At 37.0% G+C, this 72,089-nt stretch overlaps 1 protein-coding gene across 1 annotated transcript; it reads right to left on the reverse strand.

Moving 5' to 3' along the window:
- Positions 1-33,245: 33,245 nt before the first annotated feature.
- On the reverse strand, positions 33,246-38,887 carry KCNV1 (potassium voltage-gated channel modifier subfamily V member 1). Its single transcript, XM_060128254.1, has 3 exons — positions 38,421-38,887; positions 37,051-37,580; positions 33,246-33,757 (listed from the first exon to the last, which is right to left on the reverse strand). Exons 1-3 carry the CDS (start codon positions 38,885-38,887, stop codon positions 33,246-33,248), a joined length of 1,509 nt encoding a protein of 502 aa, XP_059984237.1.
- Between the last annotated feature and the right edge of the window lie 33,202 nt (positions 38,888-72,089).

A 72,089-nucleotide genomic window follows, 5' to 3' on the forward strand; every position in this document is an offset into this window, starting at 1 on the left:
TCACAACTTAATTTAGGCTTTATAGCTTTAGATGATTGGCTGATGATCTTGGTGGTGAATATTCCCACTTAAAAAAAAGATAGATGTTTAAGCAGCACTGTTGACTCTACAAACCACATTTTTGCTTTGCTGTTGGCTGTCTGGGAGGCCCCACCATTTGGGCTGCTAGGAGGATACTTCGAGGCTCAAAGAAGGAAGCAGGAGAGATGTATGACAGTATGGAGTGGCGAGGTGGGCTGGCGGTACGAAGGGTACATGTCACAATTAAAGGCCTTCGTTGTTTATTTTTTTGTTTGAACACTAGTCACACTAAATATCTTTACAGGGCATATCTGGCCCAACACTCAGGTGTGCAATCCTTGTTAAAAGAACTGTGTTATTAGGTGTCCTAAAGCCCTGCTCTGGGAGACCTCTTTAAAACAGCAGACTATGAGAAAAGGACAGAACCTCCTTATGGCATAGGGAGAGAGAAGGGCACAGACGTCAACTGTCAGAGAAAATCAGCAGCAGCATGGACCACAGATCAGCTAGGTCAATGGAGCAGAAGGGTGGCAAAAACAGTTGGTGCTGGAGCTATAGAGATATCTCCCACAGCTCTAATTATATATAAGAATCACCTCCTCCTATCCCCCAGCCCCAACAGAACAGAAGAATAAAATCAGTCTAATCAGAATCTTAGACTTTCTTCTAATCAAACACAAGGGTTCTTAAAACATTAAAAATTCAGAGATTATAAATATGACAAAATTAAACTTATCACTGGATGAGGCTCTATGATTTATAAGCAACTTTTGTTTAAAATAAATAAATGCCATAATATTAATAAATTCATATTCTCACCATCAAGTTAATGGGTATTTATTAAAGATTTTAAATTTATTATAAGGCTAGTTGCTACTCTACTAGAAATGGGGGAAAAAACTCAGCAAATTGTTTATTGTAAGTGACATGATAAAGGGACGTAAGTACATAAACAGTCATTTTGGTATGTGCATTTATTGCAATTTTTACTGAAAATTATTGTTAGGAGTCCTGTTAGAAATGGACTCAACCTACAGTTGATAAAAAAGAGAAAAGTAGTTAAAATCAGTAATCAACAGACAAATATACATACAGAGACAATATACCAATCGCTGTCAGGAAATATTTGTTGAAATCAGGGTTAATCATCTGTTGTATGTATGTCTGGTGATAACACACATATTTAAAATATCTGAATAAAATTTTACAAAAAAGGACCATACGTATTTATTAAAAATAAAAATTCGGAATCTTAGTTTTATACCCCCAATTTTAATTATCGTTTTATTAACTTGCACTGTGTGACAAGCTGTCAAAGCTACAGGGTCATAACCCATTTAAATTAGATTGAGTAAAGTAGATCTTTGAAGTATCCCTCTATTCAATTATTGTCATACCTTGGTATCTGCAGGAGACTGGTTCCAGGACCCCGTAGGATAACAAAATCTGTGGATACTCAAGTCCCTTATATAAAATGGCATAGTATTTGCATATAACCTACACACATCCTCCCATATGCTTTAAATCATCTCTAGATTCCATATAATACCTAATACAATGTAAATACTATGTAAATAGTTGTAAATACAATGTAAATGATATGCAAATAGTTGCCAGAGCACAGCAAATTTAAGGTTTGCCTTCCGGAACTTTCTGAAAAATTTTTTGAATATTTTTGATCCTAACTTGTTAGAATTTCCAGATGCAGAACCCACAGATACAGAGCGCTGACTGTATTTTAATGTGTTATGCAAAGGGGTTTGATGTGGCTAAGGGAGATTCAATTAACCTATTAAACTTTTAGAAATGAAAGAGATAGACTGAAAGAAAAAAGATAAACAAAGGGTATTCCAGAGAGTAAAGGCAACACAGAAATACCTTGGTGATGAAAAATTGGCAAATGTAATTTTAAACGTTTTAATTTTTTATAGGGGATGGGAACAAGTGAAGAAAGTAAATAATTTTTGACATTTTATTTTTCTTGAAGTGACATTTCTATTTTAGAATATTTGTAAGATTTTGAATAAATTCCATTTTAAATACTTAACCTTTTAGGATAAATGTAGATGATTATTATTTTGTGAAATATTTTTATGATGCAGTCTAGCTTTAATATACAGATTAGATTTAATTTTTTTCTCTTGTAGCAACACAATCATCTCAGCATACCAACCACTGGGAATATTACTTCCCTCTCCAGTTTTCATTTGCAAATTTCAATATAGCATGGTATGGTTACCAGCTGGTGTTTCTTCTATAACATTATACTCAGGCTTTTCAGCTTTCAAATAATAGTATTTCCAAGCAAGTGGAAATCCTTTCTGAGAATATGATTTTGTGTAACACGTTTATAAAACATAAAATGTAGTTTAAGCTTATGCTTATTATACATATTGGAAATATGCTGATGGCATATTCATATGAATTTAGAAACCATATTGGTTTTTAATAGTTTATTATGTAACTTATCAAGTTCTTAAGATTAGCCTTTTTTTTTTTTTTTGCTTAATATTACATTATCATTTTAGTTGTCTTAAAAGCCCTGAAAGCCCTATGATCTTTTTTGATAAATGGATTAAAAATTTGTCAGGTTTCACAAGGTTTCTTTAAGCATCTCTGCTGAATAATTATTCTGTAAATATGTAGGTTTTCTGAAGGTATAAGCATGTGAATTTGCCCTTCCTTTCTTTTGCACACTCTCTCTCTTTCTCCGTCTCTGACATCTACATATACAGTTGACCCTTGAACAACAGAGGTGTGAACTGTGGGGGACCTCTTACATGTGGATTTTTTTCAATAAATACATACAGTACTACATGATCCATGGAACAGAGGATAGGGAAGGCTGACTATGGGACTTGAGCATCTGCCATGGATGGATGCCCCACAGATTCTGAGGGATTGTGTATTTCTTTCTTAATTCCCTGTGTGGTTTTGACTTTAGATTCTACTATAATCTTAGTAATAAACTTTCACTTTTAAGATTAAAGTTGTGGATGTGTTTCAATTATAAATATTTTATTGATCTAACAGAAAGCATATACATATTAAGGGGTTAATTTGTATTTACAGTTGTCCCTTGGCATCTATGGAAAATTGGTTCCAGGAACCCTATCAGAGCCCAAAACCTGCAGATGCTTAAGTCCCTTATGTAAAATAGTACAGTTGGCCCTCCGTCATATGCAGGTTCGGCACCTGCAGAATCAAGCAACAAAAAATTAATTTGTGGTTGGTTGAAATGGTGATATGGAGCCTGCAGACACGAGGGCCGACTGTAATTCATTCTTCAGGCACCTGGGGTCCAGTGGCAAGCACGGTGCTGGGCCTATGGTTGGTATCAATTAATGTTTGCTAAACTGTGCTCAATCCACATCATTTGCTTTACAGGCTTACTTAACATTACTGCTCTACATATGCAATAAATTTCATTACTAATTGAAATGGTCTTGAACACCAAGAAATGGTTTTATATAAATTTGGTCAGTTGCACTTTTTGGTGCATGACTGACATATTGATGTCTTCAACAATTCTTTACTATTTGGCAGGCACTCAAAACCACAATTCTTATACTTTAATAGCTAAGTTTAGAAGATATATACTTACACAATTGAATATATGTAGCAGTCAGACTCCAAAGATAGTTTCTCATCTAGCATAGTTTCCTAGTGAACTTTTCCTCCCAGTATTCATGCCCTTGTATAGTTTCCTCCCTTTCAATTATGACTGGCCTTAACTCACTTGTAACCAATAGAATACAGCAGAAGTGATGCTGTATAACCTACAAGATCTAGGTCAGAAGTAGACTTGCAGCTCTGCCTTAGTTTTTCTAACCTTCAGTAACCGTCTTACTCAACTGTATACAGGAGCACATACAAGAATTGTCCAGCTGAGCCACTAAGCTTTGAGGTTGATTGTTATTCAGCAACAGATAATATAACAATATAATACAGTGTGATGAGTACAGAATGGAAGTTTGAGGTGGGAGAGGGTGGTGATGGTGGAGAGAGTAAAAGGAAGGACAGCATGGAGAATATGGACAGTTTGAAAACCCAAGTAGTAAAGCAGTAAATGATGCTTCTTTCATGAAATCCTTTTGAGCTTCAAAGTTGCTTTCTAATCACCACTTCTCTCAGACAGGAGTCTGCTCATAAATCTTTTTGGGGAACCCAAAACTAGAAGTTCACTTATTCATTCCTTTACTTATTTGAGAAAGTTTTGCTAAACTGTTACTAGGTCCAATGCTCTGTGAGGAAGCTGAGCCAGGAGTGTTGTTTACTGTTCAATGAGAACAGTGTTAAAAGAAAGGAGAAAAATGAGATGGCAGCTGAAACGGAGGCAAAGCGGAGGAAAATGGAACAGATGTGTAAGACAGGAGAAAGGTGCTTATATAAAGGGAGTTGTTAGTTAAAGGAATAAGTTTGGAAAATAAAGATTGGAGGCATAGATGGAAAGAACAGCTGCACTTCTTCCTCTGAGGTAGGTGGAAAACAAGATGCAAGGATAGGGGAAAGATAACTATATTTTTAGTGGAGGAACAATTTATATCAAATAGCATCCATTGTCCCAACTGAGCAGAAGGTGAACTAATTTGCTGAAAATAGGGCAGGCAGAGGACGGGGAGGGCTGAGGAGGGAGGAAAGTGTTAACTGCTCTAGTTTATGTGTTGAGAAATGGGATAAGGAGCCAACTAGTGATGAGTAAAATGATTGTTGTGCTGCAAGGAAGGCCCAGCTGAGGCTGGAAAACATAAATCTGTACTGCAGCCAATCACCATGGTAACATAGCTTCTCCTACAAGGTAGTTAGTTTCTGGATCAGAAAGAATGGAAATGGTTGCCTGAGTCTAGGTTAGAAGGAGAGATTTGGGATACATTTTCAATACTTACTTTAGCAAGTATTGAGTCTGAAAAATTCAATATGAAAAAAATTAACTCATGTGCATTATGAAATAATATACACAAGTCTTGGGTTTGAGCTCTGACTCTTTAAATTGCTAGAAGACTTTGGGAAAATCATCGAGCCACTTAAACTTTTTTGCTCACACACAAAATGGGAATATTTATCTACCTAATTTCTCATGAGGCTAAAAGGAGAAAATTTAAGTAAAGTGGTTTATATACTTAAAGGTATTATTTTACTATAAGATATTTTTTTCTTTGTCAGTAGGTAAAGTTTCATGTCATGGATGGCTTCAGTTTCTTCTCTGTTGCCGTTTGTTAATGTGCCTCTTTTTATTTTCACATGTAGAAAACTTTTTTCCACCAGTTGTGTTATTCCTTGTAGCTACATTTGTCTCTTTCTTTTTATTAGGCTGTTTGGTTTCTTTGTCCTAGCAGACCACCTAGTATGTTTCGTGCCTTTTTTGTAGCTTGAATTCCAGTTTGCTATACTTTCTGTTTGCTTTCTTTTCTATGGAAGCCTTAATTCTATTTGGTTGATATCCTTTCTTTTAATTGCCTACTGAAATTAGCATAATATGGATACTTTTAGTTCTTAACCTGATTGATCCAAAGATAAAAGATGCCTGGCAATGTTATTAATTATTTAATTTCTTGGATCATATTCTTATAGTCAGCATTTTACCACATCCCTTTATTCACACAATAGCTTATTATTTGTACAATTTTCCTAACTTATTCATGTATATATGACATCTATTGGTGCCATTGGTTTTAAAACATAGTCTTTAAGCAAGAAATGACTGTGTTTGTTCAACTTCTTTTTATAAATTGTCAGTAAAATTCTCAGATGAATGAGTTTGCTTTCTTATTTAAATATCCCTTTAGTATTTGCTCTTTTCTATTTCCCATGTTTGTATGAACAACAAGTCAACATTTCTAATTTTCAAGTGAAAATAGCAGACAGACTGAGTAGGTGATAGTAGGTGATCTGTACATTGAGAGAGGATATGATTTCATTTAATTGTGCAGTGTTATTCAGGCCACCAGGCATAGCTCACAATTGGCTTAGTAGTTGCTAACTTTCAAGAACCAGGAGATTTCAAGGGAAAATTCAAATTTCTACTTCCCTTGAAAGAAATGGACAGTCTAGCAGCTCTGGGCAGTAAGCCCCATGAGAAGTACCTGATGGTGCTAAACAGCTGTGACTCACTTGTCTTTTTTTTTTTTTTTAGGTATAATAATTTTATATTCATTTATTTATTTATTATTGGGTTTTGTTTTGTTTTGTTTGTTTGGTTTTTTGCAGTACGCGGGCCTCTCACTGTTGTGGCCTCTCCCGCCGCGGAGCACAGGCTCCAGGCGTGCAGCCCCAGAGGCCATGGCTCACGGGCCTAGCCGCTCCGCGGCATGTGGGATCTTCCCGGACCACGACACGAACCCGTGTCCTCTGCATCGGCAAGCAGACTCTCAACCGCTGCGCCACCAGGGAAGCCCTGTTTTTGTTTGTTTTTATGCCTCATTTGTTTTAGACACGCCTCCCTTTAGTTACAGTCCACACTTGGTCCACATCCCTCAGCTTATTTACATGCCTGGTCCTTGTAAACATTTAAGAGTGTAATTTCTGCTTGAGAATTTTAGAGTCCACACTTTTTATTGTGAGAAAAGCATTTTAGTATTAAACAGTCTCACAAACTCCCATGTGATAATAGTTGTACTTTTAATTATTTAGTTCAGAGAAAATTGAAGGACACATAGATATCAGGACTACTTGTAACATTTTAGTGCTTCCATGGTCCTCATTCATAGAACAAATATTAATTGGGCACCTACCATGTGTCAGGCACTATTATAAGGACTGAGGAAACATATGTAACAAAAGTGACAAAGTCCCTGCCCCTAAGAGCTTACCCTCCATTGGTAGAATACAGATCGTTAGCCAGGTAAGTGAATAAAATACATTATGACAACTTACAATAAGTGAAGTGCCAAAAAGAATAATAAAGCAAGAAATGGGAGTAATGAGTGCTGGGGTGGGGTGGGGGGAAAGGAGAGTGTGCACTTTTAGACAGTGAAGCCGGAGAAGGCTTCATTGAGAAGGAGACCCTTGAATGAGGGCCAGGAGAATATTACATACAAAGGCCCTGAGGTGGGAAGAAGCTTGATGCATTCAAGAAACATACGGGAGATCAAATGGTCTAGGGAAGGGTTAAAAACAAATTTTCAGGATTCCAGTGGGAAATCAATTAAGTAAGGAGATGGGTTTATCTTCAGTCCTTGGAAGTCGTTAGGTCAAAAACATTTTAGTTTAGGAGAGGATGTAAAATGCCAAAAAATTTAAAAACAACCCACCAAAAAAAGTATTATAGGGTATAGAAGAGGGAGAAGTCATCTCTTTAATTACTAGATGTGAGCAGGAAGTATGATTGATATTTTGGAACCATTATTTGCATGTAAATTGCTTTTCTTCATCAAAACAGAGAGTCTTAATTTGTCATGATATAGAGAGATAAGGTTACAACTTCCTCTAAAGCAAGTAGAGCAAAGTGACTAGCAGAATTATAATATTAATTTTCAGACTTTCAGACAATAAAGAAGCATTTTAATTATTTTCCCATCTTTATTTCTGTTCTCTAATGGAGTTTTTTTTTCCCCTTCCTGATTTCTCCCCTAAAGCTCTCACATATAAAGGGAAATAATGGGAGAGCACTTCGTTAGAAAAACAGAAACAGACACTATGGAAACATGTTAGTTAAGGGCACATTAACTAAAAGAGAAGTAAAATTATTTTTACATTCTTATTTCATTTGACCACGGTCTTTTCATTTTCAGAGGTGTGTTCACATACCCCACTCATATCTATTATTAGCTGAGTTATAGCAAAGATCTCAGTCACCCAAAGCGAGTTGTTAGAAGTGTGGATTTGTACAAAATCAGAGCAGAATGTCAGGTTTCCTATGGGAAAGATAATTCAGCTATTTTGCCCTTACTTTTTATAATGATAAAATTCTCATTAAAAAATTCCATAGACCACTGCACCTGTCTGCCAAATGCAAAGCTAGCCATTGTATTAAAATATTTATTTTTTTGTCTCCATAGAAAGCATTATTCAGAACATCAAATGTTGGATAATGGTGTAACATAAAAATAGTGAGGATAAAAAACAAATGGAATTAGCATAACTTGCAGGAAAACGTATTTTTTTTAAAGAAGGGTTTTTCATGAAATCAGAGCACTATGGCAATCACATTTCTTGGCTCTTAGATTGTTTATACTCCAGGACTGCTTTGAACTCCACAGGTATATTAGCTGGAACTTGGTGCGATTACAATCCTTTTAAGATCTAATGTGGATTGTTGCTTACAGTGAAAGAAGAGCATAGAAAAACTTGTCCCCAAAGCTACAAATTAAATGCGCTCCTGATTAGTTGGGTTTAGTTTTTGATTGTTTGAAACTTCTCTTTTTTATTCTAGAAAAAGGTAATCTTCCTTTAAAATTTGGCTATTTGATGCTGAATATTACAGACAGAAATGGAATTAACTAAAACACAGGAAGAACAATACATACTTAACTGTTCAAAGTGCAACTTCACAATGGTAAAATTTGTTTTTAAAAGTAAGGAAGATGACTATGTGATAAGATAAATGTTATTTTGTTATAAAAAGGAACGTAAATGTATAATCTATTATTGATTAGCATTTAGAACATTGATTTTACTAAAGTTATATGGGAAACCTTTGATCTCCTTTTAGAAGAGTTATTTTTTTCACTCAACACTCTATATACCTTAGATCTTTGATTTGCTTGCTGTTACAACCCTGGCCTCCAAGGAGTGACATTCAAAAACTCCCTATAATTTAACGACATAGTTCTATATAATGGGGATCTTAACAAGGACTCTCTTGGAAGGAACATGAACCACCTGATCTAGTCTTGGCATTTGGTTCTTTTGGAAACCATACTTGATTCTATACTAAACTACAAAGATCATTGTTCCTTAAAATACAAATAAAAATATCGAGGCTTAATTTTAGAACAACTTTAGAATTAACTTCACGTTAATCACATTTGGTTTCTGTTAGATTTGCTTTAAGAAGTGGTTGATGCTTTTTGTGGGAAAGATACGAGGGCTACCCATGTTCGTTGATTCAAAACTTGAGGGCTTTTGGTCAAACAGAAGTGTCTTTCTCTCTTCTTCCTATCCTCCCACCTTCTAACCTTTCTTCTTTTCCTTCTCCCTACATGTATTTATTTAGCATCTACTAAGAGACAGCCACTGTGCTAAACCTGGGTTTATAACTGTAAAAGAAAAAGAGATCACTTGTCTATTCTCACATAGCTTTAAGTTTGTGGGAAAAAATACAATTAAAAATGGAAAAATACAGTGTTTTGTTAAAGGAAATACTGGTATACATGGGAGGATATAGCAAGGATATTGTAGTAGTTATCTGTTGCTCTGTAACAAATTACCTCAAAACTTAGTGTCTTAAGACAACAGTAAGCATTCATTCATGTGTCAGAAAGAAGGGAGCAGCTTAGCTGTGTGGTTCTGGCTCAGAGTCTCTCATAAAATTGCAGTCAAAATGTTGGATGGGCTGGAGTCTTCTGAAAGCTTAAGTGGGTCTGGAGGATCCACATCCAAGATGGTTGACTCACATGGCTGGCAAATTGGTGGTGGCTTTTGGCAAGAGCGTTGGCCTCTCCATAGGGCTGCTTGACTCTCCTTACAATCTGGTGGTTGGTTTCCCTCCAAGTGAGTGATTTAAGGAGAGAGAAAAGAGGAGGCACCAATGCCTTTTATGACTTACCTCTGAGAGTCACACACCATCAATTCCTAAAATATCTTACTGGTTACATAGATCAGCCTCATTTAATGTGGGTGGGTAGGCGAGTGGGTCGGCCTTATTCAAATGTGTAGATACCCAGGAGGAGAGGATCATTGGTGACCATCTGGGAAGCTGGCTACCACAGATACTCAGCCTAATTTGGGTAGAGATAGAGTGGTTTAAAAATTTAGTGTTGAAAATGAGATTCAGATCATAGAAGATGAAAAATATTAGGAAAAATGGTTGATTTTGTGATTTTAATAACCCTATTTTTTTTTTTTTTTTTTTTGGTACGTGGGTCTCTCACTTTTGTGGCTTCTCCCGTTGCGGAGCACAGGCTCCGGACGCGCAGGCTCAGCGGCCATGGCCCACGGGCGCAGCCGCTCCGCGGCATGTGGGATCCTCCCGGACCGGGGCACGAACCCGTGTCCCCTGCACCGGCAGGCAGACTCTCAACCACTGCGCCACCAGGGAAGCCCATAACCCTATTTGAATGGATTATATGGACACCGCTATGCATTCTGGAATGTAGTAATTGAAATGATCAAAAAATCTTTGCTTAGGAACAGTTGACTAAAGGCTGCATGGAAAAATGTTATGTTTTCTAAATCACTGTGCCTGGCAACTATAAAGTTATCAGTATTCAAGAGATACTGATAACTTTCAGTATCAGTTCAAGAGAACTAATACTAAACTAATACTTGAACCAAAATGTTCCAGAGAACTGGCAATGACTTTTTAAATTGTTGACTTCTAATTACACCAAATCTAAATTGGTTCTATGTTCTTTCTTCCTTCTTTTTTTTTTTTTAAATGTGTTCCACTCCTTTTCCTTCACACTCTCCCCATAATACTTTCCTTAAATCATTTCCCTTTTATTTTGAATGTCATAGGTAGTATCTCTCTGGAGCCAACGTTTGAAAAAAATTAGGTTTTCATTTTAAGAAAAGAGTAAGATGAGAATATGTACTATTACCATTGCCATTTAATACTGAACAAGAGTTTTTAGCCAGTAATCGAAAAGAAAGAAGATATCAAAGATATTAGTATTCAAGAGAAAGAATGAGACTGTCATTATTAGCAGGTACTATGATTATGAGTTTAGAAAGTGAAAAATAAATTGTATAGTTACTGAGTGAGTGTAGCAAGGTTTCCGGACAGAAGATCAACATACAAAAATCAATTGTATTTATAAAATGCATCAGAAACATAAAATAGCTAAGAGTAAATCTAATACAAGACTTACTCTTAGAAAACAATAAAAGAAAATTGGTAGAAAAATATTTAAAAGATCCAAATAATTGGAGAGATTGTTCATGGATTTCAAAAATCAATATTTTAAGGATGGATCTCCTAACTGATACATTAATTCAACGTAATACTCATTAAATCCAAGAAATGAAAAAAATGGAATTGACAAGCCAATTCCAAAAAATATATGGATATAAAAAATTCCAAGAATAGCCTAGATAATCTTAAGGGGGAACAAAATGTGTGGACTTGCTCTAGATGATATCAAGATTTATTATAAACCTATTGTAATTAAGATAGTATGGCAATGACACAAGATAGGCGAATTAGACCCATAGCTTGAAGAAGGGAGTAGAGAAGCAAAGTCATGCCTTAATGAATGCTGGATGTTCAACAAATATCAGAACAGTGGGGTCTTTTTAATAATGGTTTTGAACGATCATGTATTTTTTTTTTAAATAAAGAAACCACCCTGCACTCACCCTATGTCACACCGTACATAAACATTAATTCCAAGTTGGCTGTAAATCTAAGTCAAAAGAAAAGTAATAAAGTTTTTAGAAAGAAAATCATGTCCTATTGTGAGTGACAGAAATTCAACTCAAAAGAAGATAAGCAAAAAGGCCTTTATTGGCTAATGTAATTGGAAAATCTAGATTATGGGCCTCAAATACCCTAAGCACTATGTTACTGTCCCTGACTGCTCTGCTAGCTCATGCTTGGTTTCATCTTGTGTACAGGCGTACCTTGTTTTATTGTGCTTCACAGATACTGCGTTTTTACAAATTGAAGGTTTGTGGCAACCCTGCGTAGAGCAAGTCTATCGACACCATTTTCCCCATAGCATTTTCTCACTTTGTGACTCTGTGTCATATTTTCGTGATTCTTGTAATATTTCAAACTTTTTCATTATTATTATATTTGTTTTGCTGATCTGTGATCTTTGATGTTACTACTGTAACTTTTTTGTTTTGTATTTTTTAACTAAGGCACTACATTTTTTTTTAGACACATGCAATTGCACACTTAATAGACTACAGTATAGTGTAAACAAAGCTTTCATATGCACTGGGAAACCAAAAAATCCATGTAACTCCCTGTACTGAGGTGGCCTGGAAACAAACCAACGGTATCTCCTAGGAATAGCCTGCTTATAGGATATCTTCTCCAGGTGGACAAGATGGCCCCCAGCAGTTGCAGACTCACAGCCTCTGACATTGGCAGCTCCAATGAGGAAAGGCAGTCTTTTCAGGTACTGACTGTTGGGCTTGATTCATACATCCATAGTGATGTCCATGAGGGAAGGGCCTTGATAGGCTCAGCCTAAACTATGTTCCCGTGGAGAGATAGGACTTGTGATTGTTCCATAGGGATAACATAAGAAGTTGGAGAGTGGTTTCTTTTTTCTAGTGGAGCAATGCTGACCATTCAGGTTTAAAAAGAAAATAGAAAAATGGGATTTTTAGTCCAAAACTTATAAATTCTATATCAGAACAATAAAACAGAATCATAACACCAATGAAATGTTTCACGATTTTTAAAATATGCATACCTATATCCATCAATATCATAGAATATATTGTATACTGAGCATCTATTATATGCCCTGCCTTTTGTGTACATTATCCCCACTCTTCACAACAAACCTAAATAATTCTATTTTTATTCCTATTTTAAGAGGAAAAATGTCATCATAGCAAAATTATAATTACAATCCAGATTTATCTTGACTCCAAGGCTGTTGTTTTTCAATGTACCAAGTTACATCTCAAAGAAGATTTCCTAGCTCAAATAACAGTGTTAATAACTATCATAATCAGCAAAGGTCACTAAGTAGCTTCTTGTGGAATAAACTTGGAAAAAGTTTATTTGAAAAAGAATTGCATTATATTTAATTTTTAATTCAAAGAGGACAATGTTCCCATATTAAATTTAGAGTTAGCTTGTGCATAAATTAGCAGTGACAAAGGGTAAAGGCAGAAATATTAAAAACAGCATACATTGTGTTCCCTGTGACTAACACAATATTATTTACAGATTTGGTTGCTGTGGCAATGGTCTCATATGCTCATCTTCATCCAGAAACCCAGCAAAGATTTTCTAGCAGTATAAATAAATTCCAAGTTAAACATTTTAAGATATCGCTTAATTTCCATGAATACAGAGAACATTCAATTATATACAATTGCATTACATCACATTATTGGAGTAGTAAATTAAGATATATTTATATCTGTAGCCTTCAAAAATTAAATTCAGAAGAGAGGATTCTCTTTTCCCCTGATATTTTCTTGGCTTTGCATATTCCTAAAATGATATGGCTTTATTCCCTTAAGACTGGAAGATTTGTAAGCTTTCACAGAACTGAGAGCACAGTTGCAACCAGGAACTTCTCAGTTTAAATTTTTAGTACAGTCAAAATATAAAGAAATTTATTGGCAAGGTAAGATCTCATTCTGATCTATACAATCTATACCAAAAAAAATGAGCAAAATGTTGAGTTAAATGAATTATGGCTAAGACATTTGTTTCCTCTCTCTATGAAATGTTTAGTCATTTGGAAGAATCGTGTTTTCCTACGTGATGTCAAATTTCTATCTGTTTAGGGACATACTTCCTATTTCCATTTCATATGGATATTTGACATAGAAACTTCTTGTTGACAATTGAAACTTTATGGTATTTAAAATCCAGCTAATCAGTTAAGTAACTTCTCTTTGCCACTGTCCTTTAATTTCCTTGCATTGCTTTTGAGAGCTAGATCATTTAAAGGTGCCTTCTGTATCCAACTGAATGATCTTTGTTTCTTTTTATGTTTCTGTATGAATTAATCTATATACAGGATTCATTTATTTTGACAGATGGTAAATAATTTTTCTTTGTTTTCTTTTTTTCGTATCATCTATTTAATTGCCCTGATCAGGGTTTAAAATTTCCTTGTCAAAATTATCATTACTTCCAGAAAATTTTGAATTGATCAGTTTATATAGAAATGAACACTTCACAATCTAGTAACTGATCATCTAGTAATGGCTTCCACATAGTTGTGATGGACGGTTTAATTACTGAAAATGTGAAACACTTCTAAGTGTATGTGAACGAAGCCTTTATTTCTACATTTGGTAGATTACAATAGCAGTAGCCAATTTAATGCCATCCTAAGTACTAATATTTATGAAATAAGCATTATATGTTCTGGTTATGTTTTTATAATATTCATTAAAATAAATCATCATTAAAATTACAAAATTGTCATATTCCACATAAAATTTTCTGTGTACCGTCACTGATATGCTGATTGCGTGTTGGGACACACTGGCTTAAAAAATAAAGCCCAGACTCCCATTTCGAGACATGTTAGATTCTTTATAATCTCATCCTGGCTAGTTTCTGATCTTATCTTTAGTTTTCCCCTAATATATACACATTTTTCCTGATTTTCTTCATGTTGTTTCTTCTGAAAAGAAGCTCTTCCCTTCAACTTCTTCACTTAGAAAACTCTCATACCATTTCCTACATACTTTTCTTGGAGCATTTTTTACATTACATTTTATATGCTTGGTTGTTAGTATGTATTACCTCTCCTAGACCTGCTTCTTGAAGAATAGCTGTCCTCTGGCTTTATTGAAGCAAAGCCTTAAGGAATTACTATTTACTATAAATAATGCTTCCAAATATCAGTGATTTTTGAGTTTTTATAGCTACTGAAGTAAACTCAAGCAAATCCTTTTCATTTATTGTTTGACAATAGAATTATGACATACTCATTAGAGAAAATTTGGAGAAGTATTAGAAATTCCTTTCTGCTAGGCTGATTTAGAATATTTGTTTTTTTTAATATATATAAATTTATTTATTTATTTGTTTGTTTTTGGCTGTGTTGGGTCTTCAGGGCTGTGCACGGGCTTTCTCTCGTTGTGGTGAGCGGGGGCTACTCTTCATTACAGTGCGCAGCCTTCTCATTGTGGTGGCTTCTCGTTGCAGAGCATGGGCTCTAGGCACGTGGGCTTCAGTAGTTATGGCACGCAGGCTCAGTAGTTGTGGCTTGCGGGCTTTAGAGCACAGGCTTAGTAGTTGTGGTGCATGGGCTTAGTTGCTCTGTGGCATGTGGGATCTTCCCAGGCCAGGGCTCGAGCACGTGTCCCCTGCAGTGGCAGGCAGATTCTTAACCACTGCGCCACCAGGGTAGCCCTTGGGTTGTTTTAAAGTTTGGTAATTACTTGCTTTTGCAAGCCAGGCTTGTGAGTTCCTTTATAATACAATTTCCTTAAAAACATGGACCATTCGGTCTATTTGGTTCTGTCAGTTATGTGAAAAAGTAACCACAGTAAACCAAAGATCTTGTCTGGCTATAGTTAGTAAGACAAAGAATCTCTTCTTTATTTCCTGGTCTCGATGCTTGGCCTATCACTCTTTCAGTGGTTAAGCTGAAATAATTTAGCATTGGTTAGTTAGAAACCCATTCACTGTCTGACAGAAGCCTTAATGTGAGAAGACTAAGAAAGGTCACCCTCAAGCCTTATCTTCTTCTATTTAAGCTATAGATGCAGTTGACTTTTCCAATCTTCCAAAGCCTGGAGTTACTGGACTCTGTCAATATCTACTGCTGTTAGTACTTAGAAAATTGCTCTTAGCAGAACTGTTCCTTCTCTGCTTGCGGACTGGCTAATTCTTGCTTAGTTTAATCTCATTCCTTCTGTACACTGTGAAAAGCAACAACAAGTAGCCAACATAAATCAATTCCCTGAAATATTCCAACAGTGTTTCCTAGATCTTGAGATTCAGGAAATACATGAACCAACTTTCCAAGAGTGGAGGACCATTTTACCAAATGGTTTGTCATGCCATAGTCAGGTTCAACAGCTCTCCAGCCTGCAGTAGCTGTTTCCTCACTGTGTGTTGTCCAATTTCCACAAGCGTGTTACATATTTTAGGTTTTGTTATTGCTGTATTCCACTTCTAGGTACCAATTTCTTCATTGGCTAGGATATATCTAGTAGGTACAGAAGCTCAAATGAGAGGAAAATTTGTTTTTCTGTCTTGTCACAAGATGGAGGTAAGTCCAGCAGAGTGGAGAGATGGCTCTGTATCATAAAATCACTAAAGGGCTCAGATTCCTTCTGTATTGTTGCCCTGCTATCCTCTATTATATTTAAGGTTCTTATGGAATCCAAGGGCTATAATAGTGGGCAATTGCAAATGCTCAGCCTTCCCATTCTAGGAAATGATAGAATTAAACACTATCTATACCCACATGTTATGATTTATTACTTACATATTTAAACTTGTATTAATTACTTAGCAAATTGCATATTGTTCATTCCATTGGTTGGACATCTTGTTACTCAACTAGTCTCTACTTTCTTTAGAAAGTATTAACTTCGGTTTGGGCAGGATAAGAGAGAATACTCTAATTGAGCAGTGTCCTGAGTAGTAGGGTTTGCTAATTTGTTACTGCTTATAATTCTGGGATTCCCAAGGAGGTGGATGCCATTGGTTAAAAAAAAAAAAAAGCTAAAATCAGGAAGAAACAGTGGAAAGGGAAGTCAATTTTTACAAAGCACTGAAGAGGAAATGAGTAAAAATCTAGTACAGATGTTTGTTCTCTTGTTTTCTTCCCAAATTCCTCTCCATGGTAGCCTCAATCTGGTAGATTATCTAGCTGGAAATATTTATTTAAACAAAGAGTGAAAAAAAGAATAGTAAAGACATAATGATAATGTATTATATGTGTTGGCAGTTTAGAGTTTCCATTTTGCCTGAGACAATGAAACGTAACCTTTGACAGAATGACATGGAAATAAGTAGCTAAAAGTGATAGATTCTGAAAGAGAATTGCCTTCAGATAAGCAAATACTTCCTATATAGAAACCATATGTTAATCAACTTCACACAGCCAATGAGATGACAGAACTCCAGCTTTCCTCTGAAGGAAAATAGATGAGAATCTTTGAACAGAGAGATTGCAATCGTGGTGAATAAATAGCACAATAAGAGTATCTTCTTAGATATAAAGGTCAAAATAAACTGATGTATTTATCCATGTAACTATTTTGTAAGTTCCTTTAGAGGACACACATCTATTTTAATACAAACAAAATATAGCTAGTGCCTTTTATAGTGTGCTGATACAAAGACAGACCAGGTAAGCCTGAGAGACAAAACAATCCATCTTGAATCAAATGATTACATCCAGGGTGGATGCAGAATTTGATTAAAAGTTTATGTGACCATTTTATTTTTAATAATTAAAATGTAATTTAGAAGGAAATTTTAGATAACCTCTATATTTCATGGAAATTATAACTTTCTTACCTCTGTATTTTATTTATTTATTTATTTAGTTAGTTATTTTAACGTTTTAATTGGAGTATAACTGCTTTACAGTGTTGTGTTAGTTTCTGCTGTATAACAAAGTGAATCAGCGATATGCATACATATACCCCATATCCCCTCCGTCTTGCGTCTCCCTCCCACCCTCCTTATCCCACCCCTCTAGGTGGTCACAAGGCACAGAGCTGATCTCCCTGTGCCATGCAGCTGCTTCCCACTAGCTATCTATTTTACATTTGGTAGTCTATATATGTCAGTGCTACTGTCTCACTTTGTTCACCTTACCCTTCCCCCTCCCCATGTCCTCAACTCCATTCTCTACGTCTGTGTCTTTATTCCTCTTCTGTCCCTAGGTTCTTCAGAACCATTTTTTTTTTAGATTCCATATATATGTGTTAGCATACGGTATTTGTTTTTCTCTTTCTGACTTCACTCTGTATGACAGACTCTAGATCCATCCACCTCACTACAAATAACTCAATTTCATTTCTTTTTATGACTGAGTAATATTCCATTGTATATATGTGTCACATCTTCTTTATCCATTCATCTGTTGATGGACATTTAGGTTGCTTCCATGACCTGGCTATTGTAAATAGAGCTGCAATGAACATTGTGGTACATGACTCTTTTTGAATTATGGTTTTCTCAGGGTATATGCCCGGTAGTGGGATTGCTGGGTCATATGGTAGTTCTATTCTTAGTTTTCTAAGGAACCTCCATACTGTTCTCCATAGTGGCTGTATCAATTTACAGTCCCACCAACAGTGCAAGAGGGTTCCCTTTTCTCCACACCCTTTCCAGTATTTATTGTTTGTAGACTTTTTGATGATGGCCATTCTGACTGGTGTGAGGTGATACTTCACTGTAGTTTTGATTTGCATTTCTCTAATGATTAGTGATGTTAAGCATCTTTTCATGTGTTTGTTGGCAATCTGTATATCTTCTTTGGAGAAATGTCTGTTTAGGTCTTCTGACATTTTTGGATTGGGTTGTTTGTTTTTTTGATATTGAGCTGCATGAGCTGTTTGTATAGTTTGGAGATTAATCCTCTGTCAGTTGCTTCGTTTGCAAATATTTTCTCCCATTCTGAAGGTTGTCTTTTTGTCTTGTTTATGGCTTCCTTTGCTGTGCAAAAGCTTTGAAGTTTCATTAGGTCCCATTTGTTTATTTTTGTTTTTATTTCCATTACTTTGAGTAAAGCAGATTGTCCTCCATAATGTGGATGGACCTCAGTTCCATCAATTGAAGGCCTTAAGAAAAGACCGACCTCCCCCAAGGAAGGGGGAATTCTGCCAGCAAACTGCCTTCAGATCAAACTGCAACTCTTCCCTGGCTCTCCAGCCTTATGATCTATCCTGCAGATTTTGGACTTGCCAGTATCTGCAACAGTGTCAGCCAATTACTTAATCTCTCTCTCTCTTTCTCTCTCTGTACACATACACACACACACACACACACACACACACACAGAGTTTGTTCTGTTTCTCTGGAGAACCCTGACTAATGCATTCACTAACTAGCTGTTCTAGTGTTGACCATCAAAAAAATTAATAATAAGTTGGTGAATCAGATAAATCTGACTAACAGTGAAGCTTAAACAGTCATTATAGCACACTTTTTCTTTTCAGTGTTAATACTTGTGCCAACTTTGTTTTTCTGTCTTGAGTAGCTCATGTCCATGTTCAGCTTAGCTTAACCTCAGGTGTGGATTAGGGAAAATGGCACTAACATTATGGTATGAGTGGGTAGGGAGATAGGTGGGCTTTGTCTAATTATGTGGCCATACTCCTATCATAGCTTTAGAGAAAGAATATCTTTGGTGACTTATAATTTATGTCAGCTGTAGTTTTCTTTGGTGATCCTAGAAGTAATTACTATGAGATTCAGGAGCATCCTTTTTAAGGAAAAATGCTTTATTTGTGATATTACCTTATGCCTTCCATTACTATAGTACTGGAAAACACCTACTTCTATTTGGCTCTAAGGCAAAATAATGGAAAGGAAAAGTTAGGCATTTTAAGGTGAAGTAAAGCAAGGGGTGCCTCTTGGATCCCTCCCTTATTGTGTGACCTTGGATAAATTTCTGTGTATCTGGGTTTCCAGTTTTTTCACTTATTTACATATGTGATGGTTAATTTTATGTGTCAACTTGATTGGGCTCTGGCGTGCCTAGGTATTTGGTCAAACATTGTCCTGGGTGTGTCTGTGAGGGTGTTTCTGGATGAGGTTGCATTTGAATTGGTAGACTGAGTAAAGCAGATTGCTCTCTCTAATGTGTTTGTGTCTCATCTAATCAGTTGAAGTCCTGAATAGAACAAAAAGACTAAGAGGGAACTCCTTCTGTTTGACTGCCTTTGAACTGGGCCATTGGTGTTACCCTGCTTTTGAACTCAAAGTGAAACATTGGCTCTTCTTGGGTCTTGAGCCTGCTGGCATTCAGACTGGAACTACACCATTGGCTCCCCTGGGTCTCTAGATTGCTGACTGCAGATCTTGGGACTTGTCAACTTCTATAGTCGCATAAGCTTATTTCTTATTTTATATATACATACATACTGGAGATATATATATATATATATATATATATATATCTCACATATATATATTCTATTAGTTCTGTTTCTCTGAATAGTTTCCTTATATCAGTGTTTTTAAATACTAAAGAAGCTGTAGTAAGAATTACATTTTATTTGGTAGCCAACTAAACATCCCCCCCTACATACATATACACACATATGTATTAGATAAGGTTTGCCTTTTCTACAAAATCAGTTTCATGTCAAATATTTTGTTAATATCTAATTATAGAGAGATCTTCAAACTCATAGAGAGATCTTCAAACCACCTCCTTATGAATTAGAAAATATTTCATTTAATGTGTAAGTGTGTCTGGAAGTTCAGAGCCCACAAGGATAATGCTATGCATGCCATTTATGCCTGATTGAGTTTTTTCCTTTCCATTTCTCCATTTCAGTCAAGGATGAAGATTCTGGTTCAATTAAATAAGCTGCGGATAATAGCAATTTCCTCTGTTTAGCAATGTGAAATATTCTTTAATCCAAAATCACAATAAATGTTAATATCTGACAATTACTTTTCAATGTAAATGAAGAACCAAATTTTAATAATTGTAATGAACCGTAATGTTAAATGGATTGTAATATTTATTCCCTTTAGGTATGAAGTTTAACTCAATTATTGATGCAGGATTTTGAATAGCAAATAGATCTTCTAAAAGTTTTTCTATTTTTTTCAGTAGAGCAATGATTAAAAGTTTGAGACAGAGAAATAAGATGCAAATATGTTTCTAATTTTATTTTATTCAAACTCCTTTGGTTATTAATGCCCTCCTCAATGGAATGCAACATATTTGGGGAACATGTGGGAGATGGGGTGATGACTTTGGGTCTTGTTTGCCATAACAATAATACTTCTGGAAACCTTCACACATGTTTGGCATGTTGACAAAATTGCTAGTTTCCCCCCACCCCCAAAGTTTAGCCCATAAAGAATGCTTTAAATGCCAGTTAAATACATGATTTTTATTACCAAAATACCACATAGAAAATATCAGCCAACTGTGGTTACTTTACATTTAGAAAATCATGAAATTCACTTTTGAGTTCACAATCTGTCAAGAATGGTGAGGTGTCTGAGATTTTGTCCTTTATGTAAGCTAAAAAGTCAGCATGCCATAGTTTCAAAGATCCTGGCAAAAGTCATGGGACTCCTGGGACAGAGTTGAAGGACTCTATTACTCATGGCAAACGAGGCAGCATGAATGTCATGTTTCTCTTGCTTCCCACGTCCCATGGGGGTGACATGGAGGTGGACTTGGTCAGTGCAGTGGATGTGTGTCACAGTTGAGTTTAGAGAACCCTAATCTTTTAAAAGCCTTCAAGTAAACATGTCCAACTTTTGACTCAAAGGGAGACACTATCTTTATTATTTTGGGCATCACACAAATATACTTCTGTCTCAAGGGAGACAATGCCTCTATTTTCTAAACTTTCATGTTGTATAGACATCCTTGAAAAGATATTCTAGAACAAAGCTATCAGTGCTTCTGTTTGCAAGATATGCAGAAGTGTAAGAGTTACATGGAAAACTGTCTCTCAACACAATCTCTCTTAGACTTTTCCTGGAAAAAGCAATAAATTTAATTATGATATAAAAAGTTTAATTAATTTTATACAAAAATACTAGATATTGTGTTATCACTAAGAAGTATAGTTTTGAATTTGTCAGCCAATATTTCATTTAAAAATCATATATTCCATTTCTATACATACTGTAGGAATAACTCTTTGGAAAGTTGTGTGAGCCATTTTATTTTCTCTTTTGTCCCAATTTATGAGTTAAATAAGGCAAAATATGTTTTTTATTAGCAGTTATAGAAAATTAGGGAATTATATTGATAAATTAACTTTTTTCCTTGAAAATACTGTGGGCACTATCAAGTCAGTTTGCTAAATTTCCAATTATTGTTTTCAATTTTGAAGTTTAAAAAATTTTTTTGAAATGAAGGAATAAGATCAAGTAATCCTTCTCTAGCCAATGTGTGCTTCCGGCACATCCTCTCCATGTCCCTTTGCCACTGTTCTCATAATCTGCAGTGCTTTTTGCAACGTGTGCAGTTCTTGCTTGGAACTTGTGAGTTGTACTTTAATATATTCAATTCTAGTCTAGTCTATGTTATGCTATCTCACATCCTATCCCACGCATTTCATTCCGTTCTATTCTACCTCCATTCCATTTTCTTCCATCCACTCCATTAAAAAAAGAGTGGTCACAACTCAATCAGCTTATTTCATCATCCATTAATGGTTTTGGATCTGCAGTTTAAAAAAAATAACACACTCTGTACATTGAAATAATTCAAGTTGTTTCCAAATCTCGGAGTAAGAGGTGTATAATTACTTTTCTTTTTTTTTTTTTTTTTTGTGGTACGCGGACCTCTCACTGTTGTGGCCTCTCCCGTTGCGGAGCACAGGCTCCGGACGCTCAGGCTCAGCAGCCACGGCTCATGGGCCCAGCCGCTCCGCGGCATGTGGGATCTTCCCGGACCAGGGCACGAACCTATGTCCCCTGCATCGGCAGGAGGACTCTCAACCACTGCGCCACCAGGGAAGCCCCTGTGTAATTACTTTTAAAAGAGATCTTATTTTCATATTTAAATGATAACAGGAATACTATACAAGTATGCAAAAGGGCTCTAGCATTTGTTTTATAAAAGTTACTTTTATTTGACTCCAAGATGTGTGTTTTGTTTTAAAACACATTCTTTGACTCACAAGTCTACCAGTCTTTGAAATTTGAAAGAAGGTAGCAAAAGTCTGCTATTATACTGTCCTGACCAATTCTGACGTGGATTGGACAAATTGTGTCCCAATTCTTTTTTGTTTCTAGATAATAAATATCCTGTTCAAGTAAGTACCTGTTACCTAACCCCTCTCTCAGCATATGTACAATGTCCTTAAAATGCTATCATATGAAGTTGAATGCAAAACTCTTGCTCTGTGCTCTGAAAAACAGTTCTAGAAAATACATGTCAGCAATGGGTGAGAAAGATGATTTTGCTAACTGAATCAAGTATATCTGCTAATATTTCCCTGAAGATTAATTTACAAGATAACGTGATGAATGCCAAGTGGAGAGATAGAGTCTATTTATGTACTGAGGATTTTGGAATCAAACAAATTGGTTTCTTTGAGTTATTTCTTTAGCATATTCGATTAATCTGTATGAAAAATTGTATAGCATATTTAATTTAAATTGAGAGTAGAAGAGTACAAATTAAAGAGTTTGTCAAATGACCATCGATAATAGACTTCTTAAAATTATTATTACAAAGTTAAATATCACTGAACTTAAAAATAGAAATTCCACCCTTATACATAGAGATTTCTGTAGGGAGTAGCTATTTTCCTTTGTTTGAAATCTTAAAATAATAATTAGTCCATGTGAGGAAAGAAGCTATGAGTCCAGCTAAAGGTAGGAAAGAATGGCATTTATTTTTACATTTTTATTCATTTATTCTTTCTTTTCCTGATGCTTGTGGTCAAGGTGGTTCTATTGTATGTAAAGGTTATTATTATTATTATTTTAATTTGAGGAGCAAGTCCTGTTGAATGAATTTCCTACAAAGTACAGTTTCCATAGCAACTGTAACTGTCTTTTATTTTCACATGTACCATTTAGAATTAGTTGACAATAATAATTAGAGACTTAGATAAAACATTTGCTATACAGCAAAGACATGTATAAAGACATGGTTTTGGGAAAATTGTCCTAGTTTAGAGAAACTGAAATTACCTTTTAAGGAAGATTTGATTTTCTTCCTTAGATAGATGACTGAAAAATCTATCTACATATCCAGTGTGAAGTATTGAGGTTATTACTGACAACTGCAAAGAACATTTTCCCTCCCATAATTTCAAAATCACATTTGTTTGTTTCATCTTTAATTTCTTTCATCAGTGTCTTAATAGTTTTCTGCATACAGGTTGTTTGTCTCCTTAGGTAGGTTTATTCCTAGGTATTTTATTCTTTTTGTTGCAATGGTAAATGGAAATGTTTCATTAATTTCTCTTTCAGATTTTTCATCATTAGTGTATAGGAATGCAAGAGATTTCTGTGCATTAACTTTGTACCCTCCTACTTTACCAAATTCATGGATTAGCTTTAGCAGTTTTCTGGTAGCATCTTTAAGATTCTCTGTGTATAGCATCATGTCATCTGCAAACAGTGACAGCTTTACTTCTTCTTTTACTATTTGGATTCCTTTTATTTCTTTTTCTTCTCTGATTGCTGTGGCTAAAACTTCCAAAACTATGTTGAATAAGAGTGGTGAGAGTGGGCATCCTTGTCTTGTTCCTGATTTTAGATGAAATGGTTTCAGTTTTTCACCATTGAGATGATGTTGGCTGTGGTTTGTCATATATGGCCTTTATTATGTTGAGGTAACTTCTCTCTATGCGTACTTTCTGGAGAGTTTCTGTCTAAATGGGTGTTGAATTTTGTCGAGCTTTTTCTGTGTCTATTGAGATGATCATATGGTTTTTCTTTTTCAATTTGTTAATATGGTGTATCACATTGATTGATTTGCATATATTGAAGAATCCTTGCATTCCTGGGATAAACCCCACTTTGTCATGATATATGATCCTTTTAATGTGCTGTTGGATTCTGTTTGCTGGTATGTTGTTGAGGATTTTTGCATCTATATTCATCAGTGATATTGGTCTGTAGTTTTCTTTGTTTGTTACAAACAGATGGAGAGATATACCATGTTCTTGGATTGGAAGAATCAACATTGTGAAAATGACTATACTACCCAAAGCAATCTACAGATTCAATGCAATCTCTCTCAAACTACCAATGGCATTTTTCACAGAACTAGGACAAAAAATTTCACAAGTTGTATGGAAAACACAAAAGACCCTGAATAGCCAAAACAATCATGAGAAAGAAAAATGGAGCTGGAGGAATCAGGTCCCTGACTTCAGACAATACTACAAAGCTACAGTAATCAAGACAGTATGGTACTGGCACAAAAACAGAAATATAGATCAATGGAACAGGTTAGAAAGCCTAGATATAAACTCACACACATATGGTCACCTTATCTTTGATAAAGAAAGCAAGAGTATACAATGGAGAAAAGACAGCCTCTTCAATAAGTTGTACTGGGAAAACTGGACAGCTACATGTAAAGAATGAAATTAGAGAACTTCCTAACACCATACACAAAAGTAAACTCAAACTAGATTAAAGACCTAAATGTAAGGCCAGACACTATAAAACTCTTAGAGGAAAGCATAGGCAGAACACTCTATGACATAAATCACAGCAAGATCCTTTTTGACCCACCTCTTTGAGATATGGAAATAAAAACAAAAATAAACAAATGGGACCTAATGAAACTTAAAAGCTTTTGCACAGCAAAGGAAACCATAAACAAGACAAAAAGACAACCTTCAGAATGGGAGAAAATATTTGCAAATGAAGCAACTGACAAAGGATTAATTTTCAAAATATACAAGCAGCTCATACAGCTAAATATCAAAAAAAACCCAAACAATCCAATCCAAAAATGGGCAGAAGACCTAAATAGACATTTCTCCAAAGAAGATATACAGATTGCCAACAAACACATGAAAGGATGCTCAACATCTCTAATCATTAGAGAAATGCAAATTCAAACCACGATGAGGTATCACCTCACACCAGTCAGAATGGCCATCATCAAAAAATCTACAAACGATAAATGCTAGAGATGGTGTGGAGAAAAGGGAACCCTCTTGCACTGTTGGTGGGAATGTAAATTGATACAGCCACTATGCAAAACAGTATGGAGGTTCCTTAAAAATCTAAAAATAGAGCTACCATATGACCCAGCGATCCCACTACCGGGCATAATCCCTGAGAAAACCATAATTCAAAAAGAGTCATGTACCACAATGTTCATTGCAGCACTATTTACAATAGCCAGGACATGGAAGCAACCTAAGTGTCTATCAACAGATGAATGGATAAAGAAGATGTGGCACATATATACAATGGAATATAAGTCAGCCATAAAAAGAAACGAAATTGAATTATTTGTAGTGAGGTGGACGGACCTAGAGTCTGTCATACAGAGTGAAGTAAGTCAGAAAGAGAAAAACAAATACCGTATGCTAACACATATATATGGAATCTAAAAAAAAAGGAAAAAAATGGTTCTGAAGAACCTAGGGGCACGACAGGAATAAAGACGTACACATAAAGAATGGACTTGAGGACACGGGGAGGGGGAAGGCCACGCTGGGACGAAGTTAGAGAGTAGCACTGACATATATACACTACCAAATGTAAAATAGCTAGCTAGTGGGAAGCAGCCGCATAGCACAGGGATATCAGTTCGGTGCTTTTTGACCACCTAGAGGGCTGGAATAGGGAGGGTGGGAGGGAGACACAAGGGAGAGGAGATATGGGGATGTATGTATACATATAGCTTATTCACTTTGTTATACAGCAGAAACCAACACATCATTGTAAAGCAATTATACTCCAATAAAGGTGTTTAAAAAAATAAATAAATAAAAAATAAGAATACACTTGAAAAAAAAAAAAGAAAGGAAAAATGTCAGCCTAATGGCAAGTGTCTCAGGTTTGAATCACCAAAGGAAAATTATCCTAATCTGTATTTTGACCAAAAATCAGTACATGGATAACTTAGATCCTTGGTCAGTTTGATTTGATATTCTTTTATCTTGACTTCTAGTAAGAATATTGCAAGGCTTTTATAAAGGATACAACTTACATTACTAGAACCATAAAAATACTAAAATAAAGCTATAAACAAAATTATGAATAAAATATATATAATGAAGACATATACTTACCTGATGGTTTTATGTAAATTATATATTTTAAATCTTTTTTATTGTTTTTGCAATATTTTTTTTGCTATTTATGATGTTAGAAATGTTAAAAAGCACCCAGAATAAAAAATTTGTATTCAACTTGAAAAAAAAATCACATTTGTTATCCTAAATTTTTACTCCTCAATCTCTCTCTCTAGCTCTCTTTCTCTTTCCCTCTTTCTCTCCCTCTCTTTCTTTCTCTCCCTCTCTCTCTCAGTCTGTGTGTGTGCATGCACCAAACTTATTAAAACTTCTTTAGTTCAACTACTATTTCTTTGGAAATACTTTGAGTATGGAATGATAGAATAATGTAGAAAATACACACATTACCATTATCTTCTGTTACTTATAAAACCTCTTAGACTATATACTTTCTAAGGAAGCCAAAGTAAGGTTTTTATGTAATTAGAAGAAATGTCCCGCAACTTAGAACATGAAAAGGAAATCCAAAAGTTAACATATTCTTCTTGTTACTTCAGATTTAGTTGCATCATGTTGTTGAAAGCTAAATGTATTTATCTACCTCAGTGGTTTTACATAAATTAATATATAAACAGGAAAGAATTTTTCAGTCGTTGGATTATTAATGGTACCCATTAAAATAGTGTCATAGGGGCTTCCCTGGTGGCGCAGTGGTTGAGAGTACGCCTGCCGATCAGGGGACATGGGTTCGTGGCCCGGTCTGGGAGGATCCCACATGCCGCGGAGCGGCTGGGCCTGTGAGCCATGGCCACTGGGCCTGCGCTTCCGGAGCCTGTGCTCCGCAACGAGAGAGGCCACAACAGTGAGAGGCCTGCGTACCGGAAAAAAAAAAAAAAATAGTGTCATAGTCAGTATGATGTTACCAGTTCAGAAATGAATAAAATGGGATTTAAATTGTTTTGAAATTTCCCCGTGCAATATCAATTTATTAATACCATTTCTTTGTTCGGAAAAAATATTAAGTAACATGGCAATGACATCTCTGTGCAGCATAACTAATTATGGTGCACTTAAGTCACAATAATGATAAAAGTGTTTCTCAGGATATACACTTTTTCTTTGAGGTAGAGAAAAGTATAAGCAGATTAGAATTCTCTTTATAACTTTTTTAGGCTGTAAGGGTTTACTGGGGGAAATCATGTGCTGTGAGTGGGGTGTTGTGGACAGAGGAGGAAGGAGAGGATGACGACCAGCTGCTATTCTGAGAGCAAAGCAACAGTGAACAGTCTAATTCATCTACCGACTCCTTTTTTTAAGTTTTTATTCAGAAAGAGAGGCCCATGGAATCCCTGGAGGGGCTCCTTCTGGATGTGCATGGCGAAGCAGACCTGTGCATTTCCAGGGCTTGACTGTGGTGGCTGTGAAAATCCACCGTTCAGATCTCCTCCTGAGGGCAGCATGGTTGACTGTTGGCTTGAGCTGAGTCCCATATCTAAAAGAGGTGGGGCTCCTTAATGGGCTACTTTTGCTCAGGACTCTCCATCAACTCTGTTGAAATTTTCTTAGAACTGGGTTGTAATCAGAGACTCTTTTTACCCAATCCTCTTCTCTCCCTCTTCTTCACAGGTGTCAGATTAGCATCATGGTTTGAAGGTTCTTCCCATATTCTCTAGATTCCTCCTCTTTATTCTTCACAGGCTTTTTCCCCCTACAATAAATGTCTTGCACATAATTACAGTAATCAGCTGTCTTGGCCTCAGCTTCTCAGAGTACTTGATCTGACATAGGTTTTTGGGATAATATCAATAATTTGGTATTAAATGTGCTAATCATGAGATATTCATTGGATGCTCAGGTGTAGACATTGAATAGGCAGTTATGCACACAAATCTGAAGATGCAAGAAGTGAGAAGAGAGGTCTAGTCTGAAGACAGAAATTTGGGAATTGGCCAAGTATCAGTGGTATTCAAGCAATAAAACAGGATGAGTTGCCAAGGTAGTGATGTAAATAGAGAGAAGGAGGGGCCTGAGGATTAAGCCCTGATTGACCCTCTCAACCAGAAAAGATGAATGGGCAATGAGGTAGGAGGGAAATCAGGAGAGTGGGATGGGCTGCAAGTCAAGTGAAGGAAGTTTTTCAATTATAGTGAAGTCTATAATTAGCCTTGTAAATGCTGCTGATGGATCAAGCAATATGAAGTCTGAGAATTGATGACTGGATTTAGCAATTACAGGGTAATGGCTGACCTTGAGAAGAACATCTTTAGAGGAGATGTAGTGGTGGGAGACTGATGTGAGTGGATTATCAAGAAAGAATAGGGAAAAAAAAGTGAATATAGAAATGCAGAGAGTGACTAGAAAATGCTCTCAAGAAGTTTTGCCATAGAGGAGAGCAAGGAATTGGGTGTTTCCTAGAGGATGAAGTAGATTCAAGTTTTTTGTTCATTTGTTTGCTTTTGTTTTTAAGATGGAAAAAATTAAATTATGTTTTTTTCATGATAGGAATGATCTACTAAGGAGGGGGGAAAGAGATGGTATAGTAGGGAGAGGGGAAAGGCATTCTGAAGCAATGTCCTAGAGTTAGAGGGAAGAGTGGACAGTTCAACTCATGATAGAAGGAAAGGCAGATTGAATATGCACAGATGGAGGTAGGTGGATAAATGTGGGTGCCGGCCCTTGTGGAAAATCTTTTCTAACTGATTCTATTTTCTGAGTGAAAGTGGAATCAAAAGGAGGTGTTAGAGGTTTATATTTATCTAGAGAGTGAATAGCTTCAGGAATTGCAGTATGATTGCCTTGCAGCATTAAGAACCCATTTGGGGTTTAGGCATGAATGTAAAATGAGAGCAGTCAGCACACATTGGTTTTTTTCTGTAATCACGATCAGCTCTGCAGGGACAGCACAAATAGGCACTGGGCTGGATTTAGTTAGGGTTTGGGTTTTACCAACTGAATACCTCAATGGAGTTGAGGTCGTAAGCAAGAGAGTGATTTTAACACAATGCAAAAGAGGACATGAAGATGGTGAGCATCTCAGTTACCCCATTATCCCTAAAGAACACCACGTAAGCAAATGCCAAGTGGAGTTTGTGAGTAAAATTCTCCTTAGGTGACATTTTTATTCCACATATCAGCATGACTCGAAGACAGGTTCGGGAGTCAGGGTGCTTTTGCAAAGGGAAATCACCAATGGAAGCACTAGAACACATCATTTGCCAACTGATAGCGTCTTGGACTGAATTGCAGGATTGATAAGGCAGAGATATTAATGGCTCATATTTCAAAAGAGCAGGCTTTTCATGTTAAGAAAATGAATCAGTGGAAATATTTGTCAAACCAGTAAGCTTACTCAATGATAATGTTTTGCTTAGATAACTTGGGCCAGCATGTATATTTTTTGCAAGAGCTAGTCAAAAGATTTTCATGAGAGCAAGAATTCCACATTGAAACACAGCACTGAGATTTCTACCTCAATTAGCTTCTTTGTGCATTTAATACATTATGCTTTATAGTAATTTGCTTTAAAATGATAAATGCCACTATTCTGTGTATATATAGGAAAAAAACCCAGTAAAACATGAACAAGATGCCACTTCTACCAAACATACCTCAATCATTTCTTAAAATTGCTCTTTTAGGTACTCAAGCATTCCCTCTGTGCACTCAAATGTTTTTAATTAGTGTTTTTTAAATAGCCTAAAGCCAATAATTCTATTATTTATATGTCCAAACAAATTAAATATTGTTTTATAGCAATAATTCTTAGGTTTTTGACAAACATCAGTTTTTGTAGATGTTGGGATATAAGATTAACAGAGTTCCTGCCTTGATTTGTTACTTAAATTTGGTCTGCTTATATGTATAATTTGTTGAACATGCACCAGTATTTTATATAATGGCAAGGTTGACTAAGCAGTGATATTTGAAAATTTCTTTTGAAATGTCCACATCTCAACAAAATTTATATAGCTAACATACCATGTTTCTGGAGAACATGTTTAGAATCTTCTGTGGTAGGAAAAAATATACGTATAATACATATAGTTTTTTCATTTTTTTCACTTTCCAACTATTATTCTTAAGGTAATATTTCTTTTTGTCTAATAATGACCACACGATGTGACAACTGTTCCTTAAAAGCTCCATTCCACCTTGAGAATAAGCTGATACTTTTCTTAAGGCATATTGAACCTCTCCACCCATGAGAAATTGGCTTGCCTGCCTGGGAAGGGAATCCCTAAGCACAGGTTGTGTGGGAATAATGAAATCTGTCATATGCCTTTTAGGAGTATCAGTTTCAGGGTCCAGCTGATTGGGACTCATTCTCTGATTCTGTCACTCATGCATGGGCTGTGTGAATTTGGGCCAAGTTACTTCATCTTCTTGTGCCTCAGCTTTGTTGTCTGTGTTCCCCTCACAGCCTTGAATAGAATGTTAAATACAAGAGAATAGGGCTTGGTCTGATTTAACAAAGAATCTGTAGTGCCCAGCATACAAATGGGTCCTGAATAAATATTTGTTGCATGGATAAATATATGAACTATATAACTAGAAAAGTATAGCGATAGTAATTATATAATAGGAATATTTTGAGGATACAGTGACATAAAACATGATGAATACAGAGCACAGTCCTGGATCAGAGTAACTCTTACTGGAGGGAGTTCTAGATAAGTCAGGATAAGTTTGCCTTCTGTGTCTAATCTCTATTTCCCCTTCAGATTGTGGATGGCATATTTATATTAGGACAAGTGGCCCTGTGCCATACTCTAGCACCTGGGAACTGTGTAAGATGGAAAATATTTACTACTACACATATCTCTTAACTCTTTCATAATATTTGGGAGAAGTAGAAACAAGCCAAGAGGATTAAAGGATTTTAGCATACAATCTAAAACTCATGTTATCAATGAAGATGTTTTTAGAAGTTAAGCATGCATACCAGAAAACTAGAGGTAGCGTATATGATATTTCATTGATTTTAAGATGCATGTTTTAAATTTTTACATGTCCAAAATCTGGACACATTTTACAATCAATGGCATCTTACAATTGATTGGACTTTCTTTTGTTCTTTCTTTCCTTTTCTTTCTTTTTATTTTGTCTTTCCTCTCTTCCTCCTTTCCTTCTTTGTAGTTCATAATATAATAGGGTATCTTAAATAGATTTAATAAAATATGGTACATATATTAAATTTGTCTTTCTCAATGTTTATTTCTTATCATAGCGCAACTCTGGAAAGGGGCTCTTTTTTTCTACTTTCCCATCCCATGAAAATTTAATACCATAGATATACTCTATATCTGTTTATGTATTGCATGTATATTTATTTTATGAATAAAAAGAGTAAGATATTTTTGTCCCCCCACCAAGAAACAATTTTTATCCCATTGGGGACACTGTTATACCCATTAAGAAGGCAGGTATGAAAGTGATAAATCTGAATTATTCTTAGTTTTAAAAACCTCATTTACTGGAATATTGGAAATCATAAACTAATTCTTAGGCTTAGGTAGAGCTATTGGCTTTAATTATATAACAAACTGACTAGAAATTTTATTATTATCATGAATGACTGTCAAAATGCGTGTAAAGTTTGAACATTTGCTATTTACCCCAACAGTCAGAAAGCTATCCATAATATTTTTTGTTAACAAATAAAAGATCGTCAAGTTCACCCAGTGGAATCATTCAACATATCATTCTCATATTATGAAATAAGACTATTTAATAATTTCAGTGTATATACATTTAGGATGTTCACTACTTCACCTTTACTTACAAAGTCATGATTTTAAGGACATAACTTGAACACTACATCAATAAAGAGATTTTTTAAAGACCATCTAGTTTCCATGGAATACTAAGAGATACCGCCTTTATACTGCACATATGCACTCAGTGGGGAGGATGAAGATGCACAACTCTCGAAGCCTTTGGGTAGCAATCTTCTACCGCAGTCTAAGCAGTTTTGGGTTTCTGCCTCCAACCGTAATGATGGAATACAGAGCTCAGTCCATTTGTGATCGGTCATCTGCACCAGAGGAAAGATAGGGACTCAGTCTATGACCATCAAATCAGGCTTTTCTCTTGAAAAGAGAATTGTTATATTCAACAGTTTTAACTGATGGAGAAAGGAGGGATTTATTTACTTGGAGAGTATCTTTAAATGGCAAAGTTGTCCAGTGTGTTCTTAAATGTTCACTTATCTTTTCTCTGGGCTATGCAGTTTAACTCCCGTCTTTTAGAATTAGTGGTGCAAAAGATTCTAAAAATTAGTGATGCGTAAAACATTTAACTTTGTTGTATGCACTGCAATATTATTTGGTATTTGACAATTCAGACATGTGTATATTGGCCTGGTTGCGTTAAATGGATATTTTTGAGACTCAAATGTGAAAAAACGAAGTGTTGCTGTTTTGGGGGATGTGAACTATTCTAGTAGATCAAGCAACGTATGAACCAAATGAACACAGGTGGTACTCAACAGAGACTCATCAGCAGTGTACAGACATCCATATCAAGGCTTTATCAATCAAGTTAGTATTACACAGGCTTTTGTAAATAAACTGAAAGTGAATTCAAAACCAGAAATCATCTCCTCCACTGCTCCTAGTACTTGCTCTTTCTCTGCCTTTTAATCGAAGCATCTCCATGATACTCCGGGCATAGACATCTCTCAAGTTAACACTGATATATGAGTCAGTGGCTATATTCTTGGTAAGTTTCTTCAGAGCCTCACGCTGTCTAACAGCTGCTTCCTTGAGCTTTAAGGTGAAGTAGCAAGCAGAGAAGCGGTCGTTAATAATAGCAATGGGCAAGGCCAAGACAAGGATTCCCGATAAGATACACATGAAGGCCACGATTTTGCCTGTGGTGGTGTCTGGTCTGATGTCCCCATATCCCACGGTAGTCATGGACGTTGTGGCCCACCACCATGCACAAGGGACACTTGTGAAGGTTGTGTCGGGAATGCTCTGCTCAGCAAAATATTCCACAGTTGAAAATATAGAGATTCCTACAGACAGAAATAGGAGCAGCAGGCCAACTTCTTCGTAACACTGGGTGATTGTCATTCCAAGTGAGCGTAAGCCTGTAACAGAACAATTGGTGTCAGTCATGGGCACCCCTCCTCTCTTCCTTCGTCCTTCCCTCCCTTCCCTTCTCCTTCTCTGCTACCCACCCACACACATGCATTTCACATTTAATATGGCTCCAGCATTGGGCAATGTTCTGGGGATATATAGATATAAATTATAATCTTCAGGAAGTTCTTAGTCTAGTTGATGGGGCCAGATTGAGAAGGATAGAAAAATATAAATAGATTCATTCACTCACTTATCATTTATTAAAAACCTACAATTTATACAAAAGAAAGGTGAGAGATGAGTTGGAGGGCAGGCAGGGGACGTTTGATAGGAGTTTGTACTTTATCCAATGGGAAACTTTGCAGCATTGCACGTGGAGGGCTCTCTTGGTCAGGTCTGCATTTCAGTGCCTCACCTTAGCACACTTTTCTAATGAAGTTTTATGTTGTCTCCTTATATTTTATGTGTCTGTTTTTCTCACCTTCCTGATAAAGTTTAATACAATTAGGGGCATCATTATCTGAAAGTCAGAGGAAGTAAAAGATGAAAATGAAGTGAAGCAGCAGAAACAAGTTAGGAATCAGTGACAAAATTGACATAAGAACATCAAATGTACATGCGAGGACATTCTCAGAGGTGTAGCAGGAGGGGTTCCTGCACTCCCATGGAAGCCATTGAAATTTTTGTCCTTAATACCAAAGCTATAGGAAACTATCTCCCTTGAATACATAGAATTTCTCCTTTCCTGTCGGGAGATAGACCTGAATACAGACTATTCCTCCATTGTGAAAAGGTACAGGGGACTGGAGCCACTAGGGAATTCACTCACTATGAGGCATAGGTGAATTTCCCATTGCTAATTCTGAGGATTCTGCAAGACAGACCCAGGAGAGTCCAATCCCACCTCTGACGAGACTAAACCCTCAGGATAGTAAGAGGAGCCCATTACAGGATCGTGATTTGAATAAGGTATCTTTCCAACTCTAGAGAGATACTGATTAAAGTTTATCCACATTTCGAAGTCGTATTAACATGATGTCACAATGATACGGTCTCAGAAGTCCAGAGCAGTGCCTCTTGGAATCACTTTTAAATTTTTATTCACTCACTGGAGACTATTTTAAATATGTTAAAATACTATTTGTGCTCTCATTATTTTGAATTTTGTTCTTGAAATTTTCAGATGTTCTTGAACTATTAACCAGCTATTTTAAAATACCAATGAATATAACTTTGAGGTTTAACTTCAAAAGACGTTTAAAGAATATCTTTAGAATACTGGCCTTGATATGTCTGTATTAAATTGCATTTCTGAAATATATTGACAACATATGAAGAAATGCATAGTGTTTGGGAAGGTTGTTTTCATTTCAACATTCTAAACATTTCATTTTGTAAAGAAACAAAGTGGCCTGAATTTCTGCATGTTACATCAATTAACTCAGATAATCCTAAAAAATAATATGAGATAGATGTTATACTTATGCCATTCTACAGGTGAGCAGATTGAGACACAGAAAGGTAGCATATCTAGTACAAAGTTACATACCAAAGACTTAAAATTAGGCTGTCTGGCCCACCCATTGTCCTCCTAACCATTATTCTATAATACTTCTCAATTTTTATTTATAGTTAATACATAGGGGAATATGTGATCTATGTCTATATTTTGCTAAATGTAATGCTTTAGATAAAACTGTCAAATATTTATGCAACTGTTCATATCTTTTCAATAAATTAAGGCTTTATTAATCCTTCTACTTGCCTTAGAACTGACAAAACCTTTGAAGAGGTGACATTGTGGAAACATTGAGATTATTTTCTTTTTCCTTTCTTTTGGGGAAAAAATGTATTCTTTACTGGGTGTTTTTAAATTGAATCCTGTGAAGAGTTTATAAATACTAGAAGAAAGCATCCCATTATGTGTGTCAGAAAACAAAGAGTGGTACTTCTAAAAGTTGTTGGAAACCCCGTTATCAAATCCCTGGTATATGAGACTAGCTAGGAAAATACACTACTAAAACTATATTAGGAGAAATTGTAGTTTCCTCAGAGATGTGTGGGAAAAAAACATATCTGAGGTTAATTCCTCCCTATATTTATAGGGAGAGACAACTACCATCAACTCCTTTTAGGTGACCAGTCAGGCATATATCTAGGGAAATAGGTGGGAATAGGACTCTCTAGTCAAATTATTTATATTTATATGTATCGTATGAATATGGCCTCCTACTCCAGTGTCTCTTAAAGTGTGGTTCAAGACCACCTACATCAAAACTAACTTGTTAAAATATATGCTTCTGGATCCAACCCCCCAAACTAAAATCTGACTCTCGGGGATTGGGGCTCAGAATTTGCATTTTAACAAGGTTTTCAAGGGATTCTTATTTTCATTAAAGTCTAACATAAGGTAACATATGTGCTCCAGAACATCTAACAGCCGGTTGGGCCGGCCACTGAAAATCATTGCCCTTGGGGATGCAAGCATCATCTTTAATGGATTTCTGTGATTTCCTCTGACATTGCCTAAAATTTTCACATATAATTGTGTGTGTGTGTGTGTGTGTGTGTGTGTGTGTGTGTTGTGTAGAGATTTTTCTAGGGAGAGTGTTCTTTAGTTCTTCAAGGCTTTATGATACATACAAACAGCTAAGGAATTCCCGTTACCGTCTCTCTTGTGCCTCCCCAATTAGGGACAAGAAAATTCTCAGATACTAGACAAAGCATTTAATTAGTGTCTTTTGCTTTCTTCCAAAGCAAAATTTCCATTGTTTCTTCAAAAATCATGGGAGGGCCACCAGTGCCCAGTCATCTCTCTTTCTGCATAGCCAGAGAAGGCCCTGGAGGACTTTCTCTTCTCCCAAGGAACACGTGTGATACTTCCTTGGACACAGAAAAGAAACTGGCTTACGTTCCTATATATCACATATAATCTGTGCATATCTTTTTATGTGCTGTTTATGCATATTTTATGTAGAACCTTCCAGAAACACAGTATCTTTAATTTTCGTACATCTTCTGGGCACCTGGGTTAAAATAAAGTTAACGTATGGTTAAATTGTTTCTCAAATGTCTTGAGAGGAATTGTGTGAGAAGCAGCTTGTCCTCTATACCTGTGATAACAACCTCAAGGTTTTGCTTTTCAGTACCTTTCTGGAGATCATAATTGGGTGAAATATAGGAGTTGGTAGTTTTGAGTATCAATTTGGAGTCAAGAGTCGTTTCCCTTGGACCATGGTCAAAGCACTAATGCTTAAAAACAATGGCAAATTAAAAGGCATCAATGAAAACTGAATACCTGTGGAATGCCTGCCCAGTTTGAGCATGCGCAGAGCCCTAAGCAGCCTCAAAACCTGGACGATGCGCCCCACGTTTTCCAGCTCCTGTGTAGTCTGGCTCCCACTCAGGCTCTCTACCAGAAGAGTGATGTAGAAGGGCAAGATGGCTAGGAGGTCTATGATGTTTGGCACCTTTCTCAGGAAGCGGCACCTGTCCCGCACGCACAGGAAGCGCAGGACAAACTCCCCGGTGAACCAGCTAATGCACACGTACTCCAGGATTTCCAGCAGCTGCAGGTCCAGCCAACTTAACTCGGCTGACATCAGAGCCATGTTGACGATGGACACCGCCACGAAGATGATGGATATGACCCCAAAGATTCGGGCAGCTGTGGAAGACCCCGGTTTCTCTAGGATGTTCCAGAGCTTCTGGCGGACGGTGGGGCAAGGTCCTTGTGAGAAGTCCTGTTCGCTCTCATGTTGACTTTCCTGGTCTTCTGTGTCCTTCTTGAAGTCTAAAGTTTCACTCAGCTCCTTTCTTCTGAAGTATCTTTTAGAGAAGACAACTTGGTGATTAGTCTAACTTTTTTTAAAATACAGAAGTAAAGAGAATTAAACTTGGCAGTGAAGTCATGCTTTTTATTTCAGGAAAATGCAGAAAATGTTCATTCATATTTTACCCAGGCTTTCTTCCCACAGTACTCAAATGTTCTCATTTAGGATTATTGTTTTTAAAATGGCACTTTCATGGTAGAAGTTTATACAAAAGAATTTATACATCGCAAAGCTACTTTAGATTAAAGCATTTTATCACCCATTTTTTCTGGTAACAGGAACAGAAGTTTGCGATATGTAATTTTTTTTAAGGTGGCTAATGGAAAGGTATTCATGAAGAAATGGTAGTAATAGCAAAGCAATAGCAAAATAATAGATCACCAAAGTCCCACAATCATCCACAGTCAAAGAACCAACTTTCTGCCTTCTGTATTTAAAGCAGTTCTTGTCCAGGTTTTAAAAGTCAGTGTCCTAGGTTTGATAAACAATAACGCTCTCCACTGAAACCTACATCCCTATACATGCATTTTTTGGAGCATAAGATTTCGGACTCATTTATTTAACCACCAAATATTTATTGCAGGCCTGACCTCTCTTGACTTATAAATGAATTAGCATACTGGAAAAAGGAGAAGGTTCAGAAACTTCCAATCAGAAGTTGGCTTTGACACTTTCCGGCCTCCACTGCCACCCCACCTTCTAGCTCCGAAGTGGGCACAGGTATTCTTAAACCTGGTTTGAGCGAGGCTTGTGTAAAGCCTCAAATCTTTCCCTCTGCCGCCCTCTCTCCACCGCGCCCGCTGCCCCGCCCAGCCACCAAGCGCCTCGAGGGTACCTGTCCCTGCAGCAGGAGTCAATGCTGAGCTCGTCGATGCCCCAGTACTGGATCTCCTGGAGGAAGGAGAGCGCGCACAGCTGCTCCATGACGTGCAGGCGGCCGGTGCGATAGTAGTGCAGGACGTAGCGGAATGCTTGCGAGCTCCGGTCGAAGAAGTACTCGTTGTCCACGGGGTTGGCGTCGTCACAGAGCTCCAGGGGGCTGGGCACGGCGGTCAGGGCCCCGGGGCGCCGGCACGAGGCCACCACCACGGCCAGCTTGCCAAGGCGCGTGTGTGGGAAGCAGGACAGAGCCTGCTGCGAGAGCACAAAGCGGCTGCCGCCCACGTTGACCGTGAAGCTGTCCCCGAGGGCCAGGGGCTCCCCTTCGCCCTCGCTGCAGAAGACGCTGGAGTCCAGCGAGGTCAGGGAGGCGCTGTCCAGCGGCGAGTCCGGCGACGCCCGGCCGCGGGGAGGCAGCTCCATCCTTGCCGCCGCTGCCGGAGGGCGCCACAAAGTTGGGGGCGGTGGCACGTCCGGGATTTCCCGGGCTCCCGGGGTGGGTTCCTCCCACCCCCGAACCCTTACTCTCTCCACCCGCCTGTGCTCGTTCTCCCTCTCGCCGCTAGGGCGCTGCGAGTGCGCCGTAGCAGCGCACAAGTGTCTGAGCGCCGGGTCTGGGAGGAGCGGAGGGGTCGCGCCCAGGGAACTGCTCAGGTGTGGACCAAGCCGAGGACATCCGCAGGGCACACTGCCGGTCGCCGTGGTCCTTCCCGGACTCAGTACCCCCTCCCCAGCTTTGTAATTGAGATCTCCAGCCCGGGAGGTGTATGGGTTGAAGGCCTCCCTGCTTGGGGGTTGGAGCGGGAGGGGAGGGGAAGGGGGAGGGAGGTCTACAGTGGAGGAGGGCACGACGAATCTTGGAGGAATGCAAGCAAGGGGAAGGGCAAGACTCACTCCCGCCTGCAGGAGACCAAAACGAAAAGTTCAGAAGGCAAAGGAAGTGGTAACCGGGTCTGAGTCTTTTCCAACTTCAGGATATATATTCCTCTCTCTGCTTTTGCTGCGCAGTTTCATAGGCCTCCCAGGGAGTGGTCGCTGGGGATGCGCGCACGTGGGGGAGGGTGACCTGGGTGCAGGGTTCGAGTCATTTGCTCGCATCCACTCTCATTCTAGTCTGTCACTCACGCTTCGTTTTATTCTCCCTCCTCCCCTAATTTTTGACCTCCTGGTTGAGAAACGAGGACAATTAATGATGACTTTCGATTAAGTCCCAGTGAGTCACTGAGAACTAGGGGTCACCATTGCCAGCTCCCGTCACGTGTTGAGGCACTTTGCGCCCTTCGGTTTAGGCTTTTCTGTCGCTACAAGTTTCCCGGAGAGCAGGTGTTCTGGGGGCATTCTTCGGTACACAGCAGAGCTGTCATTTTAGGAGAAGGGAAGGCAAAAAGACAAGGACTAGAACAGGCGTGGGCTGGGGCAGGAGTTTAAATAGTAACGACGACTCGGTAAAGGGAGAAGCCGAGCGCTGTGCCCAGGTGAGGCTAGAAGTGCATCCACGGGGCCCCTGGGAGTCGCGCCCCGGCCAACCTGTTGGACACGGGGCGGGAGCGAGGAGGAGGGCAGGGTGACTCACCTGCTGCTCCGGGCACATCTGGGGTGCGCTCAGTGGGCGCAGCTGGCTGCGTAGCCTCGATTTGATCCTCGCGATTTACACGTGAGTCTGACTTCACAGGTCCGGGAAGAGGGCTGTGCTCGCGGCTGAGCTCCTCGCCCGCGCTGGTTGTCTAGCCTCGCCTCTTCGCCACGAGCCTCCCGGCTCCGGCCCCTAGGCTGCGGCGGAGGGTGGCCGCCCCCGCCCGCGCACGCTCCCAGCCCTCGGCGGTTCCCAGCGCCAGCTGTGAGGAGAGCGGGGAGCGGAGGGAGGTGAGACCGGAGGAGGAAGTGAGGCGCTCAGTGACTGAATCTTACATTCATCCTGAAGGCGCTTCAAGGATTACTATATTAGATTCTCGTTTCCCGGAATCTGTGCGCTCACAAATGCTCAAGAACAAAATTTTCCAGTTGTATAAATCTGCGAAACTCAGGGTTAGGGCAGTTACGTTAACTGCTTTGTGTGGCACGGTTCAGGGTTGTCCTCATTATTTCCAGAAAGCGTCTGGGAATCCTGCATTTTTCAGAAGTCTTTGCAAGAATGAGTGCACCACACTTAGCTCCTTTTTTTCCTTGTAAGTAGTTTTAGAAAGTATATATAAAGAGGTAAAGCAGGCAGATTGACCTGAAAGATAGTTGTTTAGTTCTGGCTTTGTCAACTGGCTGTGGAAGCTCTAGCTGGCATTTACTTCAAGGGCCTCAACGCCTTCCTTAGTAAAATTTCAGGTTTTAATAAAAAACACCTAACCTTTACTGGGTGCTTACTTTATGCCAGGAAATTTTTGTAAGCCCTTTACTCATTCAGTACCTTATTTAATCATAATAACAATACTATGAGGTAGAAGTATACTTGATTTACAGAAGGGAAGACTGAGGCAGAGAGAAATTATGTGATTTACTTAGGGTCACACATTCCAAATTAAAACCCAGGACTAATTGTCAGAGGCTGGCCCCATAAACACAGTGCTTGGGACGTATCATTTTTGTGTGATCTTTAAGTAAACCAAAGTGTGGTTGTATTTATTTACTTACTTTTGCAGCTTTCTAAAGAAGGGCAGGAGTTTAATGATGTATTTTCTCTAATCTTTCCACAAATGCTTGTTGCGCATCCACTATGTACCAGGCACTATTTTAGGTGCTTCAGATGGCTCCATGAAAAAAACCAGACAAGATCCCTGTCCTTATGGAACTAACATTTTCCTGTGAGAATAAAAGAACAACTTCAGTGAAATTTATAAAACAGTATACAGTATTTATCAGTTGTGGCTCTTTGGACGGCTATCCTCCTGGTTAACTTTTGCCTCTATAAAGAACTCTTCCATACAGAAAATATGGAGTTAAAAATCATCCTAATAAGTAGTTCATCGTTATGTATGAGTACTGTGAAATTAATTTTTTTTAAGGTAGTGAAGATTTTCCCTTACATAGAGAGAAAAATTTCTCCAATATTTCACTTATATATTGGGCGTTGAAAAAAGCCAAAAGTTCTTTTAAGCCTTATTCATCCTTTAGTGTGAATAACTTGAATCAAATGATTAGCAGTAAAGTCTCCCCTAGCTTTACAGATTATTGTGAGGAAGGAGGAAAACTTTCAGAGGAGAATGACAGATTTGGGTGAGAAGGGAGATCTTGGACAGGTGACCAGAGGTTAGCAAATGGTGACTGAGGCTTGCAGGTCTCCTACGCTGCCACCAGGACCCTGGAATCAGTTGTAATTAGTGGTGTCCTGTAGAAGTAATTGTAACAATAACCACTCTTGAAGTGTAAGGCTCAAGCTAAGCATCTGAATTCTCACAATGATCCCATGAAGTAAGTATTGTTATCCTTAGCCACAAATCTCAACTCAGAGGCGCACAGGCACTAAGGAACTTTCCCAGTTGTATAGTGAATATGTGAAGGGGAGTATATTAAGGGACCGAAACTGGGGTCTTTCTGACTCCAGATTTCATCTCAACTGCTAAGAACCTAAAATTTTCAATTGACATTCAATTTGATTAAAACAGTTTCCACTAATTAAAGTAATTATAACTAGGGATTTCACTGGTGGTGCAGTGGTTAAGAATCCGCCTGCCAGTGCAGGGGACACGGGTTCGAACCCTGGTTCAGGAAGATCCCACATGCTATGGAGCAACTAAGCCCTGCGCCACAACTACTGAACCTGTGCTCTAGAACCCACATGCCACAACTACTGAAGCTCTCACGCCTAGAGCCCATGCTCCACAACAAGAGAAGCAACGCAATGAGAAACCCGGGCACCACAACGAAGAGTAGCCCCCGCTCGAGGCAACTACTGTCTCACCTAGAGAAAGCCTGTGTGCAGCAACGAAGACCCAACGCAGCCAAAAAACAAAACAAAACAATAATTATAACTAGAAAGATGGTTACTAGTTAACTGGGAGTATACAAACACAAATGACCTATTTTAAAATACAGTCTCTTGGGTAGCAAAAATCCCGGCCTTCTTCCCTGTCCTGTTCCCTTTAATCTGTTGTCTCTGCTCACTCATTGATTGTCCAGGTTTGAGTCAGAGAGCCCACTGAAAAACATATGACAAATTAGGGGGGAAATAAATCCATGCAGAGGGAATCCTTCCTGGTCCCTGATCTTGACCTGAGATATACCCTGAAGTATGTCAAGAAATGAAAGAAGAATTGCTGATAAGTAGTTGGGGATGGGGAGGTCTTGCTTTCCATCTCATTCCTACTTAGCATGGGAGGAATGTGATTGTCATGTAGGAGGTAGCACAGTACTGAGACAGGAAAACTCGACAACCTAATGGCTTTGTGGATATTTCCCTAGTCATCAGATGTTATATTCAGGTGATTTTCCATTAACAGTCTTGTGATGAAGTGCGCTACTGGTGTTTGGCTTTATCAGGTCTTCAAAATATCGATAGGAATGTTGAATCCCCAGGTACAACTTGTATTTTTAATTCTTCCAATTTTTATGAATATTTCCAAATTTATTAATGAACAGCATGCATTCTTAACGTCGTGTTTTTAAATTGGATTAAAAGAAAAATCACGATACCTTAAATTGACTCTAACGCAGACAATTATGAAAGTAAAAGTTAAAAGTCATTTGAAGCACGTTCAAAATTTCTATTATTAAAAACCTAGACCATTTTATTCAGGTTTTTAAAAAAGTAATGAAAATGTATTTATATTATTATTGTATTCCGTTATTCTGTGATTTATTTAAATAATATAATATGTTTCTGTGAAATTATTAATTCTCATCTTTGAAAGTTTTAAAATGATTTTACATATATGATTATAAGTTATTGAAATATTTTTAAAGGAAAATGTACATTTCTTATTAATTTATATCCCCAATACTGCAACTTTACATTTATTTTTAATAATTAAATAGACAGGGGACGTATAATGACTGAAAAATTTTGAATAAAGCAATTTATAGACTTCAACTTGAGTAAACTCTACATTTTCATTTTCAACCATTTCATTTTCAACCACATCACTGTAGACTCACACTAAAACCCCTTTAATTTATCATTCATTAACAATGCAGACCATATTTCATGCGAGGTGTGCCTGCCTATCTTTGACTCTGTGTTGCATTACCTAGGGACTGACAACCAGATGAGTTAATTGTAATGATGTTCAAAATGCCTTTGTGTAAGGACAAAATGACTTTATCTTCTTTCTTTTTCACTGCATTGGAATATGTTTAAAGGTAAAGGAAAATCTGACAAATTCTATCTATTCATCTTTCATGTGCCTTCTAGGTGCTTGGAATAAATCCTCCCAACTGTATAACAGCCCACTCTAATGCAGAATTTAGCTTAATGTGGGCTTGTTCTGGATTCCTTCCAAGGGGAGGCAATTGTCTTTGGAAGTACCCAAGAACTCATTTTTATAGCCTAGTCTGCTACAGAGATCACAGGATGGGTTGATGATGGTGATGAGATAGTAATATGATAATAATAGATGCTACCTTTACTTATTCAACCTCTGCTCTGTCTTTTATTAGCTGTGTGACCTCAACACGTTTCTTGAAACTTCTACGTCTCATTTTCCTCATCTGTAAAGTAGGAGTGACAGTAGTACTTACCTTATGTTGTTGTTTTAAAATTAAATGAGATAATCCATGTAAGTGTTTAATGCAGTGTCATTATTCTTGTTGTCACTTTTATTATTATCAAAATGTTGCAGGAATATTTTTCTAATCCCCCTTACTGAGCACTTACTCTGTGATAAGTGTCATGTTAAGTGTTTAGTCTCATTTCATTTATAATTCACAGAACCCTATGAGGAGATTATTATTATCATCCTTAATTTACAGATGAGAAACCAGGATCACAGCATTTTAATAACTTCTCAAGTGTTATACTGATAGTCAATATAAGCTTGAACACATTTGTTTGATTCAAAGCCTTCAAAGGGCATTAATATGAAAATAATGTGATGATGAGAAATCACTGTTAGAAATGCTCTTCTCTTTAAAAATAATTTTATACGGAGAAAATTTCTATTCTATGCTTCAAATAATTGAGCGATGACCATACTTCATATACCATGACCAACACATTGCCTGTGATTTCACATTTTAGTAAATTGGATCTTTCTTGTAACCATCATAAAGTTGATAGTCAGCTGGATTTGTCATTAAGTGATTCTCACTATGCCCTTATGATATGCAAAAGATATAGTCACATTTTTCCTGAGTTACCAAGAAAATATGTAGAATCAGGCACTTATTGTTCACTGGATTAACTCCTATAATTACACTGAAATTAAACTTCATAAACAAGATTTAAAAGCACTGGAGCAAAAGCAAGGCAAGTGCTCTGCTCATCATGTTCTGTACACTGTTAAGTGAACCTAATATTGAATTTGAAAATCATATTTTCTTTTTTAAAGCCTTTTTACCCAGCTCTATTGAATTACCTTACGATGACAGAGAGGTAGAGTCATACAGACCATTAAAAACTGTTTCTCATCGAGTATATGCAATTTATTAATATTAGAAGTAAAATTGTATTTAGGCTTATACTTATTCTATTTAGTGCTTTCTTTCATTATCAAGGAACTCAGTAAACTTGAATTCCATCCTGTAGTTGGAAGACAGGTAATCTTTGAAACCCATACGTGTTATAAAGTTTTTTATGTTGTATTTTCTTGATTTTCCTGGAATCAACTCAAAATTCAAAAATTTTTCACTCAGTAAATATTTTAGAAATGTAATTTTCTCAGCTTCAGGGGAGATGTTCGTATGTATATACAGATAGAATATATATATTGTATATCATATACGTCATATATATTATGTATGTGAATACACACACATGAAAAACTAAGAGTAAGGAAAGTTTACAATGATTTCTATGTCAGTGGATCACATTATTATTACTCTTTTTTTTTGCGGTATGCGGGCCCCTCACTGTTGTGGCCTCTCCCATTGCGGAGCACAGGCTCCGGACGCGCAGGCTCAGCGACCATGGCTCACGGGACCAGCCGCTCCGCGGCATGTGGGATCTTCCCAGACGGGGGCACGAACTCGTGTCCCCTGCATCGGCAGGCAGACTCTCAACCACTGCGCCACCAGGGAAGCACCACATTATTATTACTCTTAACAAGGAAAGTAGTGAACAATCAGAAGCAATATAAGGAGAATAGTAGAGATAAGTAAGGGGAAAGACAATTTTTCTTTCGAAGTGGTTCTTACTTATATAGTGTAGTTCCTTTAAATAGCATCCTCATGGCATTTTAAACATGATCTAATTAAAGAAAATATGAAGTAATTTTTTAGGACACATATGCTGAAATCTGTGCCAAAGTAGTTTTGTTAACTGGATTGCAATGCTGTATAGAATACCTATTATTCTAATCTCAGTTTAAGCACATAGAACAACATTAATTTAAATAAATATTTTATACATGAAATCCATTGCACACAAATGGGATAAACGCAATACTGTTTGAGTTAAAAAAAAATCACTGCTTTTTACCCTTAACTCTATGATCTGCTTATACTTTTTTTGCTGGTTCAAAAGAATAGAAAAATGGGTTTTTAATCAGTATAAATTAATTTGATTGATTTGAAAAAAGAGTCCTGCATCGCTGCGTATATTCCAGAGTATATTTTCTCCACACAGTGCAATTATATTGGTGGGACCTGCATACAAAAATTTGTTATTTTTTTCAACATGAAAAATATCAGTGAGCCATATGGCATCTTCTTACACCATTGCATCTGATTGACAGCTCAATTATAGACCTGGCCTCCTAGTTCTCCCACAAACAGCTTTCTGGGAAATCTAAACCACATGGGAAGTCAAAGCATAGCAAACTTGTCCTGGGCCTGCTTTTTTAAAAAAATTCTGTGAAGTCAAATTTATCCAGTTTAGTAACCAGGACTGTTTTATTTTCATGGCAGCAGTGAGAAATATCCAGTTCAGTACCACTTATATGATACTTTATTTATTTTATTATTATTATTTTTTTGCGGTACGCGGGCCTCTTACTGTTGTGGCCTCTCCCATTGTGGAGCACAGGCTCTGGACTCGCAGGCTCAGCGGCTATGGCTCACCGGCCCAGCCGCTCCGCGGCATGTGGGATCCTCCCAGACCGGGGCACGAACCTGCGTCCCCTGCATCGGCAGGCGGACTCTTAACTACTGCGCCACCAGGGAAGCCCTATATGATATTTTAAATGAAAATAAGTCTCAAAGAATTTGTAGAAGAAGAAAAATAAAACAAATAGGAATTTTAAGATTAATTTGGGAAAACATTAAGTTAGCAATATACATTCAATATTTACATGATGCTAGGCCACATATGTTTTGCTTTTGGTAGCAGAAACTTATCAAAAAATCAGATAGATAATTACTGATTATATGGAAGCTTTGAGAATACTAAGCAGTTTTATGGATGAGATATGTTTACATAGGTCTGTAGAACAAGTATTTAAATTTAAGTTTTAAAAAAATTAAGCTAAAAATATACTAGAATTGTTTCCTCATTTGATATTGCTCAATAAATAGGAAAATATCACAAATATCTTTCAGCATAAATTAAAAAAAGTCTTTATGTGCAGTTAATTTTTGGCTTGTTTCATTTTTGTTGTGTTAATAGCATTACCAACTGGCAACAAAGGTCTGTGTAAAATTTTTATTGAGTGACTAAAAGTAAAATAAAGAGCAAGTTTTGATGTATTTGCTTGAATAGGTACAGATAGGGGCTTGAATAAGACCCTGATAGATGAGCACGTGGCCTCTTTCAATGTTGTGAACGTGGGCAAAAAAACTTCACCTGCAGTTGGAGCCAAGATCACTGGAGAAATGATGATCTACTTTAATCTCTGATTTGATTGAGAATCTGTCCCTGGGGCAGTAAGAGTCACAGAGTGAATGGGCCTCTCTCCAATGAATTGGTGGTGATCACTTATATAAGTACTAGATAAGGGACACTATTAAAATATTTGTTTTCAAAGTTCCAGGTTTTCAAATATAGCTGTGATGGAAGGTGGCTGACCCATGCTTCAAGGCAGCAGTTTTGGGACCCCTCTACACTCTTAAAAATTATTGAGGACCGCAGACATCTCTTGGTGATATGGGTTATATCTATTGACATTTATCATGTTGAAATTAAAACAGAAAAATTTAAAAATATTTATTAAATCAATTTTAAAAAGCAGTCTCAAGCCCAATATGTGTTAACAAAAGAACACGCTTTTTTGATAATAAGGATATTTTTCAAAACAACATAATTAGTGAGAATAAAGACAGCGTTTTACAATTTTTCATATCTGGCTTAATAAAAGATGGCCAAATTTTCATATCTGCTTCTGCATTCAAACTGTTGCAATTTGAAATTTTTGTTGAAGTTAATGAAGAAAATCCAGTGTCAGATAGGTAGTTGGAAAAAAGTGGGGCATTTAATAGCTTTTGCATATAATTTTGTATATTCTTCTGTGCTACACTAAAACTTAACAGGTTAGTTCCAAAGTGGAATCTGAAACTGTGTCGAGGAGCTTTTCATAGTCAGTTATATTAAAACCCATTGGTCTATATTGCCCTTGGAATGGATTTTTTTAATCCATGCATGACTTTGTTATGTCCTGCATTGTTCATTTAGAAAATGTTGGTTTCTTAGTTTTGTATATCTCCCAAAAGTAAAACATTTAGTTAAACAACATAAAAAATCTCTTTTGTTAATATCACACCAATTTCATCAGAAATTTTTTTTAAGTATAGGGAAGTTATCAAACTTATGATGGTACAAGTAAGCTTTCCAAAATTGTGATTTTTGCTTGTAAGCTCATATATATATATATATATATATTTTTTTTTTTATGGTACGCGAGCCTCTCACTGTTGTGGCCTCTCCCGTTGTGGAGCACAGGCTCCAGACGCGCAGGCTCAGGGGCCATGGCTCACGGACCTAGCCGCTCCGTGGCGTGTGGGATCTTCCCAGACCAGGGCAGGAACCCGTGTCCCCTGTATCGGCAGGCGGACTCTCAACCACTGCACCACCAGGGAAGCCCTGTAAGCTCATATTTTATAATCTGTAACAAATATTGTCAGATTTCCTTGATAGTAGCAGGATCCATTCATTCATTTTTAAGAAATTATTCACAAACATCTGAATAACCAATTTGTCTATCAGTCAGATTTTCAAGTAAACACGGGGATTCATGAGAAAAAAAATGGCTAGTTCAGCTTGTAACTCAAAATAATTACCCAAGTGCTTGTCCTTGAGATGTCCATGGTACTGAAGCAGGCTGCAGAAAGCTTCAGTTCACTTCCCATTTAGTCAAATAAAACATGAAAAAGACAGGTACCCAAGCGATGAGATTGAATACAATTAATATTTTAATAAAATTTATAACTTTTATTATTGCTCATCCAGGATATTGTTAAGTAAAACCGTCTTCCCCCCATCCCCACAAATGTGTGAAGACTATGAAGACAACTAGTACAGTTTGGTTCCACCACTCTGAGGTGCGCTAAAAACATAAGTGCACCTGTTGCTTTTATACCATTAGTGCAAATATAAATGCAGTGGGAAATACAAATATTGTCTTGTTATTAAGAAAATAATTTTTTAATTCAAGGACCACTAAAAAGGTCCCATAAAATCCTAGGGGTAAATAGGCCACATTTTGAAAAATTTTGTTCTAAGGAATATATGTATTTTGCCAACTTAAAGACAGGATTTATGTTTACATTGTTCAGGAATTAGAGAAGTATAGGACTTTTATATTTTGTTTTTCAAGGTTTCATCAAAAAATTTCCTGTACCTAATATACACTGTACAGAGATAAACACACACATATCCCAAACATAGATATTACACACACACATATACTCACTCACACAGAAACGTGATCATAGAAATGTTGTCAGATATGCAGAGAAAATGTAATTTTGCCTCCAACTGATCAGCTATTTCTTATAAATTCCATCACATTGGATATTAGGTAAACCCTACTTTTTAGTTTAATCAAGTAAATATAATATAATGCAATAATTTAATTTTTTAAGGTAATGTGTAGTCTTTTGGAGTAAAAATGCCTAGTCTCTCAAATGTTCGACATCTTTTATGCCTCACTCCAGATGAGCAAGGTATGGCCCGGGAAGATAAGATGCTCCTTTATAGTTTAGATGATACCAGTTGAATCAGCCCTGGCTGGTAGGAGGGCTTCCTGGACTAATGACTTCTGGGATGTACATAGATGTGAATGGCTAGAGCCCATTGGTTGGTTGTTTGCTTCCGGTCTCTAGTTCCTCCTCATTTTTCTCTCTTTGCCCTCAGGTTATAAATGGTTAAACAAGCCTCTCAAGCCTTTTGTCTCTGTCTCTCCTCAAGCAGTGCATGGAGCCACTGTTGGCTCACACTTTACCTATCTATAATCTGACATTTATCTCTCTCTAATCTACTTATTTCCGCATAATCACACCTGCCGCAAGTTAAGTGGCTGGGCGTGGGGCACCTCCTAGAGCTTGCAGCTTTTCATGAAAAGGAATGGTGAAGTGTTAACACATGTTCCTGGGCTTTCCCATACCTGCTGGAAGTTTCTAAGTGCCCCTCCTGGACCCGCTGAGGTTTGTCATCCGTGTGTGTTGTATTTATGGAGGTACGAGAACCCTGAAGCTGATCCATTGATGTTTCTCTCTCTCCCCTCCCCCATTTTTTCTTTATAATTATTCATGTTTTCCCCCCTATTTCTAAGTCATTGGTTCTCAATCAGTGCTAGTACTTCCTCCTTAAAGGGACATATGGAAATGTGGTCATGGGCGTGTGGAGGCTCTTATCTGTCACAGTGACTGGAGAATGTTATTGACAGTTACTACCTAGGAGCCAGACACACTAAATATGTTTTAACTATAGGCAATAAAGAATTGCCATTCCAAAAATGATAGTAGTGCTCTTATGAGAAACACTGCTCTAGATACAAATTCCTTAGGTCCTAGGGAAGGAAGCTTTACAGCTTAACCATGGTGTCTATGACAGAGGCAGAACTAATTATCTGTCTTCTCACAACCCTCCAGATGGATAGATGCCTTGGGTTGACTGCAAAAAACGTCATGGACCAGAAATACAAAAAAAAAACCAAAAAACCCTACTATCAGTATATGAATATGTACATACATTAGGCATTTGAATTTGTGATCATGTTTTATATTACCATTGCAAAGGGATGACACATTAAACAGAAGAGCTAAATATATCAGTACTTATGCATATATTTTAAATGTACTGTAGAATTACATTGCTTTCTTGTGGTAACTATTGAGATGGTGTAGGTCCTTATGGATGGACAACGGCATACATTATGTAAACAGCCTGTCATTTATGTTCTACAGCAACCTTGAAAGGTTTCCAGAAGAATCCATAAAAAGCTCAAATTATTTTCTTTGATAATTTTGGTCAGCCTTCTCAATGACAGAGTACTCTAAGTGATCTCCTTTCTAGCTTCCAGCTAATGATTTTACCTCCTAAATTGCAAAAAAGTTTTGATGTTTCCAAAATGTCTTTGCAGTGCTTTTCTATTCATCTCTATATACTTCATCAATCTGGTTTTTCCTTTCTTAACTCATTTTACCAACTGACTCTTCACATGTGAAAAAACGGTTTCCCTGTAGAAAAGAGCTAAATAGAGTGTAAATAATTAACTGTGTCCCTTAGATATTTCTGATACTGTTTACTCAGAATATTCCAAACTTTCGTCTCTGTTTACTAAAATACATATTATATGCATGGTAATCATACAAAATTCCTAGAACTCTAAGGGTAAACACTGAACTTTGAAATCAGAGTTCTCCACAACTTATCCATATAATTTTGATTCTTTAAGTCAATGCATAAGATTAAAACAATTCAGATTGGATATTATTCATTGGAATATGTTATATTTGTAAAGGGAGGCCTTCTCCATAACTATCTTACAGTTTCAATTTATTTAATTTTGCCGTATTTTTTTTCTCCAAATACATTCATTAGTGGACATATGTTATGCCTGGTGAAGAGTAACACGTTTGAATTGATTTTTTTTTTTTTTGGTAGAGAACATTTAAGAACTTGTATGATATGGATATTTCTTGAGTTGTGAATTAATTTTGGAGTGATTCAGAATCAGTGGAAGTTTTGGAGATGTCTTAATTGAGGAAGATGATAATGATGTGTGAGTTAGCACACAAATTACAAATTCCATAGCAATATCCAGTACATTGTATATAAGCTAGATGTGTTCTCCTGCCTCACTGCAGACCTGATGAATTAGCTGTTTTATTGACACCAATATCATGACAGAAACACATGTTACTGTTTAGAATTTTTATATTTGATCGATCATCTCTATCCGGTTCTTTCGTAAAATATCAAATTGAAATGAAAAATGACTTTTTTAGAGATTGACTTATTTTTTGATGCTTCTAGAAGCATTTGTTTGTTTTGAGTTAACAATACATATTTAAAATTTTTTCACTATTTACAATTTTGGTGACTATTGGGGTTCATTTGCTTTCACTTTAATATTGATTTATGAGAATTTGAGTAGAAGTGCATTTTGGGGTTCAAAGATACCAATAACCATGTCGAGTGGTTCGTTTTGAGTGTAGTCTGGAATTGTAACATACAGTTGAAAATTTTCACTGATGATGCATAACTGGAAACCCCTGCCATAGTTTTGTTCTCCGTACTTGTCCAGTAATCTGCAATGAGGCACAGTTTAGATAATTGATTAGAAAAGTCAGAAAAGTCTTTAAAAACTGACCAAAAAAGGCAATAATTATCTGGCAAAGTTTTTGCGTATTCACCAGAGGACCACAACCCAACTAAAAGGACAGCTGAAATGGTTAAAAGATGAAATCTTAGGTGAGATGGCATGGTTAGGTGACTAAGAAACAGTATTTGCTGAGACTTCAACTAAGTAACCATCTCTGAACAGATGGGCTAGAAGCATTTTCCCTAAGACACATGAGCCCTGTCGATCAAGACATCCAGCCATTTTTTGGTGGGGAAAGCTTGATATGTTAATAGGGACTGGAATATTTGAGGATTAGGTGAGATCATATGTGAGGTGAAATATTTTAAAAGTCGGTAAGCTTTTACCATTATTTTTCTTTCCTGAGCATAAAACACAAAGGTGTTGTTAATATTCAGTGACTGCTATTTGTATGTTTGACTGAAAAGAAAATGAAGTAGCAAATTCTCAATAGTCACCTCGTTCTGAGCACATTGTAGACACAAATGGCAATCATTTTCCTTATGATTTCAGCCACTATTACAGAGTCTGTCTTCCTTTTAAATAGATTCTTAGATACAAAAAAGCCAATTGGTCTCTGATTACTGCACAGCTGGCATGCTCAACTGCTGTTCTGTCTGGGCATCCAGTGAATCTTATTTATTGCTTGAAACTCTGCTTCAGCACATCCTTAACATTATTTGTTCTCTTTTTCTTGCTTTGCCTTTTAATGGTTCTGCTGTAACTCACCATAGATCTTAGAAGTCTGAGTATCCTTATCTCACCCAACTACCCATCTTTCCCATCTTTCCCATCTTTTTATCCCAGTGGGGTTTGAAGTTATATCGGGCTGCCTAACTTCTAATTTTAATAGGCCATTTATTATTGATGTGTCTGTGGTGTGTGTTAGCAAGAACAGTCCTTCCTACCTGTTTTTGATTGTCAAGGATGTGAATGGATAGAGTTTTAGGAGCCATTCCTATTAACACTTCCTAAGTCTTCTCAAACCACTTCAGACATCTAAGAGGCATTTTGTAAAAACAAACAAGCAAACAAACAAAAAATCTCTTTTATCAAATGTGTTTGCATTTAAAAAATTTCAAATCCATTTACTCCTCTACTTCCTCACTGCTTCTCTAGTCTGAGCCATCAACTCTTGGTATCCATTTAATGCTTTCTTGCTTCCACTCTTGATTTTTACCAAAGTCCTATAGGCCACATTATGGCATTTAAAAACTTCAAATCATGTAATGCTAGTCCCCCAATTAGAAGCCTTCAATCCATTTTCATTGCACGCAGAATGAAGTTTAAATTCCTTTCCATGGCCTTCAAGGCTTCTGACCTCTCCAACCATTTGTAACTATACAGGCTGGACGTTTTGATCTTCTGCTGCCTGCCTCCTATGTCTTATTTAGTATCAGTTATAAGATGAGGGAAGAAAAGAGTATTCCTAATACCTAATACCTCCTCCTGTCTCTCCAGCACAGCCATGTAAGCTTCTGGAGGGTAGTGGTCTTGTCTGTAGTGTTCACCATCATATTCTCAGGGCCTAATACAGGTCCTGTCACATAATTGGCACTAATAAATACAGCTTATGCAGACAATGACTTAGAGACTTTAATATGCTACTGTGCAATGTAGCAGTTCTCAGAACTCAGGTTTGGAAATATTTGTATATGTAAATTCTCAATTTCCCAAGCCAGAGCTGAGGACATTACCTTTTTGTAGACAGACTAGCTGGGGGACTTGTTTATTACTCTGCCCTAGAATGTGCAAAGGTATGTCACCGCTTCCTGGCAATTCTTTTCTCCTAGTTTAGATAATCTCCAAGAGCCTTTAAACCTAGGATTACTCATCAGTTATGAGAGAATATATGCTCCAATCCAGTGCTCTTGGACACCCTTCAAATATTTAGAAGTGCTAAGAAAAATGGAGATTTGTCTGGAAAATATCCAGTTCATTACTCTAGATACGCTACATTGTATTCTTTGGCTTTGTTAGGCCATTATTAAGACGTTCATTGGGATCATGCCAAATCGGTCTAGCATAGAATTTTTTTTAACTGCGTTACATTTTGATGTATCTTTGCTGGTCTATGTGTATGGACCTTATAAGAAAGAGCCTTTTGTGTTTACTGTAAAGATGTTGTTGAGGACGGTATCCATTCCATTACACTGGATTCTCTCTAGGAGGAGCTCCACTACAACATTCTCTTCTTTCCTGGGTAGAAGAATAGTTATTATCAATTGATTTATTCTGCTTGTGAACATTGGAGTATGGAGGATTTAGTCACATATATGTATTTTTAAAACATTATCATTAATATTGATCAAGTGCTTACTATAAGTTAGTTATCTTATAAATGTATTTTATATGGGTTATCCTATTTCATTCTCACAATAACCCTATGATATAGGTATTGTTATTATTCCTATTTTACAGATGAAGAAACTGAGGCAAGAAAGGATAAATAATTGTCCAAAGTCACAAAACTAGACAGTATTGGAATCAAGTTGTGAACACTGCCTAACTTAAGCAGGCTGCCTCTCAAGTAGATCTAGCTTATTTTCCCAAACTTTACTCTTTTTTTGTCTTATTTTTTATCTGCTTAAGCAGTCTTAAATCACTGTGGGAAAATGTGGAATATAATAAAATGAAAAAGTTAGATACCAAGATGTTTTTTCTTATGGGCATTATCTCGTATCACAAAGCTCAAATGGATTTATAGGCAGGGAATCAAGTAGAAAGTATTAGAAAGTGCATCTCCAGCACAGTAAGCTGTTTATCAACTATTATTCTCTTCTAGGTGCATATTTCAACCTTGACTGTATTGTAAATTAACATCCATTTTTCTTAGGTTACTTTCTCAAATGACACCCTTAGGAAACCTAACTTGTTATGTTATTAAAGGTTGTGCCTTATAGTACTATATGGAGTCACTTATGATGAATGCCTGGTATTTCCATAGATTTTATTGAAATTAACAGTAACTAACAAGATGTTCTAAGAAGTATTAGTAAGCCAATAATCTTTTCAATTTATAACCATGACAAAGGCTTGCATACAACATTTAAGACTTCTTGTTCTTCGGTTTTATTGGTCATAGATTTTAATATGACTAGTAATCCTGGCTTAACCCAATTTGGCATATAAAATTATTGGGTTAAATACATGAAGGATGTACTTCAAATTACTGCTAGAAAACTTCCCTAATTTATCAATAAGACATCTGCTATCTAAAATTTTTAGAAGATTTATATACATAAAAATTCCACTAAAAATTCTCACTAGCTACAGTATATTGACTAGTCACCTTTAATGATTAAAAAAAATGCCTAGCCAAAGATCCATTAATGATGTGTAATATCTGACCAGATTACCAACAACAACAACTTAATAAAAGGTATAATAAATTTTTCTTTGTCCCAGTGCCTACTGCCACCATCTTGGTTTATGCTATCACTATGTTTCTCATGGATTATTATAAAAGTCTCCTTATTGATTTCCCTGGCTGAAGTTTCACTCTTTGCCAGGGTCCAACACATTCTCCACTTAGCAGTCAGAGTGTTCTTTCTAAAAGGTATATTTGCTTATGTCATTCTCCTGCTTAAAGTCTTTCAGGGGCTCCCCATTCCTCTCAGGACACTTTCTCAGTTCCTCACCAAGGCTCACAAAGTGTTTTAGGATCCAGAGTTCTCTTATAGTCTTACCTCTCACCCTTTTCCAGTAGCCGTCCTAAACTCCCCCTGTTTCTGAGAATGAGTGTTATTCTCTCCTGCATCTAGGCCTTCACACTCTCCATGTAGAACAGCTTCCCCCTTCCATTTTCATCTGCCTGACTCTCACGTGTCTTTTAGCTTTTGACCTACGCATTTTCTCTGCTGAATCTAGGTTAGGTGTTCCTCCTTTAATGTCCTGTGGTCTTCTAGGTTTATCCTACCAGCGCTGTTGTCTGCTTACCTGCCTGTCCTTTTCCACAGAAGACTGAAACACATTTTAAAGACAGGAAGTGTTTCGAGTTCACTATCTTGTTCTCTGCCCTTACTCTAAAGATCAGCACTTCATAGGCCCTCAGTATTTGCTTTTTCAATAAATGAATGGATTTTATAAATATTATGAGTATAATTTTTTATATTCTCTGTAAATATTTTCTTTAAATTTTTCAGATTATTGATATGTCCCCCAATTGTTCTATCTCAATTTGAGTTCAAATCCCAATTCCCCTCATTTCCAAGTTGTGTGCCTTTGGGCACATTAAACAAAGTCTTAGTGCCTTTCTTTTAAAATCTAGAAAATGGTGGTGCTTACCCAATAGGGCTGCAGTGAGTAGAAACTGTGACAAAACATAAAACACTGAACATAGTGCTTGGGACATAGTAAGTTCTTCTTATATAAGGTTTTGTTTTGTCTTGTTTTTGTAGCACAAGGGCTATTAACTCTGGCTTTGGGGACGGATGGATGCGGGTTCAAGTCTGGATTGGCTTCTCTTTAGAGTATGTGAACTTGCTCTTTGGGAGTCAGTTTTCTCATACATAAAATGAGAATAACAGTCATACCTACCTTAACAGGTTTCTGTGAGCTTTAAGAAAGATAAGGTAAATCAAACACTTAGTACATTACTTGGCACAGAGCAGAAGCTCCAAAAATGCTAGAAATTATTAACACATCTATGTCTCTCACTAGTTAATCACTCCACTGAAGTCACAGATTTTTGTTTCATTTATCTTTGAACTCCTAGCATCAGTATTTTTTTACATTTGTACCTTGCATATAATAATTGGTCTACATATAAAATAAAAATAACGCTGAGAAGAGTAAAATGTTAACTTTTTTTGTCCACCTACATACAGCTTAATGTGACTTAGTGTACCAGTCAGTTGAAATTGGGGTATCTAGAGCTCAAAGCCAGTTGTACGGGTGTCATTTTGAAAGGTGGAGACATTTTTCCAGTGAAGATAAGCCTATCTGATGACACTATCTTTAGAGAAAGGAATGCCAGGAGCTGAGGAAGAAATGCAGCCAGGTGAATTGGGAAAACATCAAGAAAAAATTTAACCGAATTCTCAATTTTAGCTGTGATTAGCCTTAGGGGATAATTGCAGTGCTAATCCAAGGAAATAGAAAAAAGGAATTTTGTAAGTGGGCCAGTTTTGCATGGTATTATTTGATAACAGGAATTCCTTAGAATAAGATAGTTTGGTAAATAGGCCCTGGTATGTTTTTCACAGCTGAGGTTTATTTGAATAGACTAGACAATATGCCCAGGAGGCTGTGCATTAATTAGTAAGCTATTAGTGTTAAATTGTTGCTAATTTGGGTTTTATAATTGAAAGGACCTAGAAAACTACAGAGTGATGTTGACAGCATTTTAGGACAGAAGGAAATTTGAAGAAGCTCTTCCATATCTTTCACTAAGAGACAGGGTTTTTTTCACTTAAATAAATTAACTGTTATTTGGACTTCCTGTCACCCTTTAAAAATTATAAGTAAATGTGGTATAGGACTAAGTGAAAGTTCTCTTCAAAGTTCAGCTTTGAATATACCGCCACTGATGCCTAAGAGTGCTAAATATTTTCAAAAAGTGTAATCAGTCAAAAACAGAAGATTTTGTCAGTTTAACATCACTCATACAAAAACTAATTCTTAAATTTAATTGTGAATTTATAGAGGATAAACCCAATGACTCAGTGTGAACATACAATTTAAAAATCAACCTTATGGCTATATCCTTGACATATAATAAAATTGAAGGTAAATTCTACTTCCAGAGTGATAGTGTGAGGAGGTCTGTGGACTGTGTCCAAGGAAACAATCATAACTGGTGAGATTTACTTTAAAAGGCCAACAATTTAAAGTGTCTGGAAGTTGTCCTAAGTGCATAAAGAAAATGGAGAAATACTTATTCAAGAAAATCTACTAAATCTCTGCAAAAAGAGTGATAGTCTATGGCACTTGAGCCAAGCCCTTCCTTCCCCATCCCACCAAAGCTAGGTGTGATGGAGGCTTCAGTCTGGACAGGTGTGGCCAAGAAGATGGGGGCTCCTCTGCTCCCAGTTCCTAGTCAAGACTGTGGAATCTCTCCAGTAAAGGCAGGCCACTGGTATTTCTCATCACCCTCACCTCCATGTTGCAGAGGGTAAATTCCAGGACAGTGTGGCCAAGAGTCAGGAACTCCCTTCCTCCACTGAGTCCCCACTCACGGTGGGGAGACTCTATCCCAGGTGGGGCTGTGCAGCAGGCTGAGAACACTGGGGCCTCGATCGCCCCTGCCACAGCTCACAGGTAGGGTGGAAGTTCCATGTTGAGAGATAGAAGCCTAGAAGAATGAAGGCTACCACCCCGGCCCAGTGCCTGATCCTAAAGCAAAGGGGTCACTCAGAGAGAATCAGGCCACCGTCCTTGCTTCCCAGCTCTGGAGCAGAAGTTCAGAAAGGCAGTCCATAAGCGAGCTCCAAGGCTACCCCCAAAGGAACTGACTTTATTTGAAACGGAGTGTGGGGAAATCCAAGCCTAGGGGTACCCTGAAAAAGCAATGGGGATTTTGATGGTGAGTAATTAAGAGGAGGCTGGTGCCTCCACAAGAGCAAATATACTTGCTGGTGGGAATGTAAGATGGTGAAGCTACTTTGGAAAATTGTCTGGCACCTCAAAAGATTAGACATAGAAGTTACCCTTATGACTCAACAGTTTCACTCTTAGTTATGTAAGAAGAGAAAGGAAAACATATGTCCACACAAAATTTTGTACATGAATAGTCATACCGTTATTCATAATAGACAAAAAGTGGGAATAACACAGATGTTCACTAACTGATGAATGGATACATCAAAGTGGTATATCCATACAATGGAATATTATTCAACAAGAATACAGACAGAATGGAATATTGACACATGCTGTTACATGGATAAAACTTAAAAATATGCTAAATGAAAGAAATCAGTCCCAAAAGACCACATGTTGTACGATTCTGTTTGCAGGAAATGTCCAGAATAGGAAAGTCAAGAGATTAGAGCAAGAAAATGGATTAGTGGTTGCCTAGGGATTGGAAGGGGTTAGGAGAAATGGAGATTGACTACTAATGAGTATGGGATTTCTTTTAGGATGATAAAAATATTCTAAAATTGATTGTGGTGATTGCACAGCTCTGTGAATATACTAGAAACCATTGAAATGTATTCATTAAGTGCATGAATTGTAAATTATGTGAATTATATCTCAAAAAGATGTTATGAAAAAGAAATTAAAACTTATTCTAACAGAAAAATGGCTCAAATGGCTGTTTTGCTTTTCCTCACCTGGTCAATAATCAATTGAATGACCACACCCCTGTGTCCTGTATCAAGTCACACTGTTGATTGAAGACAATTTTTAAAATTTATATGTATATATAAAATCATCATATTGTACACCTTAAACTTACACAATGTCTTATGTCAACCGTCTCTCAGTAAAGCTGGAACAAAAATAAATTCCAGGGTGGGGGGATTACTGGATTTTTTCAATGGTAAACTATGCATTGCTTAGAGCACGTCTTTCTCGGTTATTTGATTATGTGGGCTTTGTGCCTTTCACTTTCTTTGAGCTATTTTTTCAAACTCTGTAACTTGTAGAAAACGAATAAGGCAAATAATTCTTGCTTATGGAAATGCAATTTTGTATGGTGGAAAGTAATTTATTACTGCCCTCTTGTCATTTACCAGTTTTGTCATTTTTGCATTTATTAGTAAATTCATGTCAACTTTCCTGATGGGCTTTTATATATGTCTGGTCTTTGATTCTCCTTTGAACTGGTAATATCTTTCTGGTTCTCTCATTAATTACCAAGTTAAGTAAAATCTTTGACAAATGTTCATTTTACACCTGTATGAGAGTCATGAATTTACTATTTAAAAATTATCCTTTAACAACAGTTATGACTACACACAATTGCCAAAACTCATCAGATTGTACACTTAAAATGGCTGAATTTTATTTTATGTAAACGACACCCCAATAAAGCTGGAGATACACTGACTTCAGAGAAATCCTGTGGAAAAATGAATTGTTCAGGGCTTGCCTTGGCATCTCTGTAGCATTTGCTGGCTATTAAAACAGCTAGTTGTCATGACTCTGGCCTCTGCAATATTCTCCCCTGCTTCTCAACATTCCTCATTAGTAGTCTCTTCATGTGACCTGACTTCCATCACGCATTCCTTTAATATCAGAATTATTCAAGAATTTCTCTTAGGTCATTTTTTTACTCTAGACACTTTCCCTGGATGATCTCATTCCTTCTTCAATATATTGAAGTTGACTATTCTCAAACTCAAATGAAGTCACCCTGCTAGTAACGGATGCTTACTGAGAATGTTTATGTTCCCTATACTTTCCTATGAATTTTATAGGAGATTATGGAATTAATTCGCCATGACCTGAATAACTCAAAGGAACATCTATCATTCACAGCCACTTTATCAGTGAGGAATCTGAGACCTAGAATGTTTAAGTAGCCCCTTTAAAGTCACAGAGCAAATGACTGATGAAGCCTCAGTTTAAATACAGGTAGTTTTGTGCCCAGATGTCTAACCACTATGCCATACTGCGTCCCTTCACCTTTCCTGGAATCCCAACCTACTCTTTTACTATTTTCAAGTATCTTTAACATAGCTGTTATCTTGGTTTTATTTAAATTCAGCTAAATTAGTCAACTATAGAAATACAAAACTTCTGTAATATTTCCCAATTGTAGAATGTATCTTTTTCCAGTGAAAAAAATTATTTTCCAAAGGATGGCTTATTTCCATGGCAACAGATTTTTTTTTCATTGAAGTGTAGAAATAAACTATTAAACCAAGTTCTTGATCTTTGTTTAGTTACCCAGACTCTTTCTTTCTCTATTGTATTTTGTACAAATTAACTTACAGAAATATAACGGTCATGGTTGTAGACACATCATTTACAGTGACCCCAATTTTAATCATGTTTTGCTCCTTAATCCAACAGGATGATAAAAACTGTAACTTTTATGGCAATGAGGATTTTATGAACTGTTATTAATTATTTGTGTCAGAAGTGCATTATGCACTAAAATTTCCAGGGAAATACAAATTAGACCGTACTACTTAACATTTGTACAGTGTAGTATGATAGTGCCTTTTATTGCATTCAGAAGCTGCATGTCACCTAGCTTCCATGTCTCAGTGCCATCTGTTGAGGTTTTTGCAGAATTATGTAGTGAACACTTCAGGCCAGAAGAACTAAGCAAAAATTCTGGCACTACCATTTCCTTGATATTGGAGGGAGGCAAATTATTTAGCATATCTCAGCTTGGTGTCATTATGAAACCAAGCTTGAGTCTGCTCACCCGATGTGCGGTGAAGCCAATCTACTGACACCACAACTGTGGTGAAAGAAAGTACAGCATTTATTTCATGGCACCAAGCAAGGTCGCTCGTGCTCAGAAGACCTGAAGTCCCCAAATGGCTTTTAGGGAAGGGTTTTTAAAGACAGTATGAGGAAGAGGGTCACAAAGTGTGTGATCAGCTCATGCACATTTGATTCTCTGATTTGTTGATGGTAAGGTAACAGAGTGATATTTCAGGAATCTCAATCATCAAACTTACGGTTCCAACTGGTCTGGTGTCTACATGCTGGTGGTCAGCATGCAGTTAACTTCTTCCACCTGGTGGGGGGTTTTAGTGTCTGCAAAACAACTCAAGGATATGGCTTAGGATATTATCTACAGCCATTGAGGAGAACCTAAAAGTTCTTGACTTTGTTTTATGGCTAAACTATTATTATTTTGCCTTGCTTGACTGTTTTCTTTTGTTTCTGCATTTTTTCACTTTTTGGATGAAAGTTTTCTTTTTGGAACTCAGGGAAGGCCTAGAAGGCTAATGCTTTTTTACAAACAAGAGGAGTGGGTACACGAGATGGGGGTGTCTCTCCCTGGTGCCCTACAGGGTCCTGCTGGGTTTCAGTATCATAACTATTGACTAGGAAATTTTTCTTTTCTGTTCTTTCACTGGAGTCAAGATTAGGAGCAGGTGACATTCAGACATGAAAGCTGTAAAGGGCAGCCACTAATTTAGGTATTCGAACAAGTCCTCTCTGTTATTTTTTAACTGAGTGAGACTGATTGAAATATAAGTTTAGGGACAATGGGAGGAATTTTGTATATCATCAAATTGCAAATTATTAAGACAACTAATATTATTGATTTTCTACTCTGTCAAGTCCTTTTGTCTTGAGTGTTTTAGATATACTTTCTCATTTAAACCTTAGAAGAAGTTTTTGAAAATTTACCACTAACTCCATTTTGAACTCTGAGAGAGGTGATATATAGTAGTGTTGAGCATGTAGATTCTGGAATCATACTTCCTGAGTTCAAATCCTGGATATGCCATGTACAGCTGTGTGACTGTATCCAAGTTACTCACCCTTCAGTGAGATTTTAAAAGTTATAACTTATAAAGTTTTAATGAGAATCAAATAAATTAATAAATGAAAAGTGCTTAGGACAGAGTCTGGCATGAAGTACCCAGTCAAGTTATTATTATTATTATTTATTAATTAATGAATTCACTGTGTCACAGAGAAGTGAAATGACTTGTCACTTTGTTGGCACTTGGTTAGAACATGTTTTAAACCCAGATTCACTGATTCCAAGTATGTATTATTTCCATAATCTCATAAGATAATTCATTGTTGTTATCTTACAGTGGTATTTACTATATAGAGTATAGTGGGAAGAAAATGTAGAAATGGATGAGTTTGTTTTTAGCATTACCCTTTTTCTGACCCCCCCCAAAAGTGTTCCAAATAGTCAAAAGAATGAAAATGTTTCATGGGCTGAAACAGTTGGAAAATGCTGCTCATGAAGAGAAATGTCTATTGGGCTAAGAAATGGTAAAATGGCTTAATGACCTTATATAAGATTTAAATCATGTGGTGCAAGGACAGAACCCAATGACAGCTTATTTTGTGTGCTCTACATGCAGGATGCATGTTTACTGCATACCTTGATTAAATTAAAAGCATATGAGTAACCCAGAATATTTGGTTACTAGAATTCCTGAACCCACAGTGGTGATGATTCATCCAGATTCTGCATCTTAGTACTTTCTCCTTAAACAATATATTTCACCTTCCCGCAAGAGGTCAAGTATCCAGGGGAAACATTTTCTTTAGAATGTCACGGGCTTGACTGGAGGAGAGAATTACACAGGTTAAGAGCTGAGTGTCTTTGAAGGTGGTATGAATAGAAAATTAGCATTGCTGACTGAATGTTAGGAGAATGTAGGGGCAACAAAGAAACATGAGGGAAGGAAACTTCCATTAATAAAAAAGATATTACCTTCTATCATAATATACCTCATAATCCTCTTAGAAAGACAGGGGTTTGGTGGAAAGAATAAAATAGTCAGAATTCTCACAGTAAATTCAATACCAAGGGATGGAGATATGACATCCAAGAGAAGTACATGCTGAATATTTTCAGATTTGTTTCCAGGCAACATGATAATGTGTAATGTAAGCACAGCTTCATCAGATCTGATGAAAATATTCAATCCCTTGCCACCCTTTCTATGAACAAAATATATCTCCAGATAGATATTTATCTCTAAATTAAATTCTTTGCCCCCCTTTCCATGAACAAGATATTGGATCTATGTTTTCACCAATGTGACATCTCAAATGACCTTCTTTGAAGGAGAGTAGGTTAGCATTTAGTTAGTCAGAGTGAGCCTCAGTGATGGAGTGTAGAAATTGATCCTTCATAGGGTGGGCTATGGGTGTTAAGGAGAGATTGGACTTTGCATATTTCAAGTGGCTTCAGGGTAGCAGTTGTCTCTAATGGACCCACTGGAGTTCTTCTAGTGAATGTGATTGATGTGGCATTTAGATGCTTGTATATTTGGGAGCTTTCAGATCAAATCAGCATGACCAGTTGCCAACTTGACTTTGGAGATTTCATCAATAATTACATTCTTATGAAGGGCTGATGTTTCCTATACAACTGGGCAGTTGCATCATCGAATCTAGTGCTCATTAATATATTTGACTTGCCAGATGTGTCGGAAGGATTCCTTGAAGCATAACTGAGTAATTACATGTTGGAATTTGGCTTGTGATGTTTCCATTTCTCTAGTCATTGGTAATAATCCACTCTCTGGGCTATAAGGCACTGCCCACAGGTAGGAGGTACTAAAAGTGATATAAGCAATAGGCTCATCTGAAGTGGTAACTAAAGAGGGTGAGCACTGTTGATGGAATAAATAAGCCACAGTCATTCTATATTGTAGGTGCATGTTTTTAATAAAATTTAGATCTTTGGAAAGCTCTGATTATTTATATTTGCTATATCACATTAGATATTTTCCTAGGCATCTTCAGATTATTTTCCCTAGGGATTTCTGTGTGGCTCACAGTTTTTGCCATTTTTCAACTCCAGAGTTAGCCATCGTTAGGAGGTTGGTATGATTCCTTCTAAACTTTGCTCTGTAGATAAACAATCACACGCGTGCACACACACATACACATGTACTGTTTTGTTTTCACATAAATGGGCCCATGCTTTACCCACTGTTTTGATATTTGCTTTTCTCACTAACATATTTTGGACATATTTCCATTTCAATGTATGTGTGTTTATAGTATAATCTGATGGATGCATAGTACTGCACTGCAGGGAGATACACATTTTAAAATAGGGCTCATTTTACTTAGAGTTAGAAAAATACATTTTGAGCCAACTGATGCAAACGTATCAATATATTATAAGAAAACAACACTGTTTCACATAATCAAGAACAGGGGAACAGTGCTGTGGTCCTAAGAGCAAGCTGGATGCAAGGACTTGAGTAATATCGTACTCCACACTCATGGCTTTTATACAGGCATCTTCTTCATAATCCTCTCCCTACCCCATTTCCCAGCAGAATGGCTTACTTTGATATAGCCCACAGGGCAGAAAGTACTTACAATAATAGAACTCAAATATGCACATTATAATTGCACATGCACAGACTTTGACTTTTTACTCTCAGTTTTGATTCTAAATTCCAAAGGTAAGCTCCAGTTTGGGCCAAGTGGGGCCAACCCTGGTCCAATCAACTTAGATGAAGGAGGGTACCGCCATTGTGTGAAGTGGCTGCTAGAATTCTTTTGCTATTTCCAGGTACATGAGTAAAGAATGGGTCCTAGGAAATAAAATGATGGACAAGCGGCTCAGCGAGAGATTAATATAATATTTATTTATCCAATTCACAACTGTTAGGTTCAAATATGTTTTATTATAAATAATGCTACAATAAATATCTGTAAATATAACTTTGCACATTTATGTAACTCAATACTTAAGATAAGTTTTGGAAATTGAAATAATAGGTCAATGGCATGCATATTTTACAATTTTATAGTGACAACGTTTAGATTCCCATCAATAGTAAATGAATATGAATTAGGGGGTTTCTCTGCAAGCTCATCAATATCGAGCATTATCAGTCTTTAAAAAGTGTTTGCCTACTTAGGTGGTAAAGAGATCTTGGTAAAGGTAAAATAAGTCTTGTTTTAATCAAATGTTGTTAGCTATTAAACATTGTGAGGTTTATGTATTTCAGTGCTGAAATAGGGTCTCTCAATATAAAAGTATTTAAAGGCAGCCCTTCCATCTATTCAACTCTCCTGCTTTATATCCCAGTGGAATCAGTCTATGCTTCCCAAGACTGAATTTCCTAGGAAACCATGACTAATTCCTAATTTGGAAGCTTACACACTAAACATAGCAGTCCCTCTTCTATCAGCACTCCTCCCGCCCTAAGCTTTGCTAACTCGCCCTAAGCTTTGCTAACTCCCTTGGACGTTTACCTTTCTCATTAAATTGTTTGCTCCTTTTAAGACAGAAATTATATTTCATTCACCTTTATAACTTTCTCAAATCCAGTGTCTAGCCCAATGACAATATGTATTCGTATGTAAACTGATTGCCTATATGCCTCGGGCTGGTGGACTTTCAGGAGATCTGTGTCTTTACTTTGGCCACTGTACCAAGCTCTATGGCAGGCAAATGCTTCTTCTCAGGACCATAGTTTTCCTACACACACAATCACAAAGTTCAACTAGATGATCACCAGTTTTGTTTTTTTTTTTAACCTAAGATTCTATAATAATACTTTGCTTTTTTAATTACATGCAAAAATTTTCTGTATTTACAAAATAACAGAATTTATGTAATATGTTGTCTAACCTCAAATTTCCATCTAACAAATCTACAGAATTTAATTCAAAGGTGTATTACTTACAAAATGGAATATTTTCGTTAGTTGTCACTCTCTGCAGTGTGTTAGCCCCATCTAGTGAATGGTTAATGAATTCTCAAAAGCCAGTAGCATGTGAACATTTTTAAAGCTGCTGCTGAATCATCTGTCTTCTTGTTTCCAGTCTTTGAGCCCTTGCTATTTCAGATCTAACTAAGGTTGGAAGAGGAACTGATTGTGAGAATAGTTTGGGAAATGTTTGAATGCCTTTGTAGAACAGATTTATTTTAAGACTGAAGCAATATAAAGAGTTGTGATCTATTTCTCAATCCCCACCTTCCTCTCAATGCCGGTTTTAATTTTTACCAGATAAATAAATGTACATACTTTAAATAGTTGTATAATTGTATAAGATTAGATACAGAAAACAGAAATTGCCTGCTGCTTTTCCCCTATTTTTTCCTTAAAGCGATTACACATACCTAATTTTAGTTGATTTTTAATATTTACTTCCATGCCTTAAATAACATATTTATTCCGACTCCTTGATTTTTTTTTTCTGTTTTAGCATTAGAGAAGAGGAGGAGTTAGCTCTCTTTCCTTTCCGAGGGCATATCACATATGCCAAGACAGATAATATATGCTGAGACAATTAACCCTGGATAACTTTCCTTTTCTGCTCACCTTTTTTTCCCAGGAGTAGTCATGTTTTATCATTTGCTTGGTTTTCTATGTATTTGTCACAAATTCAGCCTCAAATTTGTTGCCTATTAAAAATCAAGGCTGTGGACACATTAAGTATTTTATTTATTCTGTCTTCCTGAAAAAGACTTTCCTGGGGCCTTTGGACTTGCTCAACCTGGTTTGGTTTCTTCTTCTTGCCCATGTTGGGGCTCCTGTTTCCTGTATCATGTTTCCTCTCTCTTGCTTAACTCATATTTTGATGAAATATACCCTTCAAGTGCCTGGGAAATGTATTTTTGAGACTTTGTGTGGTGGATATAGTGAATTGTCATTCAGCATTAATTTTAAACTTTTTTTGGTGTGGCTTCAGTCTGGAAAGCTAGAAACCTCCTTGCCCAAATTTCCTCATAGCAGGGTCCCAGAAGCGCTGTAGTTTGTGCCAGTGAGGTATTCACACAGGTTTTGAAGGTGTAAGTGAGGAGGGTGCCAAGCTTTGCTGGCAAGCATCCCTGTGGACAGGTGTCTTTTGATCATGGAAGCTCCTCAGTATGCTGGCTTTTGGGTACCAGAGGAATCAGCAGTCTCTTTGGTGCCCTGGATTGGCAGCAAAGCTCTCAAACTCACTCCTGAATGCCCAACCTAGAGTCTGTTTCCTCATTTAACCCCGTGCAATATGGCTTAAAACTAACTGGGGTGGATTCTGGTTTTTGCATTGTACCTTGAATAATAAATCTTACATGTACAAGCTTGGTTAGATATATATAGAATTCTAAATTTGAAATAATCTTTGTTTACATTTCTAGTGTTTCTGCTATGAAATATAAAGCCAACTTAGTCCCTGATCTAAAAAAGAGTATGTGACTTTTTCTCTCCTTTCTCTGGAAGCTAAGGGAAATTATTCTTTGTCTCTAGTGTTTTGAAAATTCAAGATAATATAACCAAAGTTGTCTATTTCCATCCATCATGTGTGCTCTTGCTAGGTCCTTTCAGTGTGGAAACGTATGACTTTATTTGCTGGAAAATCTCTTAATTGCTTTAGTAATTAGTTTCTTTCTCTGGTGTTCCTCTGTTCTTTTATTTTGGAACTGCTATTTGTTTTTTGGTTATTGAACTCTTTGGACTGGTCCTCTAACTTAGTTTTATCTTTTTCTCTCTCATTTTCCATCTCCCCTTTAAAATTTTTCTTCATAGGAGACATCCTAAATTTTACCTTGTAACTCACATTATTAAGATTTTTTAAATGTCTATTATATTTTTTAATTTTAAGAGCACTTTTTAAAAATGATCACATCGTTCCATTTTGATAGCATCCTGTTCTAATTTTATTACTATAATATTTTCTTTTCTCTTTAATATATGCATATTATCTCTGCACAGTCCCTGTTTCATTTAAATTGCTCTTTTTCTGCCTTTTGACTTTGCCTCGATCTTTTAGTGGAGGTTTCCCTTATGTGTCTGATAATCTTTGGTGGCTGCTCTTAAGTAACGCTGAGGAACTTAAAGGTCACACTGAGAATACGGTTGGGTTTGTCCACTGTGAGCTTCACTGCAGGATGCTCTCTGGCAGGGCTGCTTAGCCACAATGTGTATATTCCTCAAAGCAGAAGCTTCCTATTTCCCTCTTAGAGGGCAAAGGCCTAAGTGTCAGCATTCTGGGATATACAAGAAGCAAGTGGGTCAGAGTCCCAGTACCCTGCATGTGTTCTAAAAATAAGGAGATTAAGAACAGCAACCCTGTCCTGAAAGACCCCATGTGTTCCCTAATACACAGGAACTCTCTATTTTACTATTGCAAAGGGTAAAACTAGTTTTTGCTACTGCGAGGGAAGGAATCTGGAGATTTGAGTGTTTCTTAAGCAGACTTTCAATTAACCCTCCTTATTAATCACTCCTTTTCACCCCAACTTCCAGAAAAATTGGCTGCCAATTCCAGAGCTCTTTGGTGATTCTGCAGTGTAAATTGAGTTGCTTCTTGGATTTCCTCATTGTAGTTTAAGATTTTACTTTCTCAAATGTGACTGCTTTTCAGTTTCCAAAAAATTCATTTCTGCTTTGTCCCCTCTCTTGTCCTCTCCTACCTTGTGGATTTGTCATTTAAAACAACCTCCTTTTTGTAGGGATTTGGGAAGGAGAAAATAGATGTGTGTCTTTTTTTTTTAAGATTTATTATTAATTTATTTAATTTTTTTTGGCTACGTCGGGTCTTAGTTGCGGCATGTGGCATGCTTCGTTGAAGCATGCTGGATCTTTTGTTGCGGTGTGCGGGCTCTTCGTTGTGGTATGTGGGCTTCTCTCTAGTTGTGGCGTGTGGGTTTTCTCTTCTCTAGCTGTGGTGCGCAGGCTCCAGGGCACATGGGCTCTGTAGTTTGTGGCAGGCGGGCCCTAGTTGAGGTGTGCAAGCTCAGTAGTTGTGGCGCACAAGCTCAGTAGTTGTGGCGCGCAAGCTCAGTAGTTGTGGCACACGGGCTTAGTTGAAGTGTGGCATGTGGGATCTTAGTTCCCTGACCAGGGATCGAACCCGTGTCCCCTACATTGTAAGGAGGATTCTTTACCACTGGACCACTAGGGAAGTCCTTAGACATGTGTCCTTAATACTGCATGATCCTTTGATTTAATTTATACTAATATGATTCTTGAGACAGTACATCATTTCATAGATGAATGTATATGTATACATGTGCATATAGGCATGTGCATGCACATATGTATATTTAGGTGATCAATTGTGATCTTGGATGTCAGTGAACACAGATGGGGGAGGTAGTTTGGGGAAAGGGGTTTATTATGCTGAGTAGTGAAAATAAAATAAAAATTAGGGAACAAGAAGAAATTTATCTACTCCTTGTCCTAGCTACTCTCTTTTAGGGGCTTAAGCAGTTTTGGAAGAAAAAAAATATTGTATTTTTGAGTGACTAGTCTGTGACATTTAATATTTTACTTGAAAACATTTTACCCAAGTAGGCAAATGTTAGCTTTGCTGTTTTTCTTAACTTCCAAATCTAATTGCTGTCTTTCAAACCAGATGTCCATTGGTGGAATAAACCAGTGGAGAGTATGTTTTTGCAACACTTTCTCACTATTAAAACTTTTGGAATCTCACATATTAGCTACATGCCAGATATAGAAGCTTACCACTTTCCCATTCAATTTTGCTTAAATACTAAAAATTTTAAAGGTCAGCATGTACTTTCAATAAATTAGAGTATAATAGTAGAATATTACATTGAAAAAAATTACATTTTAAAACCTGGCTGCTTACAGCCTTTGAAGAAACTATTGGCACAGAATGAAATACTGGATATTACTATGTATAAGTATTGTATCAGTTAATCCAAGTGAGAAAAAGATAAACTGCTATTAGAGTGCCATCTATGCAGCTAATATAAGAGCTAAATTCTTAAATTCTGCAATAAAAATGTATAAAAATTTTAGCCTATGTATTTAGGGCAGGGAAAGGTGCATTTTAGTCATTTTAAAAATTGCTAAGTATTATCACAAAATGCTATTAAGAGATCGAATCTATTTTATTTCAAAGTAAATGTGGGAGATGGAGTTATTGGCTTCAAGGGGAAATTAAATCCCCTTTTCTATCAGCAATTTGGTATCTATTAAAGAGATGTTTCTGTGTTTATAGGCACTCCTATGCCTATTACCTTACGAGTGGAACTTTAATAAATAAAAGTTCATGAGTTGAAGGAGATTGCACAAGCTATCAGGCTTTTAAAAGGGAACTTTGACTCATGTAGGTTAAGGCTTCTAGCTTGCTAAATGTGGCTTAGCTTAAGATGAACCTGATCTGTGACACTCTTGTGCTTCATTGTGGGATATTGTATACAAATTGAAGATAACTTCAGGATGGAAAACACTAGCTGTCATTTACTGAGTACCTAGTATGTGATAGCTGTGATATTAGGCACTTAATTCTACCATCATTTAATATTTATATGTATATCGCTATTTTACAGAAGAACCTGGGGCTTGGGGAGTTTTAGGGTGTTTCTCAATTTCAAACTGTTAGAAAAAAATAAGGTGAAGTTTGAACTCAGGTTTTGTTTTGTGTTGTTTTGTTTTTGTTGTTTTGGTTTTTTTTTGCGGTACGCGGGCCTCTCACCACCGTGGCCTCTCCCGTTGCGGAGCACAGGCTCCGGACGCGCAGGCTCAGCGGCCATGGCTCACTGGCCCAGCCGCTCCGTGGTATGTGGGGTCTTCCCGGACCGCGGCACGAACCTGTGTCCCCTGCATTGGCAGGCGGACTCTCAACCACTGCGCCACCAGGGAAGCCCTGAACTCAGGATTTTTTGGTGCTCCAGTAAATCACTAAATCATCCACACTTGCATCTCTGGACATTCTAATTTACCTTTTTTTGTGCACATAAGATTTTATTTTGCACGAAAGTAGCCATGGAATGAAAGTGAAGGGCTGAGACAAAGATCATATCACAGATGCCAAACATTTAAATAAAAGTGAAAAGTTTAGTTTCTCATTTGAATATTTTGTCAGTATTGTATATAAATATTCAGACATTGCCAAGTACCTTATGTGGTAGAATATAGACAAACATGAATGCTGGACTGAATTTAGTACTTTTGTTCAGTTATATTTTATTGTGTTGTATAACCTAAGATATATATTAATAAGTAATTTTGACATGTATATTAACTAACTTTATTGTAGTACTCATTTTGCAATATATACACATATCAAATCATTGTGCTGCACACTTTAAACTTATACGATACTATATCTAAGTAAAACTGGAAAAATAGTTTTGACTGACAAAAAAATGAATATTAATTTTATAATTTTGTTTCTTTACTGAACTATGAACACATAAAAGAAACTCTTGCTAGCTTTGTTTTTTCTGAGTAAAGATAATGCCTAATTTGTACAGTTTATGCAAT

The sequence above is a fragment of the Lagenorhynchus albirostris genome, chromosome 17 (assembly GCF_949774975.1).
Source record: "Lagenorhynchus albirostris chromosome 17, mLagAlb1.1, whole genome shotgun sequence".
Taxonomy (NCBI): domain Eukaryota; kingdom Metazoa; phylum Chordata; class Mammalia; order Artiodactyla; family Delphinidae; genus Lagenorhynchus; species Lagenorhynchus albirostris.

What these genes read in the sequence shown, in the direction of transcription:
- KCNV1 (XM_060128254.1), bottom strand. Translation starts at nt 38,887, where the DNA reads ATGGAGCTGCCTCCCCGCGGCCGGGCGTCGCCGGACTCGCCGCTGGAC. An exon ending in GACTCCTGCTGCAGGGACAG is followed by an intron (nt 37,581 to 38,420) that starts GTACCCTCGAGG and finishes CTTCTCTAAAAG; the next exon opens with ATACTTCAGAAGAAAGGAGC. An exon ending in ACTGGGCAGGCATTCCACAG is followed by an intron (nt 33,758 to 37,050) that starts GTATTCAGTTTT and finishes GTTCTGTTACAG; the next exon opens with GCTTACGCTCACTTGGAATG.